The sequence below is a fragment of the Nicotiana attenuata genome, chromosome 5, assembly GCF_001879085.1.
Source record: "Nicotiana attenuata strain UT chromosome 5, NIATTr2, whole genome shotgun sequence".
In the NCBI taxonomy this organism is placed as follows: Eukaryota; Viridiplantae; Streptophyta; class Magnoliopsida; order Solanales; family Solanaceae; genus Nicotiana; species Nicotiana attenuata.
Window position 1 is genome coordinate 11,593,221 of NC_031993.1, and position 52,554 is coordinate 11,645,774.

Sequence of the window (52,554 nt, forward strand, 5' to 3'; positions counted from 1 at the left end):
TGCCTTGTAGACTGGAAACCTTTTAAGTACAAGTCCCCAACTTTAAGTATCTGAGGCATGCTTTCCTGTTGTAATATCGTTCCATGACTTGTTTTTGTGCTGCCATTCTTATTAATGCAGCTTCTCTCCTTCCTTCAAGTAAATCTAGATTGACCCGCATCTCCTCATCATTAGATTCTTGTGTCGCTTGTGTGAACCGTGTGCTTGGCTCTCCTATCTCAACTAGAATTAAAGCCTCAGCTCCGTAAACCAATGAAAACGGTGTTTCCCCTGTGCTTGTTTTTGTTGTTGTGCGATACGCCCATAAAACACCAGGTAGCACCTCTGGCCAATTTCCTCTTGATTCTTCCAAACGCTTATTTAAATTATTGATAATAACCTTATTTGTTGACTCTGCTTGCCCATTACCTACCGGATGATAAGGTGTGGACGTAAACCTTTTAATTTTCCAACTTTGAAAAAATTTTGTGATTTGAGCTCCTATAAACTGAGGACCATTATCACATACGATCTCCTTCGGTACGCCGAATTGGCATATGATGTTTTGCCAAATAAAGTCTTTCACTTCCTTTTCTCGTACATGTTTGAAGGCTCCTGCCTCTACCCATTTAGTAAAATAATCAGTTAGTACGAGTAGAAATTTTACATGTCCTTTTGCTTGTGGTAATGGACCCACGATATCCATTCCCCATTTCATGAATGGCTATGGTGCGATGACCGGATGTAATAATTCCGCGGGTCTATGCATGTTGTTACCGTACCTTTGACATTTATCACATTTGGCCACAAAACTTTCCGCTTCTTCCTCCATTTTTGGCCAGTAGTAACCTACCCTGATTAAGGCTCTTACCAATGATCTTCCTCCGGCGTGATTTCCACAATGCCCCTCGTGTATTTCCCTCATTACGTACTCTGTTTGAGAAGGTCTGAGGGATCTAGCTAAGGGGCCACCGAACATTTTACGATATAGGTTACCTTGATTTAAATAGTAGCGAGCAGCCTTTTTTCGAAGTGCATGGGCTTTTTTCTTGTCATCAGGGACGGTTCCATACTGCAAAAAAGCAACAATCTCGTTCCTCCAATCCCACGTTAAATTATTAAAATTTACCTCATTTTTATCAGGGTCGAGAGCTGAATGAAATAAATGAATAACCGAAGCGTTTGCATCGCTTGCCACGTCAGCTGCAGATGCGAGATTAGCTAAAGTGTCTGCTTCAAGATTTTCATCCCTTGGTATTTGTATAGCTTTCCAGGTTTGAAATTGTTTTATTAACTCCCGCACCTTTTCTAGATATTGCTGCATCCTTGCTTCCCTGACTGTATAAGTCCCCAGCATTTGATTAACCACGAGTTGTAAATCGCTTTTGATTATAATCTGATTTATGCCAAGTTCTCGTGCCAATTCTAAACCTGCAATCATAGCCTCATACTCTACCTTATTGTTAGTTATAGAATGACATTTAATAGCTTGCCGTATGGTTTCACCCGTAGGTGGTACCAAAATAATCCCTAAACCTGCTCCTTTTATATTAGATGAACCCTCGACGAACAAAGTCCAAGTTCCTGGATTAGCTCCATTAAGCACCCGTAATTCTTTTTGTGCTTCTAATTGCATCCCCTGACTAAAATCAGCCACGAAATCAGCTAACACTTGTAATTTTATAGCAGTTCTAGGTTGGTATGTGATTTCATATTCACTTAACTCTATAGCCCATTTGGCCAACCTACCTGATAACTCATGTTTATGTAATATATTACGTAAAGGGTAGGCAGTTACTACAGCAATTGGATGACACTAAAAGTAAGGTCTTAATTTCCTAAATGCCATGATTAATGCAAGTGCAAGCTTTTCTAATTGAGGATACCGCGTTTCCACATCTAACAGAGATTTACAAACATAATAGATAGGGGATTGTTTACCTTGTTCTTCTCGAACCAAAACAGCACTTACCGCTACTTCTGAAACAGCAAGGTAAATGAGCAGTCTTTCCCCAACCTTTGGTTTTGCTAGCAAAGGTGGATTTGATAAGTATGCTTTCAAATCCCTGAGTGCCTGTTGACATTCCTCATTCCATTCGAAATGATCCTGCTTTTTAAGGGCTAAGAAGAATTTAAAACATTTCTCTGATGATTTAGAAATGAATCTTCCCAAGGCTGCAATCCTCCCTGTTAATCTTTGAACTTCTTTCTTGCTCGAAAGTATATCAGGGATTTACTCAATGGCCTTAATCTGTGCAGGATTCACCTCAATACCACGGTTAGAAATAAGAAAACCCAAGAATTTACCTGACGCAACACCAAATGCACATTTTTCGGGGTTTAACTTCATATTAAATTTTCGCAAAATCTTAAACGTTTCAGACAGATGCGATATATGATCTTTTGAATACTGAGTTTTAACAAGCATGTTGTCTATATATACATCCATAGTCTTACCTAAATGCTCTTGGAACATTTTGGTAACTAACCTCTGATACGTTGCGCCTGCATTCTTTAGACTAAAGGGCATTACTTTATAACAGTAAGTCCCCCTGTCTGTTATGAAGGAAGTTTTCTCTTCATCTCCTGGATCCATTTTAATCTGATTATACCCTGAATATGCATCAAAAAAACTTAATAGTTCATGACCTACAGTTGTATCAATCAATTGATCTATATGTGGCAGTGGAAAAGAATCTTTAGGGCAGGCTTTATTAAGATCTGTGTAATCTATGCAAACCCGCCACTTACCATTCTTCTTTGGAACTACAACAGTGTTGGCTAACCAGTTAGGATACTTTACCTCACGAATAGAGCCAATTTTTAGCAATTTTTGGACTTCTTCTTGAATCACCTGATTCTTGAAAGTTCCTTGCTTTCTTTTCTTTTGCTTGACTGGAGGATATGAGGAATCTTCATTTAGTTTATGAGTCATCACCTCCGGTGGTATCCCTGTCATGTCAGTATGGGTCCAAGCAAAACAGTCTGCGTTAGCTTTTAAAAATTCAATAACTTACGCTTCACCTCCGGGCTAAGATTGGCTCCTATATACACTTTTCTCTCTAGCCAGTGTATAAACAAAACCACAGCCTCCAGCTCTTCTATCGTCGTTTTGATGTTTTCATTTTCCTCTGGTTCTTGAATGGAATCGGGCCTTGAATCTACATCTGTTTGTTCTTGTTCAGTGGAGGTTGACGCTATGTTATCCTCAACTGAATTCTGTAATTTCTATTTTTCTTCACCCTTCGTACTTGAATCTGCCACGGAGTTGATGTTCCTAGATGTCTGTTGATCTCCTCTGATTTGACATATTCTCCATGGCGCTGGAAATTTAATGACTTGATGCAAGGTTGAAGGAACAACGTCCATTTCGTGGATCCATGGTCTCCCAAGAATCATATTGTAAGCCATCTCCATGTCTACTACCTGGAACTTTGTATCTTTGACGACTCCTTCAGCAAATGTGGTGACCGTTACCTCTCCTTTCATAACGACGCTGGAATTATCAAACCCAGATAGAGTATGTGCCTTTGGTATTACTTTTTCTTCAGCTTGCATCTCACGTAATACTCTTAATAGAATAATGTTTACGGAACTACCTGGATCAATCAAAACTCATTTTACATTAGTATCGTATACAATTAAAGATATTACCAGTGCATCGTTATGAGGAGTTAACACGCCATCTGCATCTGCATCACTGAATGTAATGTTATCTTCTTCTAAAACTTGTCGCACCCGTTTTCCTTAGGTAATTGTTACTTTGGAAATTTTGTTAGCAGCAGTATATGACATACCATTGATGTCTTCACCCCCACTTATAACGTTGACAGTTCTTTTGGGAGAAGGTGGTTTTGGAGACTCCTGCTTGTTCTTCATGTATGTCTGTTTACCTTTCTTACTGAATAACTCAGTGAGATATCCTTGTTTTAACAAATGATCAACTTCACCCTGTAAAAACCTGCAATCTGCTGTTTTATGCCTGTGATCGCTATGAAATTCGCACCAATGATCAGGGTTTCATCTGTTTGGATTTGATCTCATTTCCTTGGGCCACCGTACCTTATCTCCCATGCTTCTTAAAACAGCCACGAGCTCAAAAGTACTCACGTTGAAATTATAACCGCCAAACCTTGCCTTTAGACCTCCATCATTGTCTCGTGACTCACGTGCGCTTCGGTCACTCCCAAATCATGATGAGCCTGACTCTCTATTCCTTGATCTGTGATCGTACCTCTGATTATCCTATTTTGACCGTGAGTCTCTTCCCGCAGGTCCCATGTATGGCTCGTACCTATTTTACCGGATCTTTTTTCGGACTCTGAACGTCTCGAACTTCCCTTTTCTTCTTTTTGAAATCGTGGAACAGTATCTTCCTCAATCCTCAGCTTCGTGCTATACCTGTTATAAACATCATTCCACGTTGTAGCGGGGAATTCTCGAAGGCTTTCTTGAGTTTTCTCGTAGCTTCCGAGCTTTTTCATTCAAATTACTTGTGAAAGCTATAGCCGCCCAGTTGTCAGGTACACGTGCACATGTCATTCTTTCACGTTGAAATCTGTCCACGAATTTCCTAAGTAGTTCTGAGTCCCCTTGCTTGATTTTGAAAATATCCTCCATTCTTTTCTCTACTTTTTGAGCTCCCGAGTGTGCTTTGATGAAAGAATCTGCAAGCTCAGCAAAAGAATTTATTGAATTTTTGGGTAAAAGAGAATACCGTGTTAGTGCTCCTTTGGTGAGTGTTTCACCAAATTTTTTGACTAATACTGATTCAATCTCCTGCTTAGTCAAATCATTGCCTTTTACGCCCGTTGTGAATGCATTCACGTGGTCTCGTGGGTCTGTCGTTTCATCATATTTTGGAATATCAAGCATTTTGAACTTTTTTGGAATTGGAAGTGGAGCAGCACTTGGCTTCCAGGGTTGTTGCGAATATCTATCCATATCTACCCCTTTGATTATGGGTGGCACCCCGGGTATCTGCTTTATGCGCTCACTTTGCTCCTTGAGCTGTTTCTCCAAGGTTAGTACTAAATTTTGTAAATCGGAATTAAATACATTACCTGGTTCTCTGTCCTGAGATTCGCTGGGAGTTCGTCCACCGCCTGAGTTAACAAGCCCGAACAGAAGGGTTTTCCAAAGTGTTGTTATTTGGAGTAGTTGGGTTTGCAACAGGTAGCTGATAACAAGTGCCTCAACAGCTTTATTGACCTGAGCAGCAATTAATTTCTGCAAAGCCTCATCAACAGCTTCAGCATTTTCAATTGACCATGCTCGTTTATTTGAGACCCATCAGGAGTACCCTCACGAGATTGTCGTGGTGAGCCGTGTGGAGTAGAAACTCGAGCGTTATATTGTTGTGGATCTTCCTGATTTTGTTGATTCATTTGGTTTCCTTGAGTGTTATCATTGTTGTTCGACATAGTTGATGCAACAAGGAAAGTTAAGCGAAAAATAGATTATCAGATTCCCGGTAACGGAACCAATTTGTTTAACCAAAAAAATGGGATTTTTAGTCAAAGCTAGAATTTAGAATAACTCGGGTTACTGATAATCAAGAAAATGAATGAAAAGAAGTAATTCTGGATAGCAAGATGATAATCAAGAGAAAACAAATAAATCAATGTCTATTCCAATAGTCTTTCGTGTCCTTACAACTGATCATACATCTCCCTTTTATAGATACCTTTGGAAATATACGTTTTCCTTATAATGAGGCTATTATGAGTAATTAAAGACATTGAATTTACGTTACACAATCATTACATTTAAAACATATTCTCTAACGTATTCAGCATTTAACACCCATAAAATGACGTATCCGTACTCTTTTCCATTGTCAGATTCATTCCTTCTGATTCTCGAATATAAATAACTTAAATAGGTACGGGCGCCGAGTTATTTGTCTGATTGCCCGTGCCTCTTCCTCTTTCTTTGCTCGCTCCTGTTGCACCTCATGACTCTTGGCTAATTGCAATTCTTTGACCATTTGACCAATTCACGTGTCTTGACACGTCACCTTTATATATAAATATAATTTTTCCCAATACAATGCAGTAGCTGAAAAAGTGTATAATTTTTGTATATAACATACAGAAAATATATATATATATATATATATATATATATATATATATATATATATATATATATATATATATAAGTGGCTATACAATATCTTTTTTCCAATAAAAAAACCTCTCGGACATGGAGCGATTTCCTCTTTAATGAATCATACATATATAAAATGAATAAAAAGGAAGGATTTATTTTCGTTGAGTTCGAAGCCTAATCATTAGTATGAATTTAACTTCAATACAGTACTAACAGTATAAAAGAATACAGAGGAATCCAGGATTTAAACTTTATGAGTTTAATATGCGAGTCTTTTAGCATTAAACCCATTATATTTTTAAGATTAGGGAAAAGGCCTAAAAATGCCATTCAACTAACATAAATGGCATATCTATGCCATCCGTTAAAAGGTCGCCCTATTAATGCCACTAGCCTTATACTTTTGGCCTATTTATGCCACTAATGTTATACTTTTGGCCTATTTATGCCATTGCCGACTAACAGTTCCATTTTCTTATGTTTAAATAATAAGAATTAATTTTTCGACCCCACATTTGCCATGTGTCTTTATATTACTGGTACTTGTTTACTTGACCCTACATTTCTTTTAACCCTGATTATGCATAATTAACCATGCCCAACCAGATAAAATTCAACCATCTTTTAACCCAACCCCTAATTCCTTGTCACGACCCGATAAGATCAGTGTTCAGTGATGTGTATTTATTTGAAACCGATTTGTGTTTATTTCAATTTAGTTTATAAAATAAATCTTAGAAGCTCATGATTTGTACTACCAGTCCTTGGGAAAAATAATAAGTTCAGTTATTTTATCATTTATTCGTCTAAAAAAAATCTCATTAAATTGGATAGTTGTTAGTTGACTTACCTAGCGGGTTGGATTAGGTGCCATCACGACTAGTTGGATTTTGGGTCGTGACAAGGAATTAGGGGTTGGGTTAAAAGATGGTTGGGTTTTATTACGTTGAGCATGGTTAATTATACATAATCAGGGTTAAAAGAAATGTAGGGTCAAGCAAAGAAGAACCAGTAATATAAAGATACGTGGCAAAAGTGGGGTCGAAAAATTAATTTTTATTAGTTAAAAACCAGAAAATGGAACTGCTAGTAGACAATGGCATAAATAGGCCAAAAGTATAAGGTTAGTGGCACTAATAGGGCGACATTTTAACGGATGGCATAGATAGGCCTTTTATGTTAGTTGAGTGGCATTTTTAGGCCTTTCCCGTTAAAATTATGGTTTTATTGTTACTATTTGTTGCAATACTAATTAATTTGTACATATAAAATTGTACTCCGCATCAAAAATACTGGATTCGGATGAACTCGATACCATAAGGCTAGATACGCCCCTAAAAGAATATTTATATAATTAGATCATTTAAAAGATAATTACATGTATTTATTCATAATGGGTAAAGTTAAATACCTAAAATATAAAGCATGCAACTTGTTATAACAACAACTTATTTGTCCCCTATGTTCATAGCAAACGAATAATTTAACTATAAGAGCCGCAAATTAAAGTCAAAATACTAATTACTTAACTATGTGGTTCAATGGACAAAATTTATATAAAAAACTCATATCTTGCCATCGGTGGATTGGTGTAAGCGTCCGTATAGTAAGTCTTTTTCTTTTGGCCGACTAGCCAATTTTGTAGGAAAAATGATATTCCCTTCGTCCAGTTTATGTGAACCTGTTTTTTTTTTGTCCGCTCCAAAAAGAATGACCCCTTTCTAAATTTGGAAATAATTTAGCTTAATTTTTCAATTCTACCCTTAGTGAGAAGTTTTTATAACCACACAAATATTGTGGACCCCTTTTTGAGTTGTTTTGGACCACAAATTCCAGAAGTCTTCACTTTTTCTTAAACTATGTACCCAGTCAAACATGTTCACATAAATTGGAACAGAGAGAATATTATATAGCCGCTTATATATATATATATATATATATATATATATATATATATATATATATATATATAAATTTTCTATACTTTCTATATATGTATGCACACACACACATACATTTTGTATGTAATATACAAATTTTCCATACTTTTTCGACTATCGAATATAAATAATTTCTGGCGCGGGGCTAAATGTGATAATAGCCCAATTTTGTATTTCGTCCAATTGTATACTCCGTTGCTTTTAGAACTGGTTAAATTCACGAACCCGCACAATCTAGGGGAAGTGCACGGTTAGCCACTAATAACACATGTATTTACTTTTAAGCCACTGTTTAAAATATCTTTAGTCTTTAGCCACTGCTTTAATAAACTTTAACTGCCCGGATGAAAATACCCTTCTACTCATGTCCTTAACTTTTGAACTTAACTTCAGGACTTCAGAACTACTTGTCCTTAACTTTTGAACTTGTATTTGTAAGTTCAGGACCAAGTGTCCTTAACTTTTGAGCTTGTTAGTCTAAGTTCAGGACCTATTGTCCTTAACTTTTGGGCTTCTTTACCTAAGTTCAGGACCTATTGTCCTTAACTTTCGAACTTGTTAGTCTAAGTTCAGGACTTCAGGACCTATTGTCCTTAACTTTTGAACTTGTAACTGTAAGTTCAGGACCTATTGTCCTTAACTTTTGGGCTTCTTAGCCTAAGTTCAAGACCTATTTGTATTGGGTAAAACTGAGTTTATGCATATCGAAGTGGTTGAAAGATGACATGTCATGACACGTAGGCAGGTCAAAGAATGGTGATTAAGCAAAGAGGCACGAGTTGCAACAGATACGAGCGGAAGCACAAGAAGAGGCACGAGCAAATATTCAAAAGACTCGATGCTCGTACCTATTTAAGTCTAAAAGCTGAGAAGAATGAATCTGACAACAAGAGAGCCCAGATACAGTGTTTAATAAGCATTAAATACTGAAAACGTTAGAGGATCTGTATTAAATTGCGATAATTATGTAACGTAGCATTTAATGCCTTTAATCGTCCATAATGACTTTATATGACAAATGCAAAACGTATAACTTAAAAATAGCTATAAAAGGGAGAAGATTGATCATTTGTAAAGACACGACAATATCATCTGAATATACTGGTTTACTTTGTTTTCTGCTATCTATTGGTTATCAAAATCCATTTCTTTTATTCATTTCCGATTATCAGTAACCCGAGTTCTTCTAATAATAAAGCTTTAACTGAAATTCCATTTTTTGGTTAAACAAATTGGTTCCGTTACCAGGAATCTGATAATCTATTCTTTCTTAACCTTATCTATTTCGTTACATCAACAATCATGTCAAATGTTAACGATAACACCCAGGGAAACCAAGGAAATCAAGGAAACCATCAACTCTAAGGGGATCCACAAGATGTTCACACTCCGTTCCCTTCTCCACAAAGTTCGCCTCGTCGATCTCGAGAAGAAACTCCTGATGGATCTCACTCAAATGCAAATACTCAATTTAACAATGATGAAGCTATCAATGAAGCTTTGCAGAAGCTGATCGCTCAACAGGTCAATAAAGCTCTTGAGGCTTTTGCCAGCCAATTACCTGCTATACCATCAACACCAGTTCCAATTACCAACACTTTGGAAAACCCTCGTTCTGGGCTTGTTAATCCAGGCAGTGGTGGAATCCCTAGTGAATCACGAGAGGGAGAACCAGGTAACGTAGTCAATTTCGATTTACAAAATTTAGTTCTAACATTGCAGAAATAGCTTAAGGAGCAAAGTGACCGCATAGAGCAAATACCTGGAGTACCGCCTGTAATCAGAGGAATAGATATGGACAAATATTCACAGCAACCTTGGAAGCCAAGTGCTGCTCCTCTACCAATTCCAAAAAAATTCAAAATGCCCGATATTCCAAAATACGATGGAACAACTGATCCACGAGACCACGTGACTGCATTTACAACTGGAGTAAAAGGCAACGACTTGACCAAACAAGAAATTGAATCAGTATTGGTCAAAAAATTCGGAGAAACGCTCACTAAGGGAGCATTAACATGGTATTCTCTTTTATCCAAAAATTCCATAAATTCTTTTGCTGAGCTTGCAGATTCATTTATTAAAGCACATTCGGGAGCTCAAAAAGTTGAAAAGAGAATGGAGGATATTTTCAAAATCAAACAAGGGGATTCTGAGTTGTTCAGGGAGTTCGTGGATAGGTTCCAGCGTGAAAGAATGACGTTACCACGTGTACCAGATAATTGTGCAGCTATAGCTTTCACTAGTAATTTGAATGAAAAAGGCTCAGAAGCCGCGAGGCGGCTCAAGGAAAGTCTTCATGAATTCCCAGCAACGACATGGAATGACGTCTACAACCGGTATAGCACGAAGATAAGGATCGAAGAAGATATTATCTCACGATCTCAAAAAGAAGAAAAGTTAAGTTCAAGACGGGCGAAAATAGAAAAAAGATCCGGTAAAAATAGGTACGAACCATATGGGCCCGGCTGGAAAAGATTCACGGTCGAAGCATGATCATTCAAGGTACGATCATAGATCTAGAAATAGAGAATCGGGTTCATCAGCCAGGTTTGGAAATAATCGCAACACACGAGAGTCACGAGATGATGATAGAAACTTGAAGGCGCGGTTCGGTGGTTATAATTTTAATGTAAGCACTTCCGAGCTCGTAGCTGTTTTAAGAAGCATGGGTGATAAGGTGCGGTGGCCAAAAGAGATGAGGTCAAATCCAAACAGGCGCAATCCCGAACACTGGTGCGAATTTCATAACGATCATGGTCACAAAACGATAGATTGTTGGTTGTTACAAGGTGAATTTAATCATCTGTTGAAGCAAGGGTATCTCACTGAGTTATTCAGCGAGAAAGGAAAGCAAGCATACATGAAGAATAGGCAGGAGCCCCCTAAACCTCCCTCTCCAAAAAGGACCGTTAATGTTATAAGCGGAGGTGAAGAAATCAATGGTGTGACGTATACAGCAGCAAATAAAGTATCCAAATTCACGGTTACCCACGGGAAGCGGGTGCGACATGTCTTAGAGGAAGAAAGCATTACGTTTGATGATGCAGATGCGGATGGCGTATTAACTCCACATCACGACGCACTGGTAATATCTTTACTTGTACATGACACTAATGTGAAACGAGTTTTGATTGATCCAGGTAGCTCTGTGAATATTATTCTGCTAAGAGTTCTACTCGAGATGCAAGCTGAAGCCAAATTAGTACCCAAGGCGCATACTTTGTCCGGGTTCGACAATTCCAGCGTCGTGACGAAAGGAGAAGTAATACTTACTACATTCGCAGAAGGAGTTGTCAAAGATACAAAGTTTCAGGTAGTGGAGCTGGAAATGGCTTACAACATAATTCTAGGGAGGACATGGATCCACGAGATGGATGTTGTTCCGTCGACCTTACATCAAGTCATTAAATTTCCATCACCGTGGGGAATATGTCAAATCCGTGAAGATCAACAGACATCTAGGAACATTAACTCCATAGCAGATTCAAGCACGAGAAATGAAGAAAAATAGCAATTACAGTATTCAGTTGAGGATACCACAACGCAAACCTCAACTGAACAAGGGCGAACAGATGTAGATTCAAGGCCCGATTCCATTGAAGAACCAGAAGAAAACGAAAATATCAAAACAACGATCGAAGAACTAGAGGTTGTAGTATTATTTGTACATTGGCTTGAAAGGAAAATCTACATAGGGGCCAATCTCAGCCAAGATGTGAAACGTAAGTTGATTGAATTTTAAAAGCTAACGCAAATCATTTTGCTTGGTCCCATTCTGATATGATAGGAATACCACCGGAGGTAATGACTCACAAGTTAAATGAAGACCCCTCATATACACTTGTCAAACAAAAGAAGAGAAAGCAAGGAGCTTTCAAAAATCAGGTGATTCAAGATAAAGTCCAAAAATTACTAAAAATTGGGTCTATCTGCGAGGTAAAGTATCCTAATTGGTTAGTTAATACTGTTGTAGTACCGAAAAAGAATGGTAAGTGGTGAGTTTGTGTAGATTACACAGACCTTAACAAAGCTTGTCCCAAAGACTCTTTTCCAGTACCACATATAGATCAACTAATTGATGTTACTGCAGGACATGAGTTGTTAAGCTTTTTAGATGCATATTCAGGTTATAACCAAATTAAAATGGATCCTTTAGATGAAGAAAAAATCTCATTTATAACATACAGGGGGACTTACTACTATAAAGTAATGCCTTTTGGCCTCAAAAACGTTGGTGCAACGTATCAAAGACTGGTAACCAAAATGTTCCAGGAATACTTGAGAAAAACTATGGAGGTCTATATAGATGATATGCTCGTCAAAACTCAGCATTCGGGGGATCATATATCGCACTTATTAGATACGTTTCAGATCTTGCGGAAGTTCAATATGAAATTAAACCCTGAGAAATGTGTGTTTGGTGTTGCATCAGGTAAGTTTTTAGGTTTTCTTATTTCTAACCGTGGTATTGAGGTGAATCCAACGCAGATTAAAGCCATTGAAGAAATCCCTGATGTACTTACAAATAAAAAAGAAGTACAGAGATTGACAGGAAGAATTGCAGCTCTGGGGAGATTTATTTCCAAATCATCCGAAAAGTGCTTTAAATTCTTTTCAGCTCTTAAAAAGCAAGACCAGTTCGAATGGACTGAGGAATGTCAACAGGCGCTCAAAAATTTGAAGACATACNGGGAAAGGGAACATTTTCCTCACCCACCAAACCAACGGTGGGGGCAGCAACAAACCGGGCATACCAGCCACGGTCTCTGTCATCCTCTGGACTAACCAGAACTCTTTTGCTCCTAGCTACTAAAGTGAAAACACCATTGCGAAAGAGTCTGGGGGAGTAAAGATGAATTAGATGGGAGAAAGTGAAAGGCACACCGGCCACATTGCTCAAATGCCTCAAACAGGCAACAACCCTCCATACAATAGGGCCTATCTGACCTAAACATACGTCGAAAAAACGACAGAATTCTAGGATGACAGGGTCAATAGCAGGTTTGAATCCCAAGGTAAAAGGATATGTATAAACAAAGGAAAATCCCGTCAAATAAGAGGTGATTCTTTGGTTTGCATTAGGGATTATGATGGGAAAATCCTGACTCCAATGACAATCTTTACGAACTAAAAGAATCAGACCTTCAATGATCTGAGTTGGGTAAATGTCAGCATGATCTAGAAGATACTTGGTTTCTAAGAGACTCTCTATCATTATAAAAGGAAAATTCCGCAGGAATTATCTCCTCTACTAAAGGTTCACGAAGAGGCTCAGAGGATTCCTTACCTCTAGAGGAAGATCTATGTGAAACAGAACCTCTGGTTCTAGAAGAAGGGTCAGAACTAGATGAAGACCCTAAATTACGTAGTCTACCACCTCCTCTTCTACTCCTATTAGGGGCAGAAGGAAAGTTGTCAACTATGGAGACTCTCCTAGGGTTAGGGTTTGGCGAAACCATGGCAGTACGAGGAAGGAAAAGAACAAGAATTGAATATTCTAAGAGTTTTACGAGGAAGATGGAAACCAGAATTGAATATTCTGAAAGCTTTATAAGGAAAAGACAAAGGCACAAAACTAAATTTATACTAGGAAGCAACCGTCAAAGGAAAAGGTACAATAATGGAAAGGTCATAATGAGAACTGTCGCTTCGTGATTAGTGAAGCCATAAAAAACCCTTAAAAGGCGCTGCAAAGTTGCAGAACCAATAAGAGGGCGCCACGTGTAACGAGCATTAAATGGAAGTGACAATTGAAGCATCGATTCTATCATAGCATTAATGGCGGTAAATATTCCCGCTTTAATGAAATCTATTTCCCAAATATTCAATTGATGAATAAATGGCAAGTGGGGGGACTATCTATATTGGGTAAAACTGAGTTTATGCATGTCGAAGTGATTGAAAGATGACATGTCATGACACGTAGGCAGGTCAAAGAATGGTGATTAAGCAAAGAGGCACGAGTTGCAACAGATACGAGCAGAAGCACAAGAAGAGGCACGAGCAAATATTCAAAAGACTCGATGCTCGTACCTATTTAAGTCTAAAAGTTGAGAAGAATGAACCTGGAAACACAGGAGAGCCCAGATACAGTGTTTAATAAGCATTAAATACTGAAAACGTTAGAGGATCTGTATTAAATTGCGATGATTATGTAACGTAGCATTTAATGCCTTTAATCGTCCATAATGACCTTATTATGACAAAGGCAAAACGTATAACTTAAAAATAGCTATAAAAGGGAGAAGACTGATCATTTCTAAGGATCCGACAATGTCATCTGAATATACTGGTTTACTTTGTTTTCTGCTATCTATTGGTTATCAAAATCCATTTCTTTTATTCATTTCCGATTATCAGTAACCCGAGTTCTTCTAAAAATAAAGCTTTAACTGAAATTCTATTTTTTGGTTAAACACTATTGTCCTTAACTTTTGAGCTTGTTAGTCTAAGTTCAGGACTTCAGGACCTATTGTCCTTAACTTTTGAACTTGTAACTGTAAGTTCTGGACCTATTGTCCTTAACTTTTGAGCTTGTTAGTCTAAGTTCAGGACCAAGTATCCTTAACTTTTGGACTTGTAATTCTAAGTTCAGGACCAAGTATCCACGCCGCCACCAAACCACTTTAAAAAGTGACTACATGTGCTTCTTCGTCGCTTGTTCCACGCTGCCACCAAACCAAAAGGCATGATAATTGTTCTTCAATAGATTCAGATGCTATCTTGTGGGTCAGAATGATGTATTACATTTGATAAAGCAGACAGCTTGAATGGAAAAGAATGTAAATTTTTGAGTTACATCTAAGTCTCGCGAAGAAACACTAAAGAAGAAAATCCTTCCGGCACAGTTCTTCTCCCTAGCATGAAAGAGATAGAAGAAAGGGTAACATAGTCTTTTCATATTAATTTTAATAGACTAGTGGCTACTATTGCTAAGCATTAAAAATGCTGGATAAAAAGTAAATACCACTTTAAAAAGTGGCTACCCCACACAATTTTTACACCGTCTAGCCCATAAAGTAAAACAGAATTTCTAGTAGGCCAAACCCCACACTGTAGGGCTAATGGGTCGGCCGGGCTCTCTGATGGGTTTTAACCGATTCGCCTCCTCTGTCGCCCGTGAAGCAACACAGCTTAGCTATAGACTTATAGTATACGAAAATAATTTGAAGAAAGAATTAATAAAGATAACGAAATGATCAATTAGAAAAGATGTCATAGCCACTACCTGGCTTTCCAATAATCCCATGTTATAGATGACCAGCTCAACTCATGGAATTGTTAATTTACTTGTTTAGTCTGTGGCAAATAATCAAAATATTTATATGCTCATAATAATTGACAAATATCCAAGCGTTTTACATGTTCAAATAAAATTAAGTTCCTTATAAAATTGACTTAACCATGGTCATGGGAACTTTTTACCAATCTTTTTAACATTAACAGTAAAATGTACTCCCTCCGGTCCAAAATAAGTAATTTTTTAGATGTTTTCACACAAATTAAGAAATTCACCTTTTAGCATTAATTAGTGATGGAATTGACCATATTAACCTTTACTATCTCACATAAACACTCATATCACATATTCCAACACTATTTACTCCAAGGACAATGTAGGAAAAAAAGAATTAATTCATTCTTATAATCTGGAAAAGTCACTTATTTTGGACCACAAGAAAAAGGTCAAAAAATCACTTATTTTGGACCGGGGGAGTAGTATCCAGATCCTTTTCTTTAGGTTTAATCATTATGTCCTTACAGAGGCAAATGTGTTTGATTTACTTAAGTACCCTCACAATGCTTCTCCTAATCAAGGCAAAATATCCTAAAATCCTCGTAACAGTTCAGCATGCTAGTGATATTGTCCGCTCTAGGCCTAGGCCCTCACGGGTTTATAACGTGTCACTATGATTTAAGGCTTGTGAACTTATCTACTCAGCATCTCTCTTATGTTTTGCCGATGTGGGACTTTGTCTAAAGTCTGGGGTGTTACAGAAGTATTTTTTTAAACAAACAGAAAGTACTCATTTTTATTAGAAGTCCCTTCCCCCTCCCCAATTCCTTATTATTACTACAAAAGGGCAGCCGATGCACAAAATATTACGCATTCACGTTAGATCCCAAAAAAAGCCGTACAGTAGACAAACTACCCTAATATAAGTATTAGTGATTGTTTTCGCAACGGCCACAAGATTGCTATAATATACTGTCGGATGCAAATAGTACATATGCTCCTTCCCTGTTTCCCTCCTATGTTTTAATCAATAATATAAATAAATATGATTTGATGATAGAAGCTTCCTGTATAAATCTCTCCTATACGTTAAATTTAATTGGCTTTTCTTTCCTTTGCTGTTTCGTTTTTTGGCTCTTTTTTAAACTAAGGTACTAAAAAGAAAAATAAGGGACATAAACTAAAGAAAATGGCAATAACATCTCTACCACTAACTATACAATCAATTCTATACATTATAATATATATGTCGTGGAAACCACTTGTCTATCTCTTCTATCAATTTATTATTGTTACTAAAACCCCACCTACTCAAATAAATAATCCCCAGATCCATAAATTAGCTGACACCCATAATTACTTAGCTAATTATTCAACTCCATTTTATAACCCAAAAACCCTTTCAAGATTCAAAACCCAAGAGTTTCCTCTTTTAGAAAGTAAGAAAAAGATGAGAAATCTTTCCTTTAGTGATGAAGATAATCAAAGTGAGTTGCCAAAAACAGCTATATGGTGGTGGAGAACACCTCAAGATTTTGATGAAAATGGTCATCTTAAAGTTGACATTTCTGATCTTTCAAACCTTACACCAAGGTTAAAAGTTCTTAGAGAAATGGAGAGATTGGCTTTGATTTCAACTGAGGGAATTGAAGATCTCAGACACAAGCTTATTACTTACAGGTTAGTATTCCTTCCGTCCCAATTTATATGGCGGAGTTTGAATTTCAAGAGTGAAATGAATTTTTAGTTTTATATGCCTTTTAAATTATTTGAATTGTTAATTATTGTGACTTATATTACTTTTTACATAGTTTCCAAATATATAAAAAAAAAAAAATTCAACAAAACTAAAAGATTTTATGTTCAAATTTACTGTCAAAATTAAAAAATTTAAATCTGAAATTCGAGTTCCACCACATAAATTGGGACAGAGAAAGTAGGTTGTTAGTACAATATACGAGTAATACTATAGATTTTAAATTGGAAAAATAGTATTTAAAGTTAAAGTTGATTTTTTTTTTTTCTTGAAAGTTGTGTTTGAAGAACTTTATTTCAAAAAGAAAATGTGAAATTTGAAGATATATAAGTGAAAGCCAATATTTCAAATAGTGGCAACACCATATTTTATCGAAAGGGTTCAACTAAGTTTGTCGGAAAATTATACTGTCTATGCAAACCGAAAAATCTTTTTATATGTACGTACGACACATAAGACGAGTAATTTCTTAAATTTTTTGATAAAAATTTCTGACTCGGCCGCTGATACTGAAATATTATATACAGGTCTGGGGATTTTTGGTTACCAGTGGGAGGAATAAAGAAAGAGGATATGGATATACCAGCAGTGATCACACTTCTACTTGTGGGGCTATCTGCTTCTGGAAAAAGCTCTCTTGTTAATTATATGTATAGTGTTCTTGGTCGATCTGGTCTCATTCCTTTTGCTCAAACTTCAAGTATGTTTTCTCCATTCCACTCTTCTTTATTAATTGCCACACATTTCATTATCCTTTCACCACAAAATGTTATTTGAATTTTGTGGGTTCTAAATTTGCTACGGAACCAATAACTCATTTAGTAGTTAGGTTCGCAATATATATATAATAAATTTTCTAATATAAGAATAAGCAAAAGTTACTACTTCTGCCCCCGAGAGAGGGAAAGGGGGCAAAGGACCAAAAGTAATCCTTTGTTTTGGAAAACGCTTATTTTATTAGAGATTGCACGACATTTATTTTTGCTTTGTTTGCCGACATTAGTACACTTAAAAAAAAAAAAAAAAACAAAAAACTTCCTCTCATAAAAGTTATTAGAAACGTTTAAAGAGCCTTATACTATAAAGTATAAAGAAAGTCAAGATTGTTCTTATAGAGAAAAGCCCGCAAGAGTTTATAAGTTTTGGAAAAGTTTTATTTGAGTTATATTAAAAGTTTTGAAAATGTCAATTTTTTTATTTGCAAAAACAGTTCAAATGAATAGGAGTACAGTCAGACCTCTCTATAACAACATCCCTATATAACAACACTTCACTATAAAACCTAAGCTTTTTCGGAACCAATTTTGATGTTATGTTATAATATATGTTCTCTATAACAGCACTTCGCTATAATATTCAAAAATATTCGGAACAAAAGAGACCGTTATAGAGAGGTTTGACTGTACATAACCTTAAGTTTGCAAACTCTAAAACAAAAGTCACGGACCATCAACGGGCATCAAAATGGAAACTTATTTTTTTGACAGAACAAAAATAAATAAATAAAACTACTTTTTTTATTTAATCTACCAAAAACATACTAAACTTGGATTCTAACTTTTCTTTTCCTTTTAAGGTAACTTGCAGCCTTTTATCTTTGGCAATGTAAACAAAATTCTTTTCAAACTATAGCTATTAAAAGTAGTCATCCAAATCACATGAAGTAAGTACTTTTTAACATAATTATGCTAAAAAAGATATCTCCCAAATTGCACCTTATTATTTTTTTTTTTAGGGGTTACCGACATCCCAAAGTGGCTATAAAATCTTAAGTCAAACAAAATTTTAATTTACGTTATTTCTTGAAAAAAAAATACTACTACTATTTAATTACTTTACTCTATCCACATTTAAACACAAGTGTGGAAATGGCCCAGTAATTCGCTGTCACGGAGGGCTGATGAATTGGACAGCGGCTTCTAATAAATTCCACATGCAAGATGTGATCCATGGGTTTGAATATTATCCATTTAAAAGATTTTTCAAAAAAATTAATAATATTTGAGACTCTATTCTTGCTAACAAAAACAGAAGTGGGGTCGACTATAAAAATTTAATAGCTGTAGAACCTTTATTTGTTTCCCCTTTTGCCTCAAAATGTATACATCTTTAGTAATGGTGTGAATTATTTTAATCTCCACCTTTTACTATGACATTGTTTTCTCAAGTTTCAATTCTCACTTTCTATGGATAGTTATACGTAGTTATATTTTACTTGTTGCAATTGATCTGTCTTATTTTTCAAGTTATTGATCCCGCTTTTCATGAATAATTACATGTAAATACTTTTTACGTGACCTTGATAGTATAATAAATTTTTTACATTGTATAAAAAAATTAAATGCTTCCCGGGAGTTATGTGTGTACCAAAAATTTAAAGAAAAATAAAAGCTAAATTTGAATAAAAAGAGCAGTCCGGTGCACAAAGCATCCTGTATTCACACATGCAGGATCCGGGAAAGAACTGCACCCAAGATGTGAACTTACCCTAATGCAATAATTAGTTTAGTATTTCACATATATTGACCTTAAATACCAAATACGTCTTTGATTATTGACCCCTTAACACTATGGCGCATGACTCTTGTTATAGGTGGGAATTCACACTATACAACCATGTTTTTGGAAGAACACAATGTTTTGAGATCAATGAGAAGTGGATTTTGCGTGTATGATTCAAGGGGATTGGATTCTAATGATATGATCGAAGGTCTAGAGGAGGTTTCGACATGGATGACTCGTGGCGTTCGCCATAATCAACCTTGTTTTAGACATGGTGATAAGCATATTAATGGTGGATCCAATACAAGATATGCTACGAGAAAAGTTGATTGTGTAGTAGTTGTGGCTGACTTATCAGAGATTAATAAGGCTTTCAATTCTGGAGATTTGAAGCCTGTGGAGGCCTTGAAGATCCTCTTCAACAACCGTTGTATAAGGAAATCAAGTAAGTTGTTCAATTTAATTCTAAATCTCTTGTCGCACTTCCTCTGTTTCAATTTATATGACATAGTTCGATTCAGCACGGATTTTAAGGAGGGAAAAAATAGACTTCTGAAATTTGTGATCTTAGAATATCACGGTATTTATGTGTTTATAAAACTTTTGAAACTTCTTGTATTAAATAATGCCATAACATTTATAAGACTATAAAAGCTTTTCGTTAAAGGTAAAATGGAAAGTCTAAAGTTAATTGATTCCAAATATAAAAATGTATTATTCTCTTTGAAATGAACTAATAAGGAACGAAATGAGGGAGTTATTCTTTATTCCATTCTAGTGACTATTGTACATTCACTTGATTTTCTACACATGAAAATAAAGTACGTCGATGGAGGTTGGTTGAAAATGATGTTATGTCTATTTATCTTACTAGTTGAATTTGAATCTGCTCTATAGTTATTTAATCTCTTTCTTTTTTTTAACAGACGAGAATCCGTTGTTAATACTAACACATGGTGACACGATTAGCGCGGAGGAAAGGATTACCAGCAGGCTGAAAATATGCGAATATTTAGGGATACCAGAGACGACAGGCGCCTACGATATCGCATGTTTGACAGAGCAGGGGATATTGCCAGAAGAATCAGATCCAGTAACTGCATTTGCCTTAACTGAAGCAGTGTATAGGTCTCTAATGCAATCTGATAGAAACCATCTTCCTACGAAGAAATGGAAGGATTGGGTTGTGATTTTTGTGGCATGGATCATGTGTTGCATTGGTTCTTTCTTTGCAATGCTTGCACATTTCTTCTCAAAATTTAGTCATCACAATAACAAACTTAAATATTAAAAGTACTCTTTCTATTAGGTCTAGTGGCGGAGCTACATATAATGAAGGGGGTTTAATAAGATTTTATTTATACTATTAAGTTATATCGTGATAGGGTTGGTTTAGAATTATTTTACGTCTCAGGTTCAAATACTAAGAATGATATTCTTATATTTTTTAGTTCTATGTTGAACTTTCTTGCTCCGCCACGAATTAAGTTTGCTTGTGAAAGTCTCTATTGCTTTTTCTTTTTCTTTTTTCGGGCTGGTGGAAATTTTCTATTTATAAAGTGTGTTGATTGAATTAATGTCTAGCTAACAAAAGTGGGCCTTTGTGTTAAATATGTAATGCTAATTTTTTTTTTGCTTTTTTCCCCTTGAGGACTTGGCATTTGAATTTGGATATGAGATGGAAATTACTCTTAGCATTTGGCCCTTACAATATTTTCTTTGACAAGTTGTTGCATTGCGAGTATTTTCCTTTTTTTGGTATCATATGGAGGAAGACCCATTGTTTGTTTGTCCCATAGTTTTGTTTTTCTTTTGTGTTCTTTCCAAAATATTGTTCTTTCGTTTTATTTCTACTGCTATAGTTTGTCCCGCAATGGAGTTTTTTCCTTACTTTTTCATAATACTAAAATACTTTAACTTTTTGTTTTTTCCTGGTCTACAACTATCTAAATTTAAGTGATTTCATCGGTGATCATTTGACTTTGAGTTTGCAATACAAAAATCATTTTCTTAATTACAAAAGTCATTCAGTTTAAAGTTTATCACACTAAGCCATTTTTCTAGTTTTTGTAAAGTCGTCCAACTTTAACATTACTAACTAACAAGTAAATCTCACCCGATTTTTTTTACTGAAAATATAAAATGACACTCCAAAATTAAAATTATGTTGAACATAGAAGAGACAAAAGGGTAAAAGAAAAATATAAAAATTAAAGAAAGGAAGGAAGAAAAAGAAAAGATGCTTTCCTGCGAGCTGTTTAAGTATGATTCTGTTTGAATCTCACATATTTAATTCATAGGATCTGACTTTAGCGTTCTCGTATACAAATAGATCTGATCAACTATTCCAAACACAATTTCAAAATTAAACAAGCAGACAACTACTAGTATTAATTACTATCAAAAGTTATGTTGGGATGAAGAGGATCTATCTACCCTTGATTAGGGTTCTTGTCTTCGACCTCTGAGAATGAAAAAAATCTTAGTAAAAAGTATTTTTCTATTTAATGACCTTTACGTGGAATAAATCTAGATTAGTCGGGGTCGTAATTATACAAGTATTGAATACCGGATGAGAAGTCAAATATAAACACATAACTACTTAAAATTATTTTACCATGCACATTTTGAAATCATTTTTTCATAAAGCTAAACCATATGTACATTTTGAAACCAATGTACATTGATCTTTCTATTTCGCGCAAATAAAAAAGCTCATAAATACATGAAAGCATACTCAAGTGTCGGCTTAGACTGTTTTTCTTTTCTAATTTTTTGCTTTTGTGGAAAAGAAAGAAGAAAGGGTTTAGTTTTTTAAACTTTAATTATGACAATTTTGTGTTTTAGTAATAAGGATTACACGCACAAATAAGGATTAAGATAAACCGAGGAAATGAAACATAAGAACTAAAGGTGTTTTTTTTTTTTTTATAGCAAATTCACTAGGCAAGTGCCTAGGGCTAGTTTTATTAATAATTAAAAAAAATCACATAGGAATAGTACAAATAAGAGAGACAATAGCACCAGTCGATCTCAACAGTTGCGATCTCAAGTCGAGCACCTATGTCCTTTGTGTTTATGGGACGGGTTGGACATGGGAAAAAATAGCCCGTCCGGTTAGTGGGGCGGGCAGGTTAGTAGGCTGTGATATTTAGGGTTTTGTTGGGTCCGTCCCGGTTCGGGCTTATTGTGTCCGGAATGGGCCGGGTTAATTTTTTTAAAGTGTATTATGTTTCCTTGTTCAATGTAATTGATATTTAAGTGTTTGCAGACTTTTAAATAATAAAATATGTATTTTAAGGCATAAAATTAAACTTTTAAAGTTTAAAGTTTGAAATTTGAATTTTAAAATTTTAAAATTGAAATTAAGTGGCTAAAAGGTGTGACGTGCAACTGCAACCAACGTTTTCATGCACTTAAGGCCAAATAGGCCTGAAGTGCAAATGGTCAAGAAACAAAAATTTATTTTTCGAATTTTAACAATCCAATATACGGTTTTGTTGGCTTGTATGGGTCCACCAAATCGTAGAGTACCTGGTCCTCTACAAGTTTCTGCTGAGAGCACTTAGTAAGGCAGTAAGTAAATGAGGCAGAGGATTTCTACGTGGAAAAATCCCGCACAAGGGGATCAAAAAACCACGACCAACCCTGTAGGCTTTTAACTTCACTAACTTGTAATCTTACCTATTACAAGCCACTTTACAATGCTTCCGATTGTAAAGACATCAAGCTAACTTGTGGCACCTTTACCACAAGCCACTTTGTGACCATCCTAGTTACAAAGGCTTTTTCTAACTTGTGGTGCTATCACCACAAGCCACTTTGCAATACTACGATTACAAAGACTTTTCTTTATGACTAAATCTAGCCACAACCTAAACTCAACGAGTCTGAGGATTTACAAGAGAGTTCCTAATCAATAAACTTCTAAGTAAGCAATTTAGGAGATATTGTAAGTGCAATAACAAGGTTACAACTCAACTAGGACAACAATAATCAATCGTTCTGGAACTGGTCCGTAGTGGTGTTCAACCTTGTTCTTCAAGCTTTAGAGAATGATCTCTTCTGTTTTTTGCTAAAGGCTTGAATGATGAAACTGAAACCATTCAGTGATGTTTTGTATAAAAACCCTTTTGGTACATCTTGGTCACATCACTTGAAATAATGTGAGTACTTTGTTTGGTTAGAGAATGAGTGGGCTGACAGTGTGGTGCAGTGCGGCAGAAATAGTGCCGCCAGTCACTTCAGTTCCAGCTGTGTCAAATGACTTTGTGCTGCTATATAGGAACCACAGGAGCATCAGGTCCTTGTTTGGTTCCTAGCTCCTACATGTGTAGCAATTCATCTTTTACTGGACTCTGTTGGAGTTTGGAGCAATCCAAAGTAGATCAGGTTCCCTAACTGGTTCTTGTCAGAAAGTTTGTTAGATCATCAAAACATAAGGTAAGAATATTTAAGATCTATCAGATTTAATACCTAAATCTACTCCAAATGAGCTGAAATTTGAAACGTAACCTATAAATATCATCAAGAACAAACTCTAATAATCAATTTGTCAAAACAATAATTAATCTAACGAACTGATTTTGTAATTAAGAAAAATAAAGAAGAAACCCTAAGCAATAGTAAAAAATAAAGCCCCACAACAGTTCACCAAATTATGTTCACAAATGCCATATAAAATCACAGTCACACGAAGAACAAGAACAAGAAAAATGCATGAAGTTATTTAAAAAACGAGTACAAGTTCAAAAAAAATTAAAAAGTGGGTAAAAATTAAATGGGACACTTAGATACAGAAAACGAAAATCCATCAAAGAACTTAATTTAAGTAAAGCGGCAAACAACAAAATTAATTGGCGCCCCTCAACTCTTTTGGCGGGTAAAAACTGAAAAAGGTTCTCAAATCAAGGACAATTTCGTCTTTTCAAACTCCCACGCACCTAGGGTTTTCGTCTACTCCTTTATAAACCCCACCGCTTCTTTTTTCCCCCCGCCTGATCGCCCAGTTCACTCTTCTCTTATCTTCTTACCAAACCCCCCATTTCTTCAATTTCTCTCCTAAAATCACTCTGTTATTTATAGTAGAGCTGAGAAATTTCATTTATTTATTTATTTATTTATTTTTGGTCTTTTTAGTTGATCAAGCTAAAAAATCAAGTGTTATTTTGGGTTTTTTGATTAGGTGATACAAAATGGTGGATTTAAGTGATAAGGTAAGTGATCGTTAATTATCTCTTCTAATTACTTTGTTTATAGCTTCTTTTTTGAGTTGTTCTATACGTATATTCGTGTTTGATTTGAATTTTTTTCGTGTTAATTGCAGGGTATAAGATCTGAAGAACTGAGTAGTGAAACTTCTTCAGCAGAAAGGAATGATGTTAAGACTTGTGCTGATTGCGGTACAACTAAAACTCCTCTTTGGAGAGGTGGACCTGCTGGTCCCAAGGTTAGTGTAGTTCTTTGTAATTTCAATTTCGTTTAATTTTTATTAAAGGAAAATAAATTATGTTTAAAAATTATAAATCATAAAGTATGCACTTAAATACCAGTTAAGGTGCAATCAAATTGGCTCAAACATCATAGTTATCGAAAAGATTACAGATCTTAACTATGACTAAGAAACTAAAAATATCTAATAAATTTCATGAAATAATTTAGTTGAATAAAGAGTTGTTTGATTCTGAAGGGAAGCCTCAGAGCAACAATAAAAGTTGTTTCTGTGTGACCTATAGGTCGCTAGTCTGAGCTGTGAAACTTGTACTAATGCTCGTATTAGGGTAGTTTGTCTATATAACATCTCTTGGAGTGCAGCCCTTCCTAGGATCTTGGGTGAACAAGGGATGCTTTGTGCATTGAGTTGACCTTCTCTAAAGAGTTGTTGGATTCTTTATATAGTACACTTTCTATTTGGCTAGAAAAAGTAAATATTGAATTTGACCGGCTATTTGTATAACAATTCCTATATAAAATGGAACAGAGAGTAAGTTTTGTATAAAACAAGCAGTAACTCATTTTAGTGATTTTGGTTTTTTGGTATACTTTGCCTTTGTACTTGAATTTGATGATACGATCACTCTGAATGCAGTCACTATGTAATGCCTGTGGGATTAAAAGCAGGAAAAAGATAAGAGCGCTTCTGGGGTTGAACAAAGAAGACAAGAAACCAAAGAAATCAATGGCATTTGGAAACAAAAGCATTGGACTACAGCAGCAAAGTTGTAACAGTAGTAGTTATAGCAGCAGTGGAGATAGCAAAAACAGTAATTTTGGGAAGAAAAATGTTTCTTCTTCATTGAAAAGGGAAGTATTTCCTTTTGGGAAAGAAGTAATTTTGCAGAGACCAAGATCGAGTTCTACTCAGAAGAGGAAATTGGGAGAAGTAGAACAAGCAGCATTCTTGTTAATGGCTCTTTCTTGTGGTTCTTTTTGTAACAAGTACAATAATTATGCTTCGATCCGAAATAAGTTAGAATCGACCATATGAAAACATGAAAGAAAAAATTGTAGTGGCTGTAAAAGTTGTGCCATTTGTGAGTTGGTTGAGTGAGTTGGTGTATGAGTTGAATGATCAAGAAGGAGCTTAATCAAGTTGAGAGCTCTATATTTTAAATTTAATTTTAAATTTTATATTATTTAATTACAAGTCTCGAGTATGCCAACTACATTTTCTGATGTGTTGTGGAAGATGTAGAACTGTTTTAATGATTTATGCAACAACCTAAGTGTTGTTTTGGCAACATAAAAATTTGATTTTTTGAAGAAAAGAAGACAATAGATCAGATTGATATTGGAAAATGAAAGGGATAATTACGTACATGGTTTTATATCTAAAGTTGTACTCTTTTAGGTAATTTGTCAAGGCAGTGATAAATATTGCATGATTAAGAGAACAACAATTAGTTTGTTTCACTGCAAGTGAAATTTAGACCTTAACAAAGTGACACATAAATTGAGATGAGAGACTTTATCACTAGGAAAAATTCTTGTAAATTGTAAACTGTAACACAGAAAAATTACAATATATATTAATCTTTAGATGGATCTTCCCCTTTATAATACACTGAATAATAAAAGAGTAACTTCTATGCACTAACAATGTAAAAGATTTTTTATCCATCAAATCACCTAAAAGATAATTATGGAAATTGTTCATAATAAGTAGGATAAATAACTTGAAAAATAAAGCTATTAATCTGCTAATACTGGTTAAAATGTTTAAGAAACAAATTTGTCTGTGTATGTAAGTTAACCTCATATAAAACGTAGACATATTCTGTTTATTTGCTGAATCAAAGTTAAAACCTTAGCTTTAGAAAGAATATGTTGCTAACAAACAGAATGAGGTCTCAATTTTTAAACAGCTGCTCGTATAAAGAACAAAGCATGAAAGCAAGCAAAAGAATATAAGTTAATTGAGCAACTAAAAGAATCCCAGAGAGTTGCACTCTATGGCAATCCAAATTAATCTGTACATTCATCAAGATCAATTTCTGAAAGTAAAATATGTAACATAAAATCGGGTTATTTCAGTTAGTAAAGAAATCCGACCATTCAAGAGAATCCCTACACCACCGCGTTGCACCTCACAAACAGGACACCTTCCACAAATTACTTCTAGGATGTGCAATTGTTCTAAAATAACCTAGCTATATAGCAGTCAAAACTTTGCACGTACGCCTTTGCATATCATGCAGAAGTATCATACACAATTACCCTTCATACTTGTCATCCGACTCCAGTGCAATGTTTGCTCTAATTCCACAAGAATCAAGAATCAGACCAGACGATGCAGCCAAAACGAGAATCCAACATCAAGAATTGAGCAGCGAGCTGAACTCCAGCGTTTTGGTTTCCCAGAAGTCATTTTTCAGCTGTAGAGACAACTATGTACAGTAGTGACTCTGAAATATATGTTCACAGTGTAAGCTACTGTAACCTAAACTCTTTTCACATCTTACACAGGAAGATTGTCCAGTGCATATCCATCAAAGCCAAACTCGGTTTCAACTGGTCCAACACTTTCTTGCTGTTGGAAATTTCATAAATTAAAATTAGCAAAATTAATGTATCGCTACAATGAATATTTTGAAGGACAAGAAACTCGGACTAACCTGCTTCAGAAGGGCACTCATGAGGTCATCCTGTCCAAATTGGCCTGGAAAAAAGCTACTTTGGTAGCTCGCATCATGAAGTTGTTCAGCTTTAACAGTAAGCAAATTTCCACCCATAGGATTAACATTTCCACTTTCTTCCCTGCTAGAGAAAGCGTCGCTTATAGGAGAAATCCCATTTTGTCCATTCCTCTTCATTGAAGAAATACCTTGTTGAACTAACATGGACGGTGAGATATCTAGAGTTCCTGGTATAGTTGAATGATGAGAGGCGTCGAAGGTTGATCCAACACTTGATAAACCCCAATCTTGTGATTTTTGCTGATGCAGTTCATCAAACATATTATAACCAGAAGGGAATCCTCTAGATCGCTTAATATCAGAGTTAACCTCTTCCTGAAGCATTCTTTTGGATGTCATAGTTGACATCCCCGAATTACTACTCACAAGAGGAAAGCTGTTGTTTTGCAACTCTGTGTTTTGGTTCAGCGAGAAATCTACCATAGGAGATGCTTGGGAGACTGGACTGTATACAGGCCCTCGTACATTGGCAACAATACCACCACTCCGTGATAAGACTGCACCAGGTATACCATTTGACGACAAAGGTTGTTGTGACATGGACAATGGAGGCCGCGAAACTTGGCTAACATTATTGGTTTCATTTAGCATTTGAGCCCTAGACGGTTGTTGTTGTTGTTGAGACATATGCATCAGTAGAGCGTTATTTTGCTGCACTCTGGAGTTCCCTTGCATATTCATAGCCACAAAGGACGGTGAGTGCGAGGACTGGTGCAAATCTGCAAGCTGCTTTGGTTCCATGGTTGTTGGTATCCCGTGAAGCAAGTTAATTTGCTTGTTGCTATTATTTAGTTGTTGCTGTCCCTCGGGAAATCTCAACTTGGGATTTTCAAAGCTGAAAAGGTTTCTTTGATCTACTAGAGGCATAGATATAGTAGCACCTTTTGTTGCAGACCTACCCAGTGCAGCCGCTTGGAGGGTAGCAAGACTTTGCGCAGGTAGTTGACCGGTGGCAGCTAAAGCTTGAAGCTCAAGCCCATTGAAAGAAGACATTCCATATGTTGCTTCCGGGTGCCCCATGAAAGAGTTATTTAGTCCACTCGGATGCTGTGATACACCGCTCAACCTCCTGAGATACAGCCGGTATTTCTGCGATACATGATTACCACTAATAAGTGCTTTACTAGGAAATCCGAGAAATGTTATCAAGTAATGTTGCAAAACAAAGATTAAGCCTTCCACTAGTCAACTTGAAAAGGGAGGAAGTAAAGTTCCTCAGTACCTGAAGGTGACTAGCAACGTTTTCTCTGGTTAGCCCAGGAACATTCATCAGTTCGAGAATTTTCTTGGGAACAGCCTCTGAAATCATAAGCCAGAATTGGAAATGAATAATAGACGAGTAAGTATCCAGAATATAGGTAAATATTGTTTTTCAAATTCAGCAGAGCCCATTTCTAAAGTAAAAGACACTGCAATACAGTTAGACTATGCAATTTGGATGAAGAAAAGTTAGAAAATTTTGACCTAAACCGCACACGAAAGATTAATGGAATATAAAAAATTAGGACACTGAAAAGGCGTTGAGGGCTACTTCACTTGGTGAGCTTCTTGTCCCACAGTTGAGGTGGGGGGTTCAGACCCCATCACTAGCGATAGGATCCCCTTCCCCTTTCCCCATCTCCCCTCCCCAAATGTAACCCATAAAAATTAATTAAAAAAGACACTGAAAATAAGTGAAATAAATGTTATTCTTTGTGATACCAGCAACTACAAATATCAGTAAGAGTTCAAACAGTTTCCAATCATATTCAGTGGAATACGATCCTAAGTTTTCGGGAATTATAGAACCTTGAACATTTTATTTTATCAGCAATGATTGAGAGTAAACATAAACTGCAATAAAACTAAGGTTCAAACCCCAGTAGAAACAAAATACACTAGGTGATTCTTCCCATGTGTGGAGGCAGAGCAACCCGGTACTTGTGTTGGTGCGGCGTAGCAAGTACCCGTTAAAATAGTCGAAGTTGACCTGGACACCACCATTATAAATTAAAACTGTACTTTGGATAAAGGTAAACCACACACGGAAACTTACAGGAATTTAGACTACCTAACGACACTGGAGCAACGTGAAATCGATGTTATTATTGTAACTGGACTATTTCACATAGCTCATGGTTTCCTCTTTGCTCCCCCAATCCCAATTTTCTTGAACCACTTCCTGATTTAGCCTGTCCAAGGTTTTGCTTGATCCTTGTCCTTACAACTAAGTTTTCCATTTTCAAATACAACTACTTGAAAAAATAGTGACTTTATTCTATCAGTTGAGCACCGATCTAAAATGTAATTCAAGTACTAACTTAAACATATGTGTGCTTTAGTGTAATTGAGTACACTGTTCATAAGAAGGAGCTAGGAACTCAGTTCAATGACTAGCTCTGTTGATGAGGAATACATAGCTTTATCGATTAGTACGTATTACTGGAATGAGATTTCTCCACCCTCCAACCCCCAAAAACCGGGAACAAGAGAGAAGCAATAAAATAAGGCAGAAATTAGGCTAGGCCAAGGGTTAACTCAGCTGGTAGGAACTCTTTTTACCAGGTATAATGCCAAGCATCTCTACCGAATTCCCTGAAACAACTATCAAATAACACGGAATAACAGGGAAAATCTTTCTATAAAAGTAAAAGCAGATCCTAGTGAAAGAAGTATTCAAGGATATATAAATATCCAAAAAGAGAAAAAATCCCAGCACAAAGTTTAAGGAAAAGATAACACAACAGACAGTTTCGCTTGACACTAGGCGAAGAGCAGGTTCGGCACTTTGCCTTGCTTAGGCGGCGCTTTTGTGTAGACACCAAGGCACTAAGGCATATGCCTCATCGGCCATAGGCTCGTCTCTAAGAAGGCAGCACGAGACAATAAATCTAGTTGACAAAGCGTTATTAACCGTTAAAAAGATTATGAATGTTTTCTTTTTTGGTAATTAATTAAGAGTAGGAAATTAGTAATTTAGTGTAAAAGCACTAGTCACTAAAAACCGAAAAACTTGAAATGAATTTTACCTCATAAATCACTTAATTATAGTTCATTTTCAATTCGTTTGTCCAAATAATTATTGTTTGCATTCATGTTTCTTTTTTGGGCACTGTCAATATAACCTTTTTTCTTTTCTTTTTCTTCAGTAGCGCCTTTCTTTGCAAAGCCCACGCTTAAGGCATCAACAAACAGTACTTTTATATGCCTTTTGCCTTTAACCTAAATTCTGAGCAATATGGAACCACAGAGGCACAGACCTAGGGAAATATGAAGATAAACATATAGTCAAGAGAAGTAAATAGTACATACTGTCAATTCCAAGTTGATTGACAGCTTGTACAAACTGTTGATGAAGCTCCACCGACCAAACCACACGGGGCTTCTTCAACGAGGACGAGTCATCCCTTTCTTCAGTTTCATCTTCCTCCTCCTTTCTTCTCTTTGAGCTTTTCCAGTTCCCTCCTTCATTAGCTGAAGATGAATAATCAAGATCTTCTGGTGGTTTCTGTTGTCGATCTCCCTCTTCCGCGGTTGCTGATTGATCAAAATCTTTGTCCTTCCGCTCATGCTTCTTTTTACGAATCACATGCTGCCAAATGTTCTTCAATGCCTCAATACGCACCGGTTTGATCAGATAATCACATGCACCATGAGTAACACCTTTCATAACGACATCTTTACTGTCATCCGCAGACATCACTAGCCGACGACAAATTTGGAATCGATCAATTAGTACAACATCAGCAGTTCCAAAACTCAGAAACTACAGTATACTAAATGAACGGGATACTCACTTATAACAGGCAGGTCCATTTCCAGACCAACATGCTCAAGAAGTTTGAAACCATCCATATCTGGCATGTGGACGTCACTGATAACAATGTCGAAACCATTTCTGTTTTCCCGGAGCAATGATAATGCAATCTCTGCTCGATTAGACTTGGTGACTGAAAGAAGCACAACATTGAAATGAATTATGAGGGGGTAAAAATGAATAATGAATAACAACATCAAGAAGAAGAGGTCTTGAATGCTCTCAAAAGCTATGTTGCGTGGACTCTCTAAGATGCTTCTGCACCCTTATCGGATCCTTAAAAGATGCACTACTTTTGGAGGATAAGACATGCACCCATCGATATTTTCAGAGAGTCCAAGCAACATAGCTCAAAAGCCTAAAATATTCTATTTAACACCAAGGTCATAGATGCCATGTGACCACGAAGTCACCGTTTCGAGCCGGGAAAACAGCCTCTTGCAGAAATGCAGGGTAAGGCTGCATACAATAGACCCTTGTGGTCCGATCCTTCCCCGGACCCCGCGCATAGCGGGAGCTTAATGCACCAAACTACCCTTTAAGACCAAGGTCGTAGATGAAAGATTTCACTTGACCCTAAAAGTTAATTGAGGAACTTTAGGGTTCTAATAAACATGTAAACAGAAGATCTAAACATAGATCTTCTTCCATCATAAATTCCCAACCTATCATTTCCAAATCTCATGAAAATCAAATCTTATAATAACTATACTCTTCACTGGTTTATCCTAAGAAACAAACCAAATTAAGTTATAAACACATCCAATATCTACTCCACAAAGTCAAATTCAACAAAAAACAAGAAAAAGAATAACAAAGATTTGAACTTTAACAACTAAGGAGCACCAAAATAAGGTCAACTCTTGAAAACACAAACTACAAAGTACCATTCTTGATTTACAAAACAAACATATAGCTTATAACTTACAAGGATGAAATTAATTTACCTTCATAGTGGCAATTCCTAAGCATCTTTTCCAAGATCCTAAGACAAGTAGGATCATCATCTACAACAAGTACTCTTAAACCTGCTGGAAACTGGTTATTATCATTTGACTTCCAAGAAACACTACAACTAGCACCAGACATAGTTTTCACCACTGACCCAACACCAAGATTCATATTTTCTTCAAAATTTCAGCAAATTTACATGGAAATATTGTGAAAAAGTTAAAAAAGAAAATACCCACAAACAGGAACAAAAGTATCTTATAAAAGCTAGTAAGCACATATCTCAATTGGTACATCCATAAGGAATCATATCAGTACACCCAAAATTGTAAGAGAGAGAGAGAGAGAGAGGAAGAATTTTATTTTTATTTTTAAGGAAAGTATTTATTTGGGCTTTAAGAGGAAGAGAAGAACAAAAAGAGGAAAATAAGGGATGAAAATTATAATTTATATATTTTTGTGTATGCTGTAAGAGATGAAGAACATGGGTGTCTGTGTTTGGAGTTGTCCATCTTTTTTTTTTTTTTTTTTTTTTTTTTTTTTTTTTTTTTTTGTTTATCTTGTTTAAACAATAGCTTATTTTATTATGTCAAAAAGTAGTGGTGGGATAGATAGAATTACGTTATTTTTAATTATAATTAAAGATTTCGAATTCGAAATATGAGAATAGAAAAATTTTAGTAAGGAGCACGTCCTATAATATGACTTATATCAATAATAATATATTCAATGTGATCCTACCTGTAAGGTCTGGGCAGGACGAGATGTATGCATATTTACTCCTACCTTGTGTAATGTATGAGAGATTTTTTTCGATGTACCATCGGCTCAAGAAAAAACGTTTTCAGAATAGATTTGAAAATACAAGAGAGAAAAAAATCCATTTAATGTTACTTGTATGGCGCAAAATGGAGGTTATTATAGCGGGTATGGGACACCGGATGAAAAATAAAAAATTACATTATTTTATTTTAAAAAATATTGTTTTTTTCTTTTTTCTTCTTATTTTTGATAAATTATATTAGTGGGTCACTCCATTGAGCGTGGATCCAGCTCATATATGAGCTTAACTAACCCCACGCCAGCCAAAATTATTTTTGTATTTTTTTTTAGTCTTTGTGGATAAATAATATATATTATTTTAATAGTCTTTGTGGATTTACGTAATAGACCATCATCTAAATATTTCATCTAGCTATAGTTATGTTATTTTACTCGTCAATTTCTTATATGTCCTTTAACTATTTTAATGAACTTGAGTGTTCGATTTGCATTTGCCAATATCTTTTAATCTTATTTAAGTGAAGAAAATTATCATGTGACAGAAAATACATATTTTATAACATTAAGTGTTAATTTTATCTTACTTCATTTTGATGTACGATTACAATATATCTAAAGTCATTTATCCCATGCCATTACTATATTTACAAGCTCATTTGTGGCTATTCTCAATATTTTATATACTATAAGCTCTTACAATATTGCATGTTGTTGTCATCTTCTTGCACTTCTTTATTATTCTATTCGTTATAATTCCAGATTATATAAATAAAAAATAAAAATAATGGAGAAATAAAATTTAAAAAAATTAAATATATGATACATGATGAGCTTGAATTGAAAATAATTTTATTTGATCCCAAGAAAATAATTTATTACCTTGATTTCTCGAGTTTACTTAGCTGTCTGATTTTGACAAATCCTTTTGATTGTTCATCTGATTCTAATGGCAAAAGCACAGCTAATTAATACCACATAAGCAAGCGTTAATTAATTACTAATTTAGCCACAGTTGATAACCAACTTCTTTCCTTTTTCTTTTTCTAGAATTCATTATTGCTCACTATGGTATTTTCAGACAACACCCAAAAATAAAATGATGCAAAAATACTAACATTTACTTTGTTTTATGTGTCAATCGTTCAAACACATTTTCTTTTTGGTTTTAACTGTGTCATTTTATATTTTTCCTAAAGTATATATGAAAAATGATATTGTATAGCTGCTCTTAAAATAGTAGCTGAAATATATATATATATATATATATATATATATATATATATATATATATATATATATATATATATATGTTATATATAAATATGTACAAATTTTATACACTTTTATGGCTACCTAATATAAATAGTTTCAGGCGCCGGCTAAAATTTATCTTTATTAAGTATATGTAGTCCAAGAAAATATAATCTTAATTTTTGAGTACTAGTACTATAAAATATCAAAAGCTGGTCACTATGGTGTATAGAAGTTAGGTTTTCAGCCTAAAAAATGATGGTTATCTTTTAGTACTTGTTTAGTGCTTTTGAAATTTGACTAGTGACCACTGTGGTGCAGCGGATGAGGCTACTCCTCCCTTAACCATAGGTCTCGGGTTCAAGTCCTGATTTGGAAAAATCCTTGATAGGGAGTGTTTCCCTCCGAATGGAGCCGTACCCGGCGTGAATCCAGATATAGTCGGGCTCAAATGCGGATACCGAACACCGAGTGGGAAACAAAAAAAAGAAATTCAACTTGTGAATGATATATTACATGTCTACAATGTAGTTAGTACTTATTATTTGTCAACTTGGTAATACGATGAATCAGAAATTTATACTCTCATAAAATGTCAAAAGAAAGAAAATATTCTCTCAAGAAATGTATCCTATGTTTTAGATAGTGGTGAAATAAATCCAAATTTAACTTGTATTACTATAGACATCACAATTATTTCAATTATTACCAAAAGGGTTGTAGACCGACGTACCATCGGAAACGGTTCTTTACCTTCGTGTAGGGGTAAGGTCTACGTACACATTATTCTCTCCAGACCCCATTTGTGAGAATATACTGAATTCGTTGTTGTATTACCAAAGATTTGTAATGGAATGGATAAGATTGTTCTATTCTTAACTAGAGGCCTCGAATTCTAGTACTAGGGATGGGAAAAATTCTTGTAGGGAATGCTTTCCTCTATCATTAGCGTCACGACTCGGAACTAGTCGGGGTTCAAGTCAGGTATCTGACACCGGATAAAAAATAAAGAATAACACTAATAATTATTCGAGTTGACCCAAGTAACTATTTTCTTTTTCTTTTTTCTTCTTATTTGTGCAATTGTGTGTTTTTCAATACCAAAATTTCGTACAAATTAAACAGCATCAAACAGAAGACCAACAGTATATTCTAAAACAACCTTTTCTCTATTCCAATGAGTAAAGTAAAACTTAACCAGAAAAAGAACTAATTCCCAATAAAATACCCAAAAAGCCTGTTTCACCATCGACTTCCACGTCAGTTACCTTCAGTTAAACCATAATAATTAGGTAAAAAAGAAAGAAGAGCTAAAGTTATCTTGGTTTCCCCAGCAAGAATTTTGTCACTTTTAATTTAACTTATTTTACTTCTTTCTCATCTTTCAATAAAATGACTTTAACAAATTTAATTAATTAATTAATTAGTGAAGTCATAAAGGGGTCTGAGGAGGGCTTAGCTTTTTATGGAGGCGACGATGCTTTTAAGGGCGATATACAAATATTTTTGGCAGTGAGGTGACCATGCTTTCACGCCTAAATTGAAAAATTATAATTTTTCCTTCCCTACAAAATTAATCAATCCATATATTTTAATTTAGTCATCCTGCATTCATTAGCATAATTAATCAGGAATCGAACTAGATAGGTTCACGATCGAAATATTCTTCGTTCGTAAGGCTTGAACTCGAAATATCTTGTTAAGGTTGAAAAGATTCCAACTATCCCACTAAATTTTTTGGTGACATTCTTTTCTTTTAGCAAAAGAACGCGGGAGGTATTGTACTGTTGGGTTTTTATTTAATAAATAAAGAGGTGTAAATGTGAAATGGAGGGAAATAATTTGAAAGGAAACGAAAAGTTTAAACTATTCCTTTTACTAAGGCACTTTGTCCCTCATCGGAAATAGAAAGGTAATTCTTGTGCTTATATAGAGAAGCACATCTTCTAGCTTTTAAAAGGGTTGATAAGAAGTGGTGCCTCGCGTCATTGTCGTCGCTCGGATTCGACTTCTGTTTCTACTTCTCTCAATTGATATGATGATATGATTGATTGTTGGAACAAATTTATTTTCTGTTATTTAATTTATTTATTTTTTGATAGTTTTTTTGCGGAAGTTTAATTTGAATTCTGCGGTTCCCAATGGCTAAATTCGCGCCTAACAAAATTTTAATTTAGGCAAACAGCCACCATTTCAAATGAACATGTATCTTGGCACCTGTTGAAACCCAAATCGTTGGCTATAAATGCAGAGGAGTAGCCTTATTTTTCACCACCAAACTTATGCAAAACTCCCTCTCTCTTCTGCATTTCAGTACCGTTTTTTCAAAAGCAAAACGTAAGTATATATGTGATTTACTGTCGTTTATTGAGTTCGACGAAATTCTATAATTTTCATTACCGGTATGACACAATAGTTGTTCCGTTCTCCTGGGAGGAATTAATCCAATAACCTGGGGCAACATTGAGGGGATTAAATTCCTTAAAGAAACCCGATTTTCTGTTGTGCTCCGAACTTTTTATTCTACTATTTTCTGTTCTGTTATTTATTTATTTTTGTAGAAATTATTTTCGAACATACGTTACTAACAGGCTTAAGGAATTCGATTATTTATTCTGTGTTCATCTTGTATTCTATTTTTGGGAACTAAAATTCTAGTGATTTTCTACTCCCGTTTTAGAGATTAAAATCTTCGAATTTTTCACTCCATTTTGAGATTGAAGTCTTTGTAACTTTCTACTCAATCCGAGATTAAAATCCTTGTGGTTTTCTACTCGGTTGTGTGTATATGGTTTGAAGATATGAAAACTTCACTGACTTACTAATTCTGGTTGTGTCAATTTTTTTTTGTAGAAAAATGACAATAAATACGGAACAACAAAATGATTCTGTTGTGACTACTACTGCTGCAATGGCTATTGCGTCTTCAAATCGCACAGCGCCTGCACCAGCGATAGCACAACATAAAAGCCCGAAAAATTTTCTAGCGTGGACTTCAAGCGATGACAGCAGAAAATATTCTTCTATCTAACCACACCCAATTTACAGCGTTTCATCAGCGAGGACGTTCCAGTCTTGGCAGAAAAAACTCCGGATAATGAGCTGTTTGTGATTACGGAGGCATGAAAATATTTTGACTTATTGTGCTAAAATTATATCATGAGTTATTTGGAAGATGGCTTGGGCAATATTTATAGTGTCATGAAAACTTCGAAAGACTTGTGGAATGCTCTTGAAAAGAAGTACAAGACAGAAGATGCTGGACTTAAAAAAATTATTTCTGCAAAGTTCTTGGACTTTAAAATGGTTGACAACAAGTCCATTGTAACTCAAGTTGAAGAACCGCAAGTCATTGTTCATGACCTCCTTGCTGAAGGTATGGTCATAAATGAAGCGTTTCAAGTTGCAGCATTTATTGAAAAGCTCTCTCCGCTGTGGAAGGACTTAAAGAATTACTTGGAACATAAGCGCAAGGAGATGATGCTAGAAGAACTTATTGTTCGTCTACAGATTGAAGAGGACAACAAGGCTGCTGAAAAGAAGTCTTGTGAAAAATTAACAATAATGGGAGCAAATATTGTTGAGGAAGCACCTACAAGCAACAAAAAAAGAAAGAAGTTTGTTTGGACCAAAGAATTACCTGAACAAGAACAAGTTCAAAGGCAATTGGCACAACTGTGGAAAGGTTGGACATAAGGTTGTGGATTGCCATGCACCAAAGAAGGACAAGAAGAAGAGTCAAGCAAGCATGGCTGAAAAGAATGAAGAAATTGAGGACTTATGTGCAATGCTATTTGAATGCAGCTTGGTAGGAAATCCCAAGGAGTGGTGGATTGATTCTGGAGCCACTCGCCATGTTTGTGCTAATAAAGAGTTACTTGCCTCTTATGTTCCCGTAGGGCCCGACGAGAATATCTTTATGGAAAACTCCGCAATAACTAAAATTGAAGAAGTTGGAAAGATATCTTTGAAGATGACGTCGGGCAAAGTTGTGACTCTAAACAATATTCTCCATATTCTTGAAATTCACAAGAATTTGGTCTTTGTTGGACTTCTTATGAAGAACAGATTTAAGTGTATGTTTATTTCTGAAAAAGTTGTAATAAGTAAGAATGATGTGTATGTAGGAAAAGGTTACCTAACTGAGGGCATTTTTAAGTTGAACATAAAAGCTATTGATATCAATATAGTTCAAGCTTCTTCGTACTTACTAGAGTTAAATAACTTATGGCATGTATTTTTAGGTCACATCAACTTCAAAACTATATGAAAAATGGTTAACTTGGAAGTATAGCCTAAATTTGAATACGATAATTCAAAATATCAAATATTTGTGGAATCTAAGTATGTTAAACATCCTTATAAGTCAGTTGAAAGGAATTCAAATCCTTTAGACTTAATTTACATAGATAATTTGCAATATGAAGTCAATACCATCTCGCGGTGGAAAAATATATTTCATAACTTTTATTGACGATAATACTAGAAAGTACTATATTTACTTACTTATTAGTAAAGAATAAGCAATTGCCACATTCAAGTAATACAAAAATGAAGTTGAAACGTAAGTAAACAAAAAGATCAAAATGATAAGAAATGAAAGGAGTGGTGAATATGAATCTCCTTTTGAAGAAATATATTTGGGATATGGCATTATTCACCAAACAACTGCCCATACTCACCGCAATCTAATGAAATTACGAGAAGAAAGAATATAACGTTAAAAGAGATGATGAATGCTTTGTTGATAAGTTCTTGTTTACCCCGTAACTTGGGGGGAGGGGGAGCTATTCTTACAGCTAACCGAATAGTCAATAGAGTTTCACATAGTAAAATGCAATCTTATTCTATATAAAAAATGGAAAGGAAGAAAACCAACTTAAAATATCTTAAAGTGTGGGGGTATTCGGCTAAAGTGCAAGTTCCTAAATGTAACGACTCGACCGGTTCATTTTGAGAATTTAAGCTTCGTTCGGCAGCGTAAGGTCTTGAACAACTTCATATTATGTGTATCGACTTGCGTGTATGGTTGAATTCAGTTACCGAATGATTCGGAGTTGAATTTGAAGAAGGAATCTGGTTTTGGAAGTTTAAGCGGTGAGAATTTGATCGGAATTTGACTTTTGTGTAAACGGATCCGGAATGAGTTTGGATAATCTCAACAACTTTGTATGGTGATTTTGGACTTAGGTGTGCGTTCGGATTCGGATTTGGAGGTCCGTAGTGTAATTTGAGGCATTTCGGTGAAAGTTGGAAAAGTTAAAGTTTGGAAAATGGAGAAGTTTGCCCCATAGTTGACTTTTATGATATCGGGGTCGGAATGAGATTCCAAGAATTGGAGCAGCTCCTTTATGTCATTTTGGACTTGTCTGCAAAATTTGGCGTCATTCCGGGTTAATTTGATAGGTTTCAGCGAGTTCTAGAAGTTGGAAGATTTGGAAGTTCATAAGCTCGATTTCATGGCGCGATTTGCATTTTCGGCGTTTTTGATTTGATTTGAGACCTCGAGCGAGTCTGTGTTAGGTTATAGAACTTGTTTGCGTGTTTAGATGGGGTCCCGGGGGCCTCGAGTGTGTTCCAGGTGGGCTACGGGTCATTTCCCCTTGTTTTTGAACTGCTGGTTCTGGTGTCTGATATCCTTCTTCGAGATCGCGAAGCTTCTCTCGCGTTCGCGAAGCATCTCTGTTGATCGCCCCAATTTCCTTCTTCGCGTTCGCGTAATAAGCCTCGCGATGGCGAAGCTCTGCACATTTTCCTCATCGCGTTCGCATCCTCTATTCCGCGTTCGCGTAGTAGAAACCAGGCCCTGAGCACTGGTGGTCGTTACTCTTCACGTTCGCGTGATTTCCTACACGTTAAAGTAGGTTTCTGTATTCTCTTCTCCGTGTTCGCAAGCTTGTTGTCGCGTTCGCGATGACCAACCTGGGCAACCTTCATTTTTCTTCTTCGGGAACATGATCTTTCCTCCGCGTTCGCGATGCATAAATACCTGGGTAGACAGAATATATTCCCAAATCGAGGGTTAGACCATTTTTATCATATCTTGACTTGTGGAGCTCAGTTTTGAGCGATTCTTTGTGGATTTTTCAAGCAAATTGATTGGGTAAGTGTTCTTCACCTAGAATTTAATATATTCCATGTTTTTATCTTTTAAATTGTGTTTTGTGTTGAGGAAAATGTTGGCTTTTGAAGAAAATTTCTAAAATGAAAAATCACTATTTGAGAGATCAAATGGTATCATAATTTGATAATTTTCGTATGGTTGAACTCGTATTGGAATGAGTATCCGGTTTTTGTAATATTTGTCGGGTTCCGAGGTGCGGGCTCGGGGGTCGACTTTTGGACCAATTTTTGGATTTTGTCAAAGATTGAGACTTTTTATGATCCGGAATAGTTTCTTATGAGTTTTATTTGTGATTTGAAGTCATTTTGGTTAGATTTGAGCCGTCCAGAGGTCCTTTATCCGAGAAGTTCATTTTAGAGTATCGGTTTGTCTTTTTTGAGGTAAGTATCTTGCCTAACCTTGTGTGGGGGACTTCCCCTTAGGATTTTAGTCTTCTATGTTAATTGTAGTCCGTGTACGCGAGGTGACGAGTGCGTGCTCGAACTTATTTGTGGAAAGTTGGCCTTTAGGGTTCTTACGTCCTTATACTCATTGTGTATGAAGTTATTCCTGATACGTTTGAGTTCCTATTTGCTGGTTCTCCTACATGCGTTAGTTAGAATTAATTGTTTTAGGATTCACTCTTATTGCCTATTTGACTCTTATTTGACTTAACGGAAGATTTTGCCTCTTCTATCGTCACACTACCTTTTCATAACTGCTTATCTTTAATTGAAATTGTTATTTTCTCATCCTACTATTGTTTAGTCTTAATTGGAGTAATGATTATCTTCTGTTGCTTACCATTATTTGAATTGTTGAATATCCTTCGCAACTGCTCAACCTTAAAAGGAGTTTAGATAACCTATATCTTATTTAACTTGCCTTTATTTGGAACTATTTGACTCGTGTTGGCTTCCTTATCGTTGACTTGTATACTGTGGGGTCGTTTCTACATGTTAGTTTTCCCTTGTTGAACTATACCTTTATGCCTAACATTCTTTATTATGGTTATTCCTTGTGAACCGGTTCTACCGTTTCTTTGTGATTTAAAGTTCTTGAGTTGATTTATTCGCCGTACTTTGTATTATTGTCATTTTTGCTGTTGTACTTGTTCTGGTGATGTACGAGGTTTCTGCCGTGCTGTAACTGTTATTTCTGTTGGTTGCGCTGCATATTTACTTTGGAATTACAGAACAGTATCCCGGTAGATCCCCCTGTTCTACATATTTACTTTGGGACTACGGAATGGTATTCCGGTAGATCCCCCTGCACATTTATGTTTGAGACTATGGGACGGTATCCCAGTAGATCCGCCTGTTCTGTATATTTACTTTGGGACTACGGAACGGTATTCTGGTAGATCCCCCTGCACATTACGTTTGGGACTACGGGAGATATCCTGGGAGATCCCTTGTTATTATCACTGTGTCTGAGCTGTTGCTTTTCATTGATCCTATTACTGTGTAAACATTATACGTGATGTCCGTTCTTTTCCTTATGCTTACTAGCTGGTTGAACTATGTTAGGACACTTGCACAAGCATACACGTGGCTAAGCACCCTTATCGGATAAGAGGCTTCTTGATATTGCTGAGTATAGACGCACACCCTTGTTTACTTGTCTTCCATGTGAGAATGGCTCTATTTGGCACGTGAGTTGTCACTATGATTTTGATTTGTGATGAGGGCACAGGATGCCAATTGTTAAGGTTCAGGTATTGAGATCCGTATTGTATGATTATGAGATGGGGTGTCACAAGGTGACTTATGTTCGAAGGATATTTATTTGGAGAGATTATATTCAAAAGGTATTTATTTTGAAAGAACTATTTTTGAAAAAAAATTATTTGAAGGAAGTATATTTCGAAATATTTTATCACTTGAAGGATTTGACTAATTGATTGAAGTTTGTTGGCTAAGACCTAATGTGAAAACTACCGTAGTTGCTAAGTTATGACTTTTCTTTACTGTATTTGTGATTTCGAAATTGGGTTGTATTTCCGTTCACTTTTCTGTGTTCTTATTATGGTGTTCCGCTGTTACTTACTGTTTTCTTTCCTTATTGCAATTACTGTATTGTTAGCCATATCGCGTAATCTTTATATAGATATCATGTTCTGTTGTTTCTACGCTTGTACTTGTTCAGTTTATTAGACCAGTAGGTGTCTTGACTGTTCCTCGTCACTACTCCACCGAGGTTAGTCTTAATACTTACTGGGCACCGCTGTGGTGTGCTCATACTACACTTCTGCACATTTTTGTGTAGATCCAGGTATTGTTCGTTAGTAGCTGTGCGGATTCTTGCCGAGGAGACTCAAGGTAACCCTGCTGCTGCATTCGCAGGCTTCGGAGTCACCTTCCTATTTTGTATTCACATTGTTGTACTTATTTCCATACAATTGTGTTTAGAAGTTGTAGCAAAACTCTGTAGAGCTTATAACTTGTACCGCCGGTTTTGGGAAGATGTAAATTCTATAAAGATTTCTATATTGAGACTGTTAGATTTTCTTTATTATGGTTGATATTCAGTAAATGTTAGGCTTACCTAGTCCCTAAGACTAGGTGCCATCACGAAACCCAACGGAGGAGAAATTGGGTCGTGACAAGTTGGTATCAAAGCTCTAGGTTCATAGGTGCTATGAGTCATAAGCGAGTTTGGTAGAGTCTTGCGGATCGGTACGGAGACGTCTGTACTTATCTTCCAGAGGCTACGGAACTATTAGGACAATCTCACTTCTTTCACTCCTATCGTATGAGCTATTTATCTCGGATGTTTAAATTTTAATCATTCCATTCCCTCACCGAGGTGAGGACACGAGCTGCAATTATCGATGGCGCTGCTCCCGGAGCAGGTGTTGCTAGAGGCAGAGGCCGAAGAGGAGTACGTGCCGTAGCTAGAGCACCTGCCAGAGTAGAAATTAAGGAGCCGCCAGTAGCTCTAGTTGGGGGACAGGTACCGAAGGCGCCTGTTGTTACCCTCGGACTTCAGGAGACTTTAGCACAGTTCTTGAGCATGTTTGGTATATTGGCTCAAGCGGGGTTGATTCCGGTTGCACCAACTACTTCACAGACCGGGGGAGGGACTCAGACTCCCGCCGCCCATACTCCAGAGCAGCGAGTTCCCGTTGGTCAGGTTCTAGGTGTCATGGCGACACAGCTTGTGGTTCCAGTTCAGCCCATGGTCAGGGCAGCAACATCTGAGGAAGGGCAATTTAGATTTGCTAGGTTCAAGGTATATGACCCTCCTACATTCAGTGGTTTGTCTTCTGTGAGCACACCGGGTTTCATAGAGGAGTTCCATCGCATTCTCCGCACTATGGGTATTGTTGAGATGAGTGGGGTTTCTTTTACTACATTCCAGCTTTAGGGAGCAACTTATCAGTGGTGGCGGGTATATGAGTTAGGTAGCCCGGCCGATGCAGCTTCACTTACATGGGTTCAGTTTCAAAGATGTTTTTGGGAGAGTTTGTACCTCAGTCCCTTCGGGATGCATGGCGCGTGGAGTTTGATCAGCTGCACTAGGGCACTATGTCAGTATTAGAGTATGCCATCAGATTCAGTGATTTGGCCAGACATGCACCTGCCTTGGTCGCTACTGTTAGAGAGCGAGTCCGTAGATTCATTGAGGGGCTCAGGCATGATATTCAACTCAGCATGACTTGGGAGTTGGAGTCAGATGTTTTATTTCAGCAGGTGGTAGGGATCGCTCGCCGGTTTGAGGGCATGTGGGACCGGGAGCGAGAGGACAGACGAGATCAGGATAGAGAATTCGGGGAGGAGAGGAGGCCTCGTAGGCCGGAGAGATCTTTTGGTCCTTATTTTGGAGGCAGGGTGCGACATGGTTGAGGTTTCATGGGTCGGCCAGTTCAGTTTGCGCTTCAGGTTTCGCACCGTGATTTAGGTGTTCATGGGTCTCAGAGTACCCGTACCGCATAGTTCCCACAACCACGTCAGCACCAAGGTTTCGTTGAGTGTGGAGATACTAGCCACGTGGTGAGATATTGTCCCAGACTTCGGATAGATGTGTCATACCGAGGTATTCAGCTCAGTAGAGGGAGCACAAGAGAGGGAGGCTAGCCCGTTGATGTGTTTCATATAGTAGGCTTAAGGCTGCTATGCCAGATGATGTCATTCAGGTATGCTTTTGGTTTGTTATAGAGGAGCACCATACGTAGTTCATTACAGTTCTGCTTATCGGGGTGAGTTCCCCTATTTGTTGCTCCACTTATGAGTGCGTTTCATGATTAGCACTCTGTTATGTGTTGCCTTGTTGGGAGGTTCTATGAGTGATAGCCCGTGTTTATTGTCTATTTCTATTTATTGTTGAGAGTTATGAGACTGGTAGTAAATTCCTATTGTCCATTACGGTAGGCTTGATGTGATTTCTAAGCATTTTTGGTTATGAGCTGTGATTTTATGCTCCACCAGTGTGGGAGCCAGCACGTGTTGTAATTTTGTTGACGGAATTGATCTAGTGAGAGGTTCCAGCTAGTTGATGTATACCCTACTTGTGATTCAGAGTTGAGGGAGGGACCCTCGCGATTTCATGTGATTTGATGTGTTTGAACCGGGCTGTGTACCGCGGTGGAAGTTTTATCAGTATGAGATCCTTGTGATTTGTTCATATGCTTTAATTCTTTTTTTGTTATATTGTTTTGTAGGTTAGTACTTATAGAAAATTTTGCCTGTCGGGCTTGTTTGATAGTTCCCTTATGTGTTCCTCTTTCAATATTCAGTCATTTTCGTTTTGTGCTTCTTGAGTTTTAGCTTGCGGGGTGTGTGCCCGGTGGTGTTAGTTGTGAGTTGTGACTTGTTGATTCGGGTGTTTGGTTATGAGGTCTTTGTGTTTCTTCCATCATTGTAAGTGTTATGGAGGTTTGAAACAGAGTTCTATCGGATATGAGGCTAGTAACCGGTGCAGGATTTGATTTTGGGCAGGTATTGTGATCAGGAATGTTATTGTAGGCCTATGTGTGGTGTGTATGTTGTGTGGTTGTACTCTGTGGGTGTAGGCATAGTGGTTGCAGCTAGTTGAGACAGATATCGGATATGGATTTAGAATCGGGTCTCTTGGAAATGAATAGAATGTGAGAATTTTGGCTTTAAGGCTTATTGGTATTGGTAGAAATGATAAATTGCAGTTGAGATGGTGTCGTCAAGATTATGCAGATTGGGGTGACGTGGGATCACCCACGGGTGTATGTTGGAAGTGTACATTTAGTGATTTGAGGACTTCGAGGCAAATTTTGACACGTTCGAGGACGAACGTTTGTTTTAAGAGGGGAGGATGTAACGACCCGGCTGATTTTTTTTGAGAATTTAAGCTCCGTTCGGCGGCATAAGGTTTTGAACAACTTTATATTATGTGTATTGACTTGCGTGCATGATTGAATTCCGTTACCGGATGATTCGGAGTTGAATTGGAAGAAGGAATCTAGTTTTGAAAGTTTAAGCGGTGAGAATTTGACCGGAATTTGACTTTTGTGTAAACGGCTCCGGAATGAGTTTGGATGATCTCAATAACTTTATATGGTGATTTTGGACTTAGGTGTGCATCCGGATTCAGATTTGGAGGTCCGTAGGGTAATTTGAGGCATTTCAACGAAAGTTGGAAAAGTTGAAGTTTGGAAAATGGAGAAGTTTGACCCATAGTTGACTTTTGTGATATCGGGGTCGGAATGTGATTCCAAGAGTTGGAGCAGCTCCGTTATGTCATTTTGGACTTGTCTGCAAAATTTGGCGTCATTCCGGGTTGGTTTGATAGGTTTCGGCGCGAGTTCTAGAAGTTGGAAGATTTGAAAGTTCATAAGCTCGATTCATGGCGCGATTTGCATTTTCGGCATTTTTTATGTGATTTGAGACCTCGAGCGAGTCCATGTTAGGTTATAGAACTTGTTTCTGTGTTTAGATGGGGTCCCGGGGGACTCGGGGGCCTCGGGTGTGTTTCGGGTGGGCTACGGGTCATTTTCCCTTGTTTTTGAACTGCTGGTTCTAGTGTCTGATATCCTTCTTCGCGATCGCGAAGCTCCTCTCGCGTTCGTGAAGAGTCTCTGCTGATTGCCCCAATTTCCTTCTTCACGTTCGCGTAATAAGCCTTGCGATCGTGTAGCTCTACACATTTTCCTCATCGCGTTCGCATCCTCTATTCCGCGTTTGCGTAGTAGAAACTAGGCCTTGAGCACTGGTGGTCGTTACTCTTCGCGTTCGCGTGATTTCCTACACGTTCGCATAGGTTTCTGCTTCTCTTCTCCGTGTTCGCGAGCTTGTTGTCGCGTGGCGATGACCAACCCGGTCAGCCTTCATTTTTCTTCTTCGCGAACGCGATCTTTCCTCCGCGTTCGCGATGCATAAATACCTGGGTTGACAGAACATATTCCCAAATCGAGGGTTAGACCATTTTTATCATATCTTGACTTGTGGAGCTCGGTTTTGAGCGATTCTTTGTGGGTTTTTCAAGCAAATCGATTGGGTAAGTGTTCTTCACCTAGAATTTAATATATTCCATGTTTTTATCTTTGTTTTTATCATTTAAATTGTGTTTTGGGTTGAGGAAAATGTTGGTTTTTGAAGAAAATTTCTAAAATGAAAAATCACGATTTGAGAGACCAAATGGTATCGGAATTTGATAATTTTTGTATGATTTAACTCGTATTGGAATGGGTATCCCGGTTTTGTAAAATTTTGTCGGGTTCCGAGGCGCGGGCCAGGGGGTCGACTTTTGGACCAATTTTTGGATTTTGTTAAAGATTGAGACTTTATGATCCGGAATAGTTTCTTATGAGTTTTATTTGTGCTTTGAAGTCATTTTGGTTAGATTTGAGCCGTCCGGAGGTCCTTTCATCCGAGAAGTTCATTTTAGAGTATCGATTTGTCTTCTTTGAGGTAAGTATCTTACCTAACTTTGTGTGGGGGACTTCCCCTTAGGATTTGAGTCTTCTATGTTAATTGTAGTCCGTGTACGCGAGGTGACGAGTGCGTGCTCGGACTTATTTATGGAAAGTTGGCCTTTAAGGTTCTTAGGTCCTTATACTCACTGTGTATGAAGTTCTTCGTGATACGTTTGAGTTCCTATATGCTGGTTTCACTTCTACATGCTTTAGTTAGAATTAATTGCTTTAGGATTCACTCTTATTGCCTATTTGACTCTTATTTGACTTAACTGAAAATTTTGCCTCTTCTATCGTAATGCTACCTTTTCATAACTTCTTATCTTAATTGAAATTGGTATTGTCTCATTCTATAATTGTTTAGTCTTAATTGGAGTGATGATTATGTTCTGTTGCTTACCATTATTTGAATTGTTGAATATCCTTCGCAATTGCTCAACCTTATAAGGAGTTTAGTTAACCTATATCTTATTTGACTTGCCTTTATTTGGAACTATTTGACTCGTGTTGGCTTCCTTATTGTTGACTTGTATACTGTGGGGTCGTTGCTACATGTTAGTTTTCCCTTGTTGAACTATATCTTTATGCCTAGCATTCTTTATTATGGTTATTCCTTGTGAACTAGTTCTACCGTTTCTTTGTGATTTAAAGTTCTTGAATTGATTTACTCGCCGTACTTTGGATTATTGTCATTTTTGCTGTTGTACTTGTTGTGGTGATGTACGAGGTTTCTGCCGTGTTGTAACTGTTATTTCTGTTGGTTGCGCTGCATATTTACTTTGGGATAACGGGATGGTATCCCGGTAGATCCCTCTGTTCTGTATATTTACTTTGGGACTACGGAACGCTATTCCGGTAGATCCCCCTGCACATTTACGTTTGGGACTACGGGACGGTATTCTGGTAGATCTGCCTGTTCTGTATATTTACTTTGGGACTACGGAACGGTATTCCAGTAGATCTCCCTGCACATTATGTTTGGGACTACGAGACGGTATCCTGGAGATCCCCTATTATTATCACTGTGTCTGAGCTGTTTCTTTTCATTGATCCTATTCCTGTGTAAACATTATACGTGATTTCCATTCTTTTCTTTATGCTTACTAGCTGGTATGAACTATGTTAGGACACTTGCACAAGCATACACGTGGCTAAGCACCCTTATCGGATAAGAGGCTTCTTGATATTGCTGAGTATAGACCCACACCCTTGTTTACTTGCCTTCCATGTGAGAATGGCTCTATTTGGCACGTGAGTTGTCAGTATAATTTTGTGTTGTGATGAGGGCACATGATGCCAAGTGTTAGGGTTCAGGTATTGAGATCCGTATTGTATGATTATGAGATGGGGTGTCACAAGGTTACTTATGTTCGAAGGATATTTATTTGGAGAGATTATATTCGAAAGGTATTTATGTTGAAAGAACTATTTTTGATAAAAATTTATTTGAAGGAAGTATATTTCGAAATATTTTTTCACTGTAAGGATTTGACTAATTGATTGAAGTTTGCTGGCTAAGACCTAATGTGAAAACTGCCGTAGTTGCTAAGTTATGACTTGTCTTTACTGTATTTGTGATTTCTAATTTGGGTTGTATTTCCGTTCACTATTTTGTGTTCTTATTATGGTGTTCCGCTGTTACTTGCTGTTTTCTTTCCTTATTGCAATTACTGTATTGTTAGCCACATCGCTTAGTCTTTATATAGATATCATGTTCTGTTGTTTCTACACTTAAACTTGTTCAGTTTATTTGACCAGTAGGTGTCTTGACTGTTCCTCGTCACTACTCCACCGAGGTTAGTCTTGATACTTACTGGGCACCGCTGTGGTGTGCTAATACTACACTTCTGCACATTTTTGTGCAGATCCAGGTATTGTTCGTTAGTAGCTGTGCAGATTCTTGCCGAGGAGACTCAAGGTAACCCTGCTGCTGGTTCGTAGGCTTCAGAGTCACCTTCCTATTTTGTATTCACACTGTTGTACTTATTTCCATACAGTTGTATTTAGAAGTTGTAGCGAAACTCTGTAGAGCTTATGACTTGTACCGCCGGTTTTGGGATGATGTAAATTTTATAAAGATTTCTATATTGAGACTGTTAGATTTTCTTTATTATGGTTGATATTCTGTAAATGTTCGACTTACCTAGTCCCTAAGACTAGGTGCCATCACGAAGCCCAACGTTGAGGAAATTGGGTCGTGACACTAAACCTAAAAGGTAAAGATTGGATCGAAAATCATTGATTGCGTTTTCATAGGATGTGCAACAAATAGTAAGGCATATGGTTTTCTGGTTCATAAATCAGAAAATCCTGACATTCATATTAAAATGGTACTCGAATCAGATGATATTGAATTCTGTGAGAATATTTATTCATATAAAAATAAATGTGAGTCGTCTAGTAAAAAATCTAAGCGACCTCGAGAAGAAGCAAAGAGAAGTACGTTTAGTGAGGAAAATCCAAGATATAGTAATGTCAAAGGACAACTACTTTCTTTGGACCAGATTTTCTGACATTCTTGTTGGAAAATTCAAAGGTTTAAAGAAGCACTGTTTTCCTAAGAAGCATAATATTGGAAAGAGGCAATCAATAGTGAGATATAATCCATATTAAGTAATCATACTTGGGAATTGGTTGATCTTCTACTAGAAAATAAATCTTGGGTCTTAAGTGGATTTTCAAAAGGAAAATGAAAGTTAATGGTACTATTGACAAATATAAGGCAAGATTAGTTATCAAAGGATTTAGACAACAAAAAGATCTTGATTACTTTGATACATACTCGCCGGTGACGAGGATTACATCTATACAGGTGTTAATAGCGTTAGCCGTCGTGTATGGCCTTGAAATTCATCATATGGATGTGAAAACAACCTTCTTAAATGGAGATTCAGAGGAAGAAATTTATATGGAATAACCTGAAGGGTTCGTGGTTTTCGAAAAAGAAAAGAATGTATGTCGACTTGTTAAGTCAATTTACAAATTGAAACAAGCACCCAAACAATGGCATGCAAAATTTGACCAAACTATGTCGGCAATGGGTTTAAGATCAATGAGTGTGATAAATGTGTTTACGTTAAGAACGCTTCAAATTATATAGTCATTGTATGTTTATATATTGATGATATGTTAATAATAAGCAAAGACAATGCATGTATAAATGCTACTAAGCATATGCTTGCTAGTAAGTTTGATATGAAAGACTTAGAAGTTGCTGATTTAATTTTAGGAATTAAATCCATATGACTTCTCAAGGTTTGACATTATCTCAATCTCATTAAGTTAAAATGGTACTTGAAAAATTTAAATATTTAGATTTCAAAGTTGCAAAGACCCTGATTGATGTAAATGTTGCTCCTACAAAGAATCTCGGTCAGAGCATATCCCAACTGGATTATGCTCGTGTGTTGGGAAGTTTAATATACATCATGAATTGTACACGACTTGATAATCTGATATAGCTTGTGTAGTAAGTAAACTGAGTCATTACACAAGTAATCCCGACCAAACTCATTGGATGACAATGAAACGAGTTTTGGGATATCTAAAACATACCCAAGATTATGATTTGCACTGAAATAATTATCCTGCGGTAATTGAAGGATATAGTGATGCAAATTAAATCACAAGGTCATTAGAAAAAAAGTCCACAAGTGGATACGTTTTTACCATTGGTGTAGGATCAATGTCTTGGAAATCATCCAAACATACATGCGTCGCTCGCTCTATAATGGGGACTGAGTTTGCAGCATTAGATACGGTTGGATAATAAGCTTAATGGCTCCGGAATATCTTGAAAGATATTCCATTTTGGACCAAACCAGCGACTCCTATATACATACATTGCGATACTCAAGTGACAATAGGAAGGGCTGGGAGCGTTATGTATAACGAAAAACCTTGTCACATTCGATGAATACATAAAATCGTTAGACAGTTACTCTCTAGTGAAATTATCACAATTAACTACGTAAAGTTAAAAGATAATGTGTTGGCCGCTTACAAAAGGCCTAACTAGAGAGTCGATTGATAAATCATCGAAGGGAATGAGATTATGGCAGAGGACAAGTCATTGTGGCGGTAACTCTACCTCGAAGACTGGAGATCCCAAGATCTAGGTTCAAGGAGGCCAAACAAAGTCACTAATGACGGTTCATCATTGTCAAATAAAATTTTGATCCATTCTCGTGATGAACACAATGTTTAGTAGCAAGGATAAACCATTAAGTCATCTTAATGGTTTCTAAGTTTGATACAAAGTATATCAAATAGTGCATCTACGGGATAATACATTTAGGAATCACCCATGTAAGTGTGAAGTGTAAGCCGCTTCAAGGAGAACTCTGTAAGGCTAGTTCTCTACGCACTTATGAACCAGGTGGTATTCATGGCTAAAATGAATACAACAATGAAAATTAAAGGATTGATTGTGTGACTTATGGTTGTCTAGGTATACACCAAAATTCAACAGTTCAAAGATATCAAAGCTATCGATTGACCGAGTATATGACATAAGTTCTCTATGGAAAATTCCAAGGAAAACCTACTTATCCATATGTGATCAATCCTTACTTGTAAATCACATAGTTTTTCATGCATGCATATTTTCAGATAGTCACTCCCCATTCATGCGGGGGATTGTCAGAGTTTTATTTAATTAAATAAAGAGGTGGGAATGAGAAATGGGGGGAAAAGATTTTGAGGAAAATAGAAAGTTTGAAGTGTTCCTTTTACGAAGGCACATTGCCTCTCATCGAAAATTAGAAAAGAAATTCTTGTGCTTATATAGAGAAGCACAGCTTCTAGCTCTTAAAAGAGTTGAGAAGAAGTGGTGCCTCGTGTCGTCGTCGTTGTCGCTCGCTAGGCTTTGACTTCGGCTTTTGCTTATGATATAATTGATTGTTGGAACAAATTTATTTTCCGTTTTCCGTTATTTAATATCTTTTTTAATATTTTTTCGCGAAGAAATGCATAAGTACCCCCTGACCTATAGCAGGATTTTCAACTACACACTTTATCTTTGCGGAGGTTGTATTATCACCCCCCCCCCCCCCC

General features: G+C 36.6%; 3 protein-coding genes across 3 annotated transcripts; 2 read left to right on the plus strand and 1 right to left on the minus strand.

Annotated features, from left to right (window-relative positions):
* On the plus strand, positions 16,524 to 21,225 carry LOC109225311. The gene is made up of 4 exons (XM_019389932.1): positions 16,524 to 16,953; positions 17,557 to 17,729; positions 19,623 to 19,976; positions 20,458 to 21,225. Exons 1-4 carry the CDS (start codon positions 16,724 to 16,726, stop codon positions 20,820 to 20,822), a joined length of 1,122 nt encoding a protein of 373 aa, XP_019245477.1. The 5' UTR covers positions 16,524 to 16,723; the 3' UTR covers positions 20,823 to 21,225.
* LOC109225312 (GATA transcription factor 15-like) lies at positions 24,533 to 26,171 on the plus strand. Its single transcript, XM_019389933.1, has 3 exons — positions 24,533 to 24,747; positions 24,858 to 24,980; positions 25,620 to 26,171. Exons 1-3 carry the CDS (start codon positions 24,727 to 24,729, stop codon positions 26,016 to 26,018), a joined length of 543 nt encoding a protein of 180 aa, XP_019245478.1. The 5' UTR covers positions 24,533 to 24,726; the 3' UTR covers positions 26,019 to 26,171.
* On the minus strand, positions 26,919 to 32,983 carry LOC109225313 (two-component response regulator ARR1-like). The gene is made up of 6 exons (XM_019389934.1): positions 32,470 to 32,983; positions 31,503 to 31,655; positions 31,018 to 31,407; positions 28,949 to 29,025; positions 27,646 to 28,815; positions 26,919 to 27,560 (listed from the first exon to the last, which is right to left on the minus strand). The coding sequence occupies exons 1-6, from the start codon at positions 32,642 to 32,644 to the stop codon at positions 27,489 to 27,491; spliced, it is 2,037 nt and encodes a 678-aa protein (XP_019245479.1). The 5' UTR covers positions 32,645 to 32,983; the 3' UTR covers positions 26,919 to 27,488.

Excerpts from the sequence above, each read along its gene's own strand:
- LOC109225311 (XM_019389932.1), top strand. The coding sequence starts at position 16,724 with ATGAGAAATCTTTCCTTTAGTGATGAAGATAATCAAAGTGAGTTGCCA. Across the intron at positions 17,730-19,622 it reads TCCTTTTGCTCAAACTTCAA|GTGGGAATTCACACTATACA; the intron begins GTATGTTTTCTC and ends CTCTTGTTATAG. Across the intron at positions 19,977-20,457 it reads CCGTTGTATAAGGAAATCAA|ACGAGAATCCGTTGTTAATA; the intron begins GTAAGTTGTTCA and ends TTTTTTTAACAG.
- LOC109225312 (XM_019389933.1), top strand. The coding sequence starts at position 24,727 with ATGGTGGATTTAAGTGATAAG. Across the intron at positions 24,748-24,857 it reads TGGTGGATTTAAGTGATAAG|GGTATAAGATCTGAAGAACT; the intron begins GTAAGTGATCGT and ends TGTTAATTGCAG. Across the intron at positions 24,981-25,619 it reads GTGGACCTGCTGGTCCCAAG|TCACTATGTAATGCCTGTGG; the intron begins GTTAGTGTAGTT and ends CTCTGAATGCAG.
- LOC109225313 (XM_019389934.1), bottom strand. The coding sequence starts at position 32,644 with ATGAATCTTGGTGTTGGGTCAGTGGTGAAAACTATGTCTGGTGCTAGT. Across the intron at positions 31,656-32,469 it reads TAGGAATTGCCACTATGAAG|TCACCAAGTCTAATCGAGCA; the intron begins GTAAATTAATTT and ends TGCTTCTTTCAG. Across the intron at positions 28,816-28,948 it reads ACGTTGCTAGTCACCTTCAG|AAATACCGGCTGTATCTCAG; the intron begins GTACTGAGGAAC and ends CATGTATCGCAG.